The following is a 72089-nucleotide window of genomic DNA, read 5'->3' as shown; positions in this document are numbered from 1 at the left end:
TTTTCCAGTCCCGGCCTACTAAAAATAATATAATAAAAATAAAGTCAAAATTAGCCAAGGGAGTCTAAACGAAAGTTGTAGAGCGTAGTCTCACCTTCGCGTGGATATAAAGAACGTCAAAAACGGAGCTCGTATGTGAAAGTTACGCAATTTAGAAGTTCGACGAGTCAATTACGCCCAGCGTAATTTGAGTACGCCCAGCGTACTCAGTCGGATGCAACTTGTCTGACCAATACTCGAGTGCCACCAGTCGACGCACACAATGATGTCAAAGTACGCCCTGCGTAACTTGAGTACGCCCCGCGTAATCCCAGACCCTCAGCCTATAAATAGAACTCGAAATCAGCCATTTTCTCTTGTTCAAACTCTTTCTTCTCTCTATTTTTTTGCCTCGTTTTGCGTGCCGTTTATACCCCGAAGCCCCGGTAATATTTCTGAGCCCCGAAGCAAGATCCGAAGCCCCAAGGATCCCGAAGAGCGTTATTCCCGAGCCGAAGCGCTGCCCGCGAGGAGCCGGTTTTTGTGAAGATCTTCCAGATCTACGGAGAAACACTACTTCTGCAAGCCGTAGTGCTGCCCGATCATTTTCTGATCAAGTGAGTGTATAGTCACTTTCACCTTACACATAAATATGAAGTAATTGATAAAATACGTGTTATGTGTGTGTGTGTATATATATATATATATATATATATATATATATATATTGTTGTTTATATGCGTGAGTGCATAGTTACTTTCTTCTAATACATAAATATAAAGTATTAGCTATGAAATACGTGCTATGTGTTATATATTAATTATCTATTTGAGATGGATTTGGAATTGATGTTTTTATACGGGTGTTAAATGATTTAAATTGTGTTTGTATGTATATCTACAAAAATGTTGGGTAGAACATGGGTAGATGGAATAATTGGTGACGATGCGACTTCGTGCCTATTGAGTAAGCCTTGGTGACGATGCGACTTCGTGCCTATTTGATAAACCTTGGTGACGATGTGACTTCGTGCATTTTGTGTAAACCCAGGTGACTATGAGACGTAGTGCCTATTGTGTAAACCCTGGTGACTATGAGACGTAGTGTCAATTATATGAACCCTGGTGACTATGCGACGTAGTGCCTGTTGTATAAACCGTGGTAGCAAATGGATTGTGTGCCAGTTCCTTAGGTAAACCCTTAGGAATGAATGAAGAAAGTATAATCGATTCGTAGGGTAAAACCTTAATAGATAAAGAAGATAATGGGGATGGGTAATTGGGTTGATTGTTGATAATTGTATTTAATAAATGTATTATTGTGGGTTGAAAACCCTATATGCTCACCAGGCTCCCAAGCCTGACCCACTCAGTTTTCTTTGTATCACAGGTATCAATACGAAGACATAATTCACTGAGAGAATAAAGGAGATGTAAATCATTAGTATAAATAATTGTAAGTTCTGTTTATGCTTATGTGTCTGTAACGGAACATGACATCCCGAGATTTTGTTATATAATGAAAATACTTTTCTTTAAGAAATGCTTTGATAAATTCTTATCATATTTTTTTATTTTGGGGACAAATTCCGCAACAATTTTCTTTAAATGATTACTCTGATTTTAAAAACAAAGCATAAACAAATCGGTCTTTTCTGGCCATGAAATTGGGGATGTCACAGTTGGTATCAGAGCATTAGTTTAAGCGAACTAGGAATTTGTAGGAAATTTCTAGACTTAAACTTAGAATGCCAAGTAATGATTGTGAGGAGTGTGTCTAAAATATGTTAGGTAGTACACCTAAATTGACACAAGCACTAGTTTATTTTAGGAATGATGCCTAAAATGATTTTATGTGATAAATGTTTTGTGTGATAGCTATATTGATGCTATTATTTGTTCGGATTTATGGTCTGTTGCCGACCGGATTTGGAAACCTTATGTGTGTAGGATTCTAAGTGTATGACTACGATATTAGAACTAGCATGTAAACGTTTCGGAGTGATAAGGAGATTTATACGTTTATCGTAATTAAAGCTTTCTTATCTTAAAATTCTCGCTTGGTACACCGAATGTCTGCTTGGATATACAAGAGGTCATGGTGAAGACTCGTAGAGAAATTGAGTAAATGGAGGAAATGAAGAAGGCTTATGATAGTGGATGACACATATCAGAAGATATCGTAAGAGTGGTATCTTGCCTTTAGAGTATGTCTTATGAAATAAAAGTACGTTTAGAGGAGTACGGTACATCTAAAGTACACCTTCGATTGGCAGGATGATGGAACGATTGGTGAAATTCTTGAAGTTGTCTCATCGTCTGGTATTTCCATCACCAATCGAGTTGAAGTAGAGTTGATGATTGAAGATTGAGCAATGAAGAAGTCCTAGTAGAGTCTAGGGAAATTGTTTATGATTATTTGGACACATTCGTATGTGTTAAATGGTTTTGTGATTTTCTTGTATGGTGACTTGGTTGACTGTGGGACAATACTTGGGACGAGTATGAGTAGGTGTGAAAGGTAGTAGATGCATATACTACCGGAAGCACAGGACTCGCACTTGGATCAGGGAAAGTCACAAGGTTACCAAGAAGCTAGTGATTGATTCCATTTTATTCTGGTATGTCATTACCATTGTTTCGGTAATGACTAGTAACATGGTTCTTGTTCCGACCCTAGTAGTCATGTTTAAATTTGAGTTCGACAACCAGGAGTATGTTACGTGGTCTAGAGGACCATGATAGATGTAACATCTGACTTAAGTCAGAAGGTTGGAGTTAATGCGATTGATAATGTCGCGCTCGTTGTTAAAAGAAGTTTGTAGGCAGAAATGCTACATGCTGAAATGTGATTATATCACATAAGAATATGAAGGAAGGTATATTCCATTTTGGAATTTAACTCTAAGAGACCTAAGTCTAAGCATTACATCATTCGATGAGAGGTCAGTAGAGCACGACCCATCGGTTTGTTACAATAGATAAAGGAAAGTATTTATCCTAAGAAGAAGAAGGAGTCCATAATAACGACTTATTTGGTAACTCGAAGGTTGCGATTGAAAGTACAACATAGTACGATAAGCAGAGGCAAGATTGAGCATCGTCTGCGATCAAGAAATCCATAGAGTTAAATACTCTTTCGAGGAAACATAGAATTTACGATTATTACCTAGGATGAAGAGATAGCGTATGGAATCATTATGCAAGTTCTATTTTCATTGATGATTCTGGGACGTAATCATCCTAAGGGGGAGATAATTGTAACGCCCGTAGATCAGGGCTAGTCAATTTAGAGACGATAGACGTCAAAAATGAATTTTTGATGAAAGATTATTTATAATGAATCATCTTAACTAAGTTATAGTATATGTTACAAGGTTTTCGTGCATATAAAGAACGCCGAAATTCGAGTTATAACGAAGAAGTTATGACCTGTCGAAGTTTCGCGATAGAACCAGCACGACACAGCGCGACGTAAAAAGTGAATTTATGTTAAAGTGATATTTAGCCTTAGTGATCCAAACTAAAGTTGTAGAGTTCGTTAAACCGTGAGCGTGCATAAAAAGAACGTCCAAATCTGACTTCGTATAAGGAAGTTATGATTTTTCTAAGTTTCAGCTTAGCAGTATGCAGCCCGAATACTCGATTTGAGATCGAGCGGTTTTTAGCCAAAACAATCTAAACGAGAATCGAAGATCTCGTCAATTGTAGTGAAACGATAAAAAGATAGGCGAAAACGGACGTCGGATGAAGAAGCTATGAATTTATAACGGAGTTTTCTAGTCCCGGCCTACTAAAAATAAAGTCAAAATTAGCCAACGGAGTCTAAACGAAAGTTGTAGAGCGTAGTCTCACCTTCGCGTGGATATAAAGAACGTCGAAAACGGAGCTCATATGCGAAAGTTACGCAATTTAGAAGTTCGACGAGTCAATTACGCCCAGCGTACTCAGTCGGATGCAACTTGTCTGACCAATACTCGAGTGCCACCAGTCGATGCACGCAATGACGTCAAAGTATGCCCTGCGTAACTCGAGTACGCCCCGCGTAATTTGAGATTACGCCCCACGTAATCCCAGACCCTCAGCCTATAAATAGAACTCGAAATCAGCCATTTTCTCTTGTTCAAACTCTTTCTTCTCTCTATTTTTTGCCTCGTTTTGCGTGCCGTTTATAACCCGAAGCCCCGGTAATATTTCCGAGCCCCGAAGCAAGATCCGAAGCCCCAAGGATCCCGAAGAGCGTTATTCCCAAGCCGAAGCGCTGCCCGCGAGGAGCCGGTTTTTGTGAAGATCTTCCAGATCTACGGAGAAACACTACTTCTGCAAGCCGTAGTGCTGTCCGATCATCTTCGGATAAAATGAGTGTATAGTCACTTTCATCTTACACATAAATATGAAGTAATTGATAAAATACGTGTTATGTGTGTGTGTGTGTGTATATATATATATATATATATATATATATTGTTGTTTATAAGCGTGAGTGCATAGTTACTTTCTTCTAATACATAAATATAAAGTATTAGCTATGAAATACGTGCTATGTGTTATATATTAATTATCTATTTGAGATGGATTTGGAATTGATGTTTTTATACGGGTGTTAAATGATTTAAATTGTGTTTGTATGTATATCTACAAAAATGTTGGGTAGAACATGGGTAGATGGAATAATTGGTGACGATGCGACTTCGTGCCTATTGAGTAAGCCTTGGTGACGATGCGACTTCGTGCCTATTTGATAAACCTTGGTGACGATGTGACTTCGTGCATTTTGTGTAAACCCAGGTGACTATGAGACGTAGTGCCTATTGTGTAAACCCTGGTGACTATGAGACGTAGTGTCAATTGTATGAACCCTGGTGACTATGCGACGTAGTGCCTGTTGTATAAACCGTGGTAGCAAATGGATTGTGTGCCAGTTCCTTAGGTAAACCCTTAGGAATGAATGAAGAAAGTATAATCGATTCGTAGGGTAAAACCTTAATAGATAAAGAAGATAATGGGGATGGGTAATTGGGTTAATTGTTGATAATTGTATTTAATAAATGTATTATTGTGGGTTGAAAACCCTATATGCTCACCAGGCTCCCAAGCCTGACCCACTCAGTTTTCTTTGTATCACAGGTATCAATACGAAGACATAATTCACTGAGAGAATAAAGGAGATGTAAATCATTAGTATAAATAATTGTAAGTTCTGTTTATGCTTATGTGTCTGTAACGGAACATGACATCCCGAGATTTTTTTATATAATGAAAATACTTTTATTTAAGAAATGTTTTGATAAATTCTTATCATATTTTTTTATTTTGGGGACAAATTCTGCAACAATTTTCTTTAAATGATTACTCTGATTTTAAAAACAAAGCATAAACAAATCGGTCTTTTCTGGCCATGAAATTGGGGATGTCACAGAGTATCTTGTGGCTGGAACCTGTGATCTCTTTAGATCGGTCTAACACTGTCGACTCACAGTTCGACATGCCACTGACCCGAAAGGCTTTTATCTTTCATGCCTTTTCCAACGTTGCAGAGATCCCTCATCCTCATCCACAGGTTGATCGGGACTTAATCAATTTCTATCTGAAGGCTGCTCAACCCCAATATCAGACTTGGATCCCCACTTGTCACATTTATGTCACTTCCATACTTCCCATCGGTCAAATCATTATCCATTACACACATCAAGGCCAATTCACTTGCATTATTATATTCTATTCAAATTCATATAAAACCCACCTCCATGAGATTTCAATCTCCTTTCTACACTTCACTCCAAAAACCCACTTTTTCTCCCAAAAAGGAATCTCATTTGCCTATTCTTCCAGCCACATTTTGAAGTGTTATTGAGTTATTTCTTCACTTTTTTGTAAGTACTTCCTATAACTCTTATACTCTTACATATTTCCATAACAATCTCAAATCATCTACACATTATCGTTCATAGGATCATCAAAATCTCCAAGCGTTCTTCAAGTACTCGTGACTTGAAAACTCGTCATCCTCAACCTTCCACTCACCAAGTAATCACATAATGTGAGTTCATACCCCTACATTTTCGAGTTTTTTTCAAGTTTTAAAGGGAATACAAGTTATATCACTAAAACCTAATCTAAACTCAAAGATCAACTTTTCACAGAAAAGTTGTGATATGTTCACAGACTGTTTTACATATCTTAAATTTAATATTTTTCAAAACTGTATAATATGCAAGTAGTTTAGGTGTATACCTTTCCAAGGACAACTTTCACACATTCATACGATTTTTCTACAATTTATGACGATTTTTACAAAACTGCCTATCATTTCAAAATATATTTCGAACCGATCAATCAAAATGGACATTTTCATACTGGTTAGATACCACTAAAGGTCATAATAAAAATTATGGACAAAATAGACTCATTTTCTAAACTCTCAGAGTTTACGGATTCAGATTTCAACTTACAATGATTATTCTATAATTTTTCAAGAAAAAGTGAACTGGAAAAGTCTAACTAGAAAAATGGTTTATGGTTCATTAGCACTTTGTAACATGTTGAGCAAAGTGTGTAATATTATAGAAATACATATTGATTATATTTCATGCTATTTTACTTTCATGAAAAGGTAATAATCATGCATATACGATTTTTCATCACTACCAAACATTTATGATAAACTATAATAGGTATAGTTTATGGTTCATTTATACTACGAACATACTAAAGAATGTTTTATTTCCAATACAAAAGGGTTTTTCATTCACACTACACGTAATGAAGGTTTTTTTTTGTCACATGTCACACTATCATTCAATTACCTTACTATTTCAAAATTATCAAATTAAAGTTTATTAGTTTATTTTGTTTATTTATTTAAATTTAAAATATAAAAAATCAATTTTAATAATTCATTATTTTTCTTATTTGCTTATAAATTCAAAGTTCTTAAATATTTAGACTTTTATATTTAATTTTTTTAATTAATTCATGTAATACATGGGTCTTACACCTAATATACATATATATATATGATTATTTTATTTTGCTTACTAAATATTGTGTGCCAGAATGCACAGATTTGGACCACCAGATGGAATAGAATCAAAGGTCATGATCTGAGAGTCTATGATATTATAATAGGGTAACATGCACTATATAATCACACAATTTTCAACATAAGGGTATTTTGGTCAGTTTACCTATATTAAAAAAGGAAATTTTTGGATTTTAAGGGATAATTAATTCTTTTATTTTATAAAATCTAAATATTTTAAATTAATTCAAATTTAAAAATCCAATTTTATTCTGTCAGAATGACAAAATGACAACCATAAACTAGTAAATATATTTTCGATTTTATTCATGCAGAATGCATTCCAACGCAGTTATATTTGATAATTGACCTGATTTAAGAATAAAATATTATTCATATACATCAAACTTGGGTCTATGATTTTATTCTTAATATACATCCGCAATTAAATAAATATTCTTACAGACTAATATCCTTATATATTTGAATATAGTTATACATATTCTAATAGAATATCATCAAAAATGAATAAAATTCTTAAAAAATTGCATTATTGAATATACAATTATTGAACAAATACACTTGATCCTCTTCAATGGTCCATATAATCAACTTGATCTTCACATATATACTTGTTGTTGAACTCGATTCCAAATATTTCTCTTGTATGATCAATATTGAATTCGTTCTCCATGCAATTATGAAAGAATAAGATACATTACTCGTTGGTTTTACCAGTTAAACAAATATACTTGTTAACAAACATTCTCAAAGAAATTCTAACAGAATGCATTTATATAAATAAATTCTAACAAAATACATTACAGAATGCACTTAAATCATAGTCTTTTTCTTCTATATGCATAAACATTTTAAAGCATGTATAAATGTATTCTGTCAGAATTACGAGCAACACATTTTTTTATGTGATATTTATATTCTCATAGAATGAAAGTTGTGAATTGCACCAAAACCCATAAGTAAAAGTTGAAGAAAATGCACAAACAAATGAGTAAGTGCAAAAAAATAACAAGTTTTAGACATGATAGCCCATACAAAATTCAATGGTTAGGTTGAATTGGAATTAAGCATTGGAATCCAAGATTTCAGTCTAACAGAACTAGAATTCGAGATTCCACTCTGGCAGAATTACCCTCATCATATTAGATACCAATGCGATTTTGCCACTGCTACTAATTGAAGATTATTCCTTTGGTGCTTAATATTCATGAGGAAGATAAGAGATAAATTTTTCACCAATGTCTTTTTCAAATATCAAATGCTACAAGATAGAATACAAACATGATAAAGAAATTGTTTTATATGTTATCTAAAACTATTCTATAATTTTATGTGCCTAAAGTTAGATGACTTCACCATCTAATTTGCTGATGTACTGGTAAAATTCAGGTTAAGCAAGTGAATAATTGAATGAAGACTTCACCATCTTGATATGATGAATCTAAAAAAATCAAGAATATAGTATCAAATGGGTAAATAAAATTAGGGAAAATCAAACACTTACATATAGTGTTAGAACAGCTTCCACGACAAAGCCCCTGAATGCAGCTTACACATTGAATGATAGGCTCAGAAGACCCTAATACATAGCAAACAAGGAGGACCGATCTCCCCCTGGTGCATAAAAAATTCAACGCATATTGGAATCGAAAATGGTTATGGAGAAATGAATAAAGAAGACAAAAAAAGAAAATCAACGCATCTATACCACCTTCAATAATTATCTCCTTCTTTTCCTCGAATTTCTTGCCTACATCATTATCAAAACTTGATATCGACAGAAAAAATCAATATAGGGAATCAATTGCATATTGGAATCAATGAGAACGTGTATTTGTGAGAAAGAGGGAGAGAAACGGTGATGGACGTCATACCATAGGGTTTTAGCGATGACAATCTTATTGATCGAGTAGGTGGAAGAACAAACGGACTAAAATGGTGGTGTTGGTAGTAGATACGATAGCGATAAGGGGTTTCAGCGGTGAAAATCACAACAGTGACAATCAAGAGGGTAATCGATTAACTTGAAACATGAGAAGAGAACGTGAAGGTGGCGATCGCTTGATCGATTAAAGAAAAAAAGAGTTTATTAAAAGAAAGAAAAGTTTAATAATTGATTTGAGAAGGATAATTACCTGGTAATGAGTTTTGAATCTTGATGATTGATTGTAGAAGAAGAAGCAAAAGCGGTGGATCAGAAACGATGGTGAGTTCGATTTAGGGCTAATGTTCTAAATTTATCTTCACTTCTTGCGTGATATCAGGAATATTAATTATCTACCATAAATAACTATGCAAAGATTACTATAATACCCTTAAATGATTTATTTAATTATTTATTTTTCTCTAAATTACTATTGGTGCATGCATGCACGTAATAGTTGTTAGAAACATTTAAACCTAGCTCTCTCTCTCTCTCTCTCTCTCTCTCTCTCTATATATATATATATATATATATATATATATATATATATATATATATATATATATATATATATATATATATATCATTTTTGCTAAATGTTAATTTGTAATTGAATTTTACACATGTTATTTTCTTAGAATTTAATTTTTTTCCCACTTGTCATTTTTATATTTTTCATTTTCATTCAAATTTCACGTATTAAATGTCACCTCATATTAATTAATAATTTAATTATATATTAACTAATGTGTATTAATATACATAGTAATCTTCCATTTATGAATTGATATTTCTATTAATATATTAATAAAATGTATATCTTTCATATGTAAATTTATATCAATTAATTTTAAATTAATTTTATTAGTATATATTAATTAAGATAAAATTGCATAAATGGTCATTGGGGTTTAACAAATGTCACAAACTCAGTCTTTGCTAAACTTTTTGACGAAAATTGTCCTCGTGGTTTCGTCTACGTTCCAGCGTAATTTTTTTTATGTTTTCATGCTTATTTTTTTGAATGTGCTTTTTTTTTGCTAGTGTTAACTTTTTTACGTTTCAACGTATTGATAAAAAAATGCTTAATTTGTATATGTTAATATTCGGTACAGTTTTTTAAAACATGTCAATAGTTTTGTTATTAGTATATATTGAATTACTTATCCATTATTTCATTTGTATTTATTTTAAAATTTACTTTAAAATTAGGGACAGAGCCAGAACTTTACAATAACACAGGCTTACATGATTTTGCAATAATAGCACATTCTAATAATGTGTTGGTTATTAACTTTAATTTTAGGTGCAAAAGAGAAAGGTTAATTTGGTTTTAGTGGTCAATACATCACCTTTAATATATATATATATATATATATATATATATATATATATATATATATATATATATATATATATATATATATATATATATATATATATATATATATATATATATATATATGAAAATAACAGGATATGCAACAGCAATGCGTCAAGAAAATTGTTCAAATTAAGCAAAATAGATTTTCTACAATAAAATAACTAACTTATTTAAATATCTTAAAGGATATAAGGATTTTATAACTAAAAGTTTAATAATTACATCTAAGTACTTATAATCATGTCAGTAATTTGGTCTCCTAATGCATAGTTATGACACCATTTGATTTACACAACCTATCCTAAAAAAATGATCAACTGCGATCTATACTTTTTATGTCAATCTATATAAAAAAAGCTAAACATTTAAACTAAAGAGAATTATAATAAAATAATATGTAGGGCTCATATATCAAAAAATGGTGTTGGAACTAAAAGCAATCACCTTTATCAAAAACTAAAAACATCATCTACGAAACGTGTATTTCTTTTTTACCTCAAAGGGAAAAAGAGAGTCTCGGTGCTCACTCTAAGACCATCAACAATACTCTCCACGACAACGGTCCTGGAGAGATTCCAGATTAGCCACCACAAACGACGAACCCATTTCGGAGTACATACAACGACTGGAAGAGAAGAACAAAGAGAGAGGGGGGGGGGAAGAGAGGGAGAGAGAGAGAGAGAGAGAGAGAGAGAGAGAAAGACACCTGAGAGTGAAGCTGAAACGAATTGGTCGTCCGCCTCAGTGCTTGCCACCACAAATCACCACGACCACGAGCTACCACGGATCGACGGGATAGTGTGCATGGTCGTAGTCTGTGGCTTCGTCAACAACAAATATGTTCGTTGTTGGTATACCGGACGACCTAAGTGACTTTCTGAAGAGCGAACCAGCAAGGAGAACGAAAGTAGTCTCTTTGGAATGGAAGCTAATGGCGGGAAGAAGCCGGTGGCTATGGCGAAGGTCAGATGTGTGACGACGAAAGCAATACAAACGGTAGGTTGGGGTGAGGCGATATCATCTGAGGCTACCATGGGAAGAGATAAACGAATTATTTTCTTTGAATTTTCTTCTTTTAATTTCTATCTTTTGCGACCTTTTCTATTCTTTTATCTCTTGCTTGCTACATTTTCTCCTCTTTTATCTCTTAATAAATGTAGTTTGTTAATTTCTTTTTTAATTCTTTTTGGAGTACAATCCACACATATAACAAAAAAAGAATTTCTAAAATTTGCTCGGTCAAAGGATGTCTAAGGGATCAGATTAATAGTATTAAATTGCTTACAAATTCCAAAGAAAAAAATTAAGAACAACCAATGAAACCCATGACTAAAATATTAGAATTAGACGAGTTTGAGGGGGGCTGAGCACCAGCCAACCCCCTTGCTGCCTCTGCCACTGTTTAAAATACACTTAATGTTTATTTATATCTTATGTAACATCCCATTTTTCCAGTAGCTTCAAATTCATCCCTCAGATTTTTAATTAGGTCATTTTGGCCCTTGATTTAGAAGGAAGTGGCAAAAGGAGGCTCTAGTGGCAAAATGGTAAGTTTGGAGAATTAAGTAGTACGCTAGGCATACATGTGGTACGTTGGGCGTACGTGTGCCAGGATGGAACCCTAACTTTTAGGGTTTGTGGAGTATTTAAGCACCTTATGGACCATACCCTCTCATCTCTTTCAGCCTCCACACCTCCCTCAGCCATCTTGAGAGAACCCTAGCCTCCTAGTGACCATTCTTGAGCTTATAAGTGTGTTTTTGGTGCCTTCAAGAAGGAGCTTGTGCATCAAGGAGCCAATGAGGGAAGATTGGCTTGTAGATCTTGGTTCATCATTTGTTTTCGGAGCTCCAAAAGGTGAAAAACTTGGAACTTTATACTTGTATGAGATAGATCTAGTCATTTTATCTTTATGGAAGCATTCTTGTCCCAAAAGTCTCAAATTGGTGCATGTTATGATTTGGACAAAAAGAGTTGTCCTTTCAGACCTTAAAAGAGGTCCTAAGTGATAAAAATGAGGTCCCATTAGCTGAATGTGTCCCATGCATAGAAAAAGAAGGTCTTAATGGATTAAGATCAAGTATTAAGAGCTTTCTGGACGTCCAAAGTGATAAAGTTCATGACTTTATGGGTCCTAGGTACGTTAGGTCACTGGATCTGAAGTTTGGGCTTAAGTGCTTAAGCCATTAAGTACTTAATAAGGTTTTGGCAAACCGTCGAGTACGCCCAACGTACTGGGTCAACCACCCCGATGGTGGTCAACATCTGGACGAGTACGCACCACGTACCAGAGTAGTACGCCCCGCGTAGGTCCTCTGTTGGGCCTTTGTCAAATGAGCTTCAGGTTTTGGGATGTTTATGGACTAAATGGATTTGGGCCTTTGCTGGACTTTATGAATAAGATATTTTGGGCCAAATAGTGATAAGGGATCATGGGATTAGGCCCAATTAGGAAGTTTGGCCCAATTTAGTAAATTGGGCCAATAATGAGCTTTGTAAACAGACTTTCAAGTTAAGGACTTGGTATTAGGCTTTGGCCCAATAAAGAGAATGGACTTAATGAGTTGTGTGGACCCTTAGTCAAGATTTTTATGTTGTATAATGGCTTGGTATTTATTATCTAGATAGTTCGGGATCTTTGGTGAGGCAGCGATTTGGGAGTTCGATTCTTCAATTCGGATCGGATTTGCGAGGTGAGTTATCCTCACTGTACTCAAGGGTCTAAGGAACCAAGGCCGACCCTTTGTTTTGTTATTTGGGAGTGTTACTATTGTCATATGTTAGCTCGTTATCCTGGTAGATTGGATGGTTATATGCTAGTATGATCTATTAGATCGGTATCCTGGTATATAGGATGGTTACATGCTAGTATGATCTGTTAGCTCAGTATCCTGGTAGATAGGATGGTTATATGCTAGTATGATTTGTTAGATCGGTATCCTGGTAGATCGGATGTGGTTATGCTTAGTGACCTATAGTTTGGTCTGACTGTCTGTATGCTGGTAGGAGATTACCTGTTATATGTGCGCATGATTGATTGGTAGTTGAGGGTATTCCATCCCGAGGATGATAGGACCCTAGTATGTTGTCTTTTTAGACTGTTATATGATTATCTGATATAGGTGTACATGTTTGATTGGTTATGTTGGCATTCCAACCTGATGGTTGAGGGCCTAGGGTATTCCAAACCGATGGTTGATTGGACCCATAGTATGTTGGCATTCCAACCTGATGGTTGAGGGCCTGGGGTATTCCATCCCGATGGATGATTGGACCCATAGTATGATGTTTGTTATTGTATGTGTATTGTTATGTGTATGAGTATTTTGGTGGTAACTCACTAAGTTTTCAGGCTTACGGTTTCAGTTTATTGTTTTAGGTTTAGCGGATGGCCGCGAGAAGGCGAAGGTGTGACCGTACACTTCCTCGATTGATGTGTAACATCCCAAAATTTGAGGCCAAAAATTTTGTTTTTAAATTAAGTAGATCATGATTTATATTACCAAAACATTATCACTATTTCATCATTCATAAAATCATAAAATCTTGTCTCGAAAACCATATCATCAGGAACAATGAAAATCAGAGTACAATCCTAGAAAATCTGATGCATAAACCATGTGTGTGATGCGTTGCTATGCTGTCGGCTCTTTCCCCTTGGACGAAGAGGTACCTGAAACCAAAACTGAAACTATAAGCACAAAGCTTAGTGAGTTCCCCCATCATACCACACACCACATAACACCATCGATATCTTTCAACCGGTAACTGCCATCAATATCTTTCAACCGGTAACCATCATCGGTATCTTTCAACCGCCACACGCCATCGGTATCTTTCAACGTGTAACTGGGGACTATTTCATCCCTAGCACTAGCATACCATAACGAGAGATAATCATATAGTCAGGCATAGTTGAGTAGGGACAACTAATCCCTTTTACACACATAGCATATCCTACAGGCATATCTCGTGACCATAACACATTAACATACCAAGATAATTATCATGAAGACAATCATCTTATACATAAATACTTACTGGTGGGCCGGCATTGGTGCCTTAGACCCACCCCTACTGGAAGGTAACTCACCTCGTAGTAGTAGCTGCCAATCTGTGTGGGAACTCTCTATTTGCCGTTGCTGCTCCGAAAATCCTCCGACTATAATTCCCACAAAACACCCAATCAGAGTCTGATAACTACTCTTATGGAGGAATGACTATTCTACCCCTGACCTAGTCAAAGTCAAGCCAAAGTCAACTTCCAACTGACCTGACTCGCCAAATTGGTCCGCCAACTCGTCGAGTCCTTAACCATCTAATTGTTCTCATTCTCGTCCCTACTCATCGAGTTAGGCAATGACTCGATGAGTTCTCCTCATATTCGAACATCGAATGATCCTTCATTCGACTCACCGAGTTGTATGAACAACTCGCCGAGTTCATCTTCATCTGAAGGACAAGCCCTGTCCTTGACTCGCCGAGTTGTATGAACAACTCGTCGAGTTCATCTTCGTGTGCTGGGAGATTGCCTTGGACTCGCCGAGTCTGTTCATGCACTCGCCGAGTCCCATGAACTCCAGGTCTAATGCAAAGTCCAATGAGTCTAAACAGATATGTGACTCCCCTTTCTAACAACTGACCATCGCAGAAGGGTTTAAGATGGCTGAAAGCGCACCGAGTCGCCGAGTCCCAAGAACGACTCGCCGAGTCCAACCTTGTCCATTTCTATACAGTCGATCTAAAAGGGATTTAACACACCAAAACCATAGATCTGGCCTCCTAATGTCCATTTTATACATAAAGTTCCAAAATTGATGCACATGCATGGGGTTTTTAGCTCAAAAGTCCATAGCAGGTGCTCTACAATGTGGATGGGGCTCTCATGGCCATAAAGTTGGCACCTTTATGCCATGAGACCCCTCCAATGACTTAGATATGGAAGTAGAACCCCATGAATCACCTTACAAATCCGAAAATGGCTTAAGAAGCCCTAAATGTACCATGACCCTAAGCCCTAAAGATGAATAACCAAAAAGGAAGACCAAAACACGGGGCATTTACCTTGCTTAAGCTGAAGATGAAGTAAGATCTCTGGATCTACAAGTCCCAACTCGAAATCCCAAGCTTCCTCTTTCCTTCCAAGCTTCACAAACCAACCAAGAACACCAAAATGGCCTTAACACACACACAAACGGCTAGGGTTTTGATATCCAGCTCTAAGGGAGTGTTAGGGACAAAGAAGGCTGAGTTAAGGTGTTTATATAGGGTGCAAACCCTCAGATTTAGAGTTTTACTCACACAGTTCCTACTCGCCGAGTCCGTCTTCTTACTCGTCGAGTAGGTCACTTAAGATGTCTGCGGACTCGTCTCTACTCAACGAGTGGGTCCTCCGACTCGTCGAGTCCCAGGGAAAAACATAAAAATGCTTGAATTAAATGCATACCAGGAATTGGGTGCTACATGATGATTTTGATTTCTGGGAACTCTGATGTTTTAAACTATTTTGAAAACAAATTGTAATAACTGAATGGTTTTAAATGATTTAAAAAGTTTAAAATTGGCTCGAGTTTTATGGATGTTACAAGTTGGTATCAAAGCCTTGGTTTGAGTGATATGGAGGAATATTCGTGTGAGTCCAATCTCAAATCAAGGAAAGATTTTCAAAATGATTGTAAATGGTTTTTAAAATAAGTAAAAGAGGATGCGAAATGTACGATCAGTTGGAGCCAGTAAGTTGACCCCAAAATACCATACAGTTATTTGATATTGTGATATGTTAGAACAACATGCTAGTACTAGGCTAGAGATCTTCAGGAATTGCATGATAGAATTACTTGATTACAATTTAGGGGTGAGCGCAGTGCGGTTCGGTGCGGTTATTAGCCAAAACCTCACCATTAACTGCAAATACGGTTAATCCATTTTCAAAACCGCTTGGTGCGGTTATTTTTGCGGTGCGGCTAGGTGGTTATTTTTGCGGTGCGGTTTTGTTTTTTCTATGTTGCGGTTATTAACCGCATGGATTTGGTGCGGTTATTTTATGTGGTTTTTAACCACAGTTTAAAGCTCAAACGGTTTTAAGAGTTAAAACATATTACTTGTAGTAATAAAAAAACCCATAAAGTATAAGAAAATTAACTTAAATCACAAACAACTAATATTTTAAAAACGTCAAATCAATAGTAATTAACAAGAAATATCTTAAAATTGTCTAATTTCACCATTTTTCAAAGTTAAACATAACAAAACACCAATATTTTTGTTTTCTAGTATTTTATCCATCTTTAATCCATGAAACTTGTCTTATTTTTAATATTTAATATATTAATAACTAATTAAAAAAAATGTATATAATATATGCGGTGCGGTGCGATTTTTTTGCGGTTTTTGAAAAACAGACAACCTCACCATCGGTTTTAATTACGGTTGCGGTTAATCGATTGCGATTTTTGGGGTTAATTTTAGTTGCGGTGCGGTTTTTGCTCACCCCTAGATTACATGATGCCTGCTAGCCTAGGGTTTTCCTTATATGAGATTGACATCATTACTGTAGTTGTTTGTGTATGCATCACGGTTGTACATAATTAAGATCTTATAGCCTGAGAATGTTTGATTTGGCCTTATGTTCTGTTCTTGTTGTTAGGGGCTTAGGGTAGGACCAAATATTGGAAAGTCTATAGGGTCCAACGTTATGTATGGTTGGCATACACAAGTGCTGCAGGGTTGGTGGAAGTTTCATGGATGGGTGGGTTATGTGAGGCCGGGAGGCCAGTTACGAGATATTTAGCATTCCTCTAGGAGTGAGGATTGAGTGCTCTCTATGATTATGTATATTTTTAAGGCATTGTGATGATACTTGAGACAAATATGGGTAGGTGTGGAAGGTAGTATGCGCCCGTACTACTGAAAGCACAGGACCCATACGCGTAGCAAGGAAGTCACAACCCCTAGGGTTGGGTTGGGAGTTGGTCCCCTGTCATTATATGGATTATCAGAGATCTTTCTGGTGCCTTGCCAGGATGGTGGTTACGAGACGTCTTGAGACCGGATCCTGGATAGGATCGGGAGCTGGCGGCCAGGATAGGCCTGTATTTTCAGAGGATCATGTTAGTGAGATCATCCGAGAGGAGGTGATCATGATTGTCTGGGGACAGTTGTCGAAGATGTTCAGGTCTGTCAAGACCGCCATGGTTGAGTATTTCTACGAGTGTTATGCAGCCGCAGCAGCTGTAACATTAACCATCTCAGTCTCGCTGACAACCTACTCAGGCTCTAACATTACCTCTCGGCAGACATACTGCCCAAATACTCTGATGAAAGATTATAACCAAAGCCACCCCACAGGGCTCACCCCCATCCTTGGAAACCAAAAATCTCAATACCTCTCCTGTTTCCCGCAGGAACAGAAATAACACCACTCAGGTGACAGAAAATGACATCTCCACCATCGGCTGATTGCTCAACTCATGCCACAATCCTCCATAACCGCCATCTCTACTCATTCCTGAGTCTTGTGACTCCAATTGGCATATCACCAACAATTCCTCGGAGCTAACTCGATTTCCCTTTTTATGGATGCTCCACTAAAACTTTTTCATCATGGCCCCATACTTTTTTCACATCTGATCTCAGTCTAACCAATCACCACAGAATAACTGGTAGAATCAATAACACTAACTGCCACGGGTCATGGTACTCGAACCATGTGGCCACCTCTCGATCTGCTATGAATCATGGTACCTGAACCATGTTATCTCTTCTCAACCCGCTACGAATCATGGTACTCGAACCATGACGTCACCTCTCGATCTGCTACAAATCATGGTACTCGAACCATAACATCACTCCCCAATCGGTTACGACGCATGGTACTCGAACCATGACATTATTCCTCCATCTGCTACGATGTATGGTACTCGAACCATAACATCACTCCTCAATCTGCTATGATGCATGGTACTCGAACCATGACATCACTCCTCGATCTGCTATGATGCATGGTACTCGAACCATGACATCACTCCTCCATCTGCTATGATGCATGGTACTCGAACCATGACATCACTCCTCAATCTGCTACTTAGAACCTTCAGAATACTCCCTGTATCGAGTATGGATCCTCTGCTTTCGGTAGTACGGGCCCATACTACCTGCCACATCTACCCATACTTTCCACACAGACCATCCCAGAGCTCCTAAGCAGCAGCTCAACCTTCTCGTTCACCAATACCATCACGCGTGCTCGCGCCTCAGCGACATGATCTACTCTGCCAGCGTACTCATCTGACTAAGGCTACTTCCTAGGTTCTCACACTTCTCCGCCATCAGCTGCTGAAGAACTCCTAATGATGCCAACCATCTACCTCCTGAATATCGTCATACTCACTTAGTAGCTGACTCCCATCGTTGAGAGTTCCACAAAGCACAAAGCAAGCAGCATTCGGGCATTGAAGCATCTCCTTCAGCACGTAAAACCTCCTTAGGTTATTATCTACTCTCCATCCATAAACTTGAAGGATATCGTCGACTCTAACAACTCCGCCCCACGTGGGCATCTGGCTACCCTCTCGGCAGGCTCCTCATATGCTTATATAGATACCTCTTCTAGATTACTCCTCTACTCGAATCCCCTAAAAGGATTCCTGATGGACACTCTTACTCAGCACATACTCGAAAGCACATCACATATAACAGCCACTCCTAGGCTAAGGCATCACAAATCAGGCCACTTTAGTCCTAAAATATGATATACCTAGCCTGTCTCTAACATGCATAATATCTCATACAATGTCTCATAAATATCTCGTAACACAAAAGTAGGGTATTTTGGGAAATCACCGTTCGGGCTTTGGCTGATTGTACACGCTGCTCTTTCTCGCTTTCTCTTTGAAACTCTTATTCGCTTTGAAAAAATCATCTATTTTGAAAATTTTCTCAAATCCTCAGTTTGAGTCCAGATTTACCAGAAGGTGCATCCGAATCCCTCAAACCAAGGCTCTGATACCAACTTGTAACACCGAAATTTTCAAAACTAAAATTTTCATTTAAATTCGCTTAATTCTTAAAACACTTTTCGTAAAAATCTCACTTTGTTTAAATTACAAAACATAACTCCATAATCAATTAGATAATAATCCAGGATCCTCTAAAACATAACTCTTCCTCTGGTGTGTACAATCGAGCCGGTGCCGTCCCGTGATCCTGAGAAAAACCTGAAACACATAACACATAACACAGTAAGCACGGAGCTTAGTGAGTTCCCCAAAATACCACACATAACACATACTAGCCACTCGAGGCTATAACTCTGTGGGCCCTCTAGCCCTAACTCTGTGGACCCTCTGGTCCTAGCTCTGTGAACCTTCCGGTTCTAACTCTGATATACACTGATATCCACAGAATATAAATCACATAGAAATAATGCAGTGCAACACATCACATAAATAGCATACAATAACTCAGTCACATAACTCTAATTACCACTCAAGGTAAAGTATAGTGAGAAGACTCACCTTAAAGCAGAAAGCAGTTATCCTTACACTTGAATCTCGAACTCGCCACCGCCTAACACATAAGGCAAATATCTCTTATTAAACCGACAATTTCTCTTTCCCTCTCTAATCGGGTAGTGGGTAAAAGACCATTTTACCCCTTCATGATCTCTATTACTTATGTTGACCAAAACCCCAAAGTCAACAGAAGTCAACTCAAGTCAACGGTCAATACTGACCAAACTCGTCGAGTGCACAAGAGTGACTCGGCGAGTCCATGCGTGTCACCCGACTCCTCCAAGGCCTCACTCGACTCGTTGAGTGAACCTTTCACTCGACGGGTTTCCACTATATTCAAATCGCGGGGCAACCCGACTCGACTCGTCGAGTCTTCCCATGGACTCGACGAGTTGCTCCCATGAAAACACTCATCTGACCTTCTGAGGTAAATATGTTCCTCTAATCCATAGATCTGGCTTCCTTACGACCAATAACCACGTAAAGGCCGAATCTTGGTACACATGCAAGGCTCTCTATGCTTATCTTGGTGAAATCCTTCATATCATGACAACCCTAGCTCATAACTCCAAGGAAAAGGCATAAAGCAGAATGGAAGGGACTCTATGGACCTCTTAAGGTCCAGATCTAGGAATCATTTCACCATGGGACCTCTCATACTCTAGATTCAAGCTAAATAAAGCATGAAGAAACCCTAGATTCATGAAATCTACTAAACAAACGAAGATGGACATGAATCCTTACTTCTCACAGCAACTATGAACGAAATGATGGAAGATTTGAGTCCCACAAGACATCCCAACTCGAAATCCTTCCTTTCCCTTTGCTAAGACACTCCAAAGGATGATGAATTAGCCCTCCTCTTGCACTACAAGCTTCCTCTCTGCTATCTATGGTTTCTCAGAGTGTGGTAGCCGCAAATAAAGGCCATAAGGACCTTTAAATAGGTCCCAAACTCGAGAAATTAGGGTTTCTTTGCCCAGCACCTACTCGGCGAGTCCCTCCTTTGACTCGTCGAGTCCACTCATTAAATCCGCGTGAGAAACCCGACTCGACTCGGCGACTTGGATCCTCAACTCGTCGAGTCTCTCATTTAATCAAAAGATTAACCTACACAATAATAACCCTAAAAAATCCAGATGTTACAAAAGGTTGCTTCAGCTACTGCAGTTCAATTGTGGACGTTTGAGCGGGTATGTGAGTCAGGGTGCGAACCTTGAATAAAATGATTTCTAGAGCCTGAGAGCGGGAAACTTGTTTGGAACACCTTTGGAAAATGGGTATTATGTGGGAGGTTTGCAGATAGGGTCCCACAGAAGGGTTATTCAATGTTTTCAGGATTCAGTGGTTTTAACAACATTTAGTGATTGTTGGACGAAAGCACCAAGGGAAGTAGCTTGTTGCCGAGGTATTATGTAGCACCTGGTTCCTGGTACGTAAAAATTTATCTGATTATTTTACATTTATAGCCTTGGAGTCGGCGAGTTGTAGGCCCGACTCGCCGAGTGGAGACGGGTTTGGGAGCACGTTTAAGTTGGCGACTCGGTGAGTCCACATTTTGGACTCGGCGAGTCCCCGCTGTCTGATGAAACCCTAAATTTCAAGGGTTTGCACCCTATTTAAACCAACCTTATGCACCCCAACCTCGCGCCCTTCACCCTCAAAGCTCCCAACATCGTTCAAACCCTTATTCCTTGTGAGTTTGAAGTGCTTTGGTGTATTTATTGAAGATTTTGAGAAGAAAGAAGAGTAGATCAAGAAGAGAAGAAGGAGGCCAGGCATCCTTGTGTTATCTCAGTGATTTCCTTGAGGTATAACTCAGTTTCCCCCTGTTTTCATGCTTATAGTCCCTTATAGCTCCATTAAAGTCCTCCTTGATCCATTTCCAAGCTTGATCACGAATTAGGGTTTGTAATAAGTTGATTAACCCTTAGATCTAGGCATGATTGAGCTCCAGGAGCTCAGATCTACTGCCTTTATGGAGCCATATTGCATGAAAGCCCTAGATCTACTCTTTTAGTGCATTTTGAGCCCTAAAACCTTCATTGGAGTTTATTTACACGTAAAGTTGGAAACTTTACGTGTTAATCAGGCCCTAGAAACCCATATCTATGTATGGCATGAGCTGGATTCGAGCAAAATCGAGTATATATTGTTTGCATGCGAAAGACTTGGTGAGTCGTTCATCGGACTCGGCGAGTCGAGTCGCGAGTCCCCGAGTTCTCCCCCTTTTGTGTTTGCGGAGTGGAGTAGTGAGTCATGGGGTGTGACTCAGTGAGTCGAAAGCCAGACTCACCCATGAAGAAACTCGGCGAGTCAATGCCCTGAATCGGCGAGTCCAAGTCAATCTTCTTGCCTCAAGAACAGACTCGGCGAGTTGTTCATACAACTCGGCGAATCTCAACATAGAGTGTTCTTCGGATGAAGACGAACTCGACGAGTTGTTCATACAACTCGGCGAGTAGGATGAAGGACGTTTGGACATCAGTTTAGAAGGAAAACTCGTCGAGTCGATGCCAAACTCGACGAGTAGAGACGGGGCTATGGTCAGACAAAGGGATAGGGACTCGGCGAGTTGGCAGGCCAACTCGGCGAGTCGGGTCAACTGGAAGTTAACTTTGACTTTGACTTTGACTCTTGGCTTGGTTAGGGGTAAGTGGTCATTTTACCCTGAGGTCGATTAGCAGTATTTGATTGAGTGTTTTGTGGGGATTATAGCCGGAGGACTTCCGGGGCAGCAGCAGCAGAAGCCAGTCAGTTCCCACGCAGATCAGCGGCTACTTTGAGGTAAGTTACCTTCCAGTAGCGGTGGGTCTACGGCCAAAATGCCGGCCCATCAGTAGGAGTTGTATGTTAGATGATTGTCTTTGTGATATCATCTAGGGTTTCTACTACCTGATGTGTTATATGCTGGCATGATATGTATATGTGATAGTAGTAGAGTTCGGTTGTTAGGAACGAAGGGTAAGTCAGACACCCCATATATGCCTAACAGTATGTGATGATATGTTTATATGCTGGCTTGATATGTTATATGTGATAGTGGTAGTAAGAGGGGAATAGTCCCCAAGTTCGGTCGTTAGGACCGAAGGGTAGACCGGACACCCCAGATATGACTGGTAATATGTTATGTTATGATATATGTGATAGTAGCAGTAGGGGTGAAATAGTCCCCGAGGATCGGTTGTTATGACCGATGGGTAGTCAGCACCCCAGAATGGCTTGACATGGGTAGTCAGCACCCCAGCACGGCTTGACACGGGTAGGTCGGCACCCCAAAATGGTCGTACCGGGTAGGTCGGGCACCCCAGAATTGCCCGGTAGTATGTATGATATGTGATTGTATGGTATGTGGTAAGATAGGGGAACTCACTAAGCTTCGTGCTTACAGTTTTCAGTTTTGGTTTCAGGTACCTCTTCTTCGAGGGGGAAGGAGTCGGCACGGTAGCGGCACACCACACACACGCTTTGTATTCCGCACTATGAGATCTTCCTGGGGATTTGTACTCTGACAGTATTATGTTTTATAAAATGGTTTCCAGACATGCAACATCTTTTATGAAATGATATGAATCGTGAATGCTTTATTTCTAATGTTTTGCAAAGTGTATGTTTTAAAAATGAAATTTTTGGCTCATATTTTTGGGACGTTACATATCAGTTAGAGTATCTATCTTTTGGTCTACAGGACTTGAGTGAGGGGTCATTCAAGCATTAGTGACTGTCGATTTTCACTGGGATTCAGGAAGTGGTCATATGGTTCTTAGAAGTGTGTGATCAATTGGGATTGGCTAGTAATGGAGTAATAGTTGGAAAGAGATGGTTGTCTTTGGATCGATCGTTGGGAAGTGAGAAGGATTGGAAATCCTCCAAATTTTCATGTATTGTGAAGGCTTAGTCGAATCTAAGTGGGTGAGAGTTATCCCAGGATGCAAAAGTGGGAGAGGTTTTGCAATGGAGATAAGTTTCACAACCCGACAGGGAGAATGGAGGCCCCAGTGGCTGCTTGGTTTGAGGGTTGCGTTGGTTGGGGGGTAGGTATAACTCCCCAACATAAGAAACACGTCTTCTTGGTGCTTGATAGTAGAAGTCGGGGAACCACGTTGGGGTTCTATTCATGAAATAAGTTCAGTTCGAGTGTTCGATATAGGGTGTGCTCGACTCTGAGGGTTTTTGGATTGACAGATTGAAGGTTTTGTTAGCTGCCAGGGCTCGACAGTACATTCAGCACGGGTGTGCGGGTTATTTAGCGTATGTGGTAGATACGCGGGTCAGGGATTAGACCATGGTTTTCCAAGAGGGTGGACAATCGACATGAGGACTAGGGTTAGGCCAGGGTTAGAGTCCACAAAATGGACCAGGAGTTCGGAACCCCAAGTGGGTGAGAACAGTCTGCATGGGAGAGATCACCAGGAGGGGTGGTCTAGGGGGATGCTCAACAGTTTAGAGCGGTCCAGACAGGCTGAAGGCCTAGAGAGGCAGTCCAGACATGTTAAAGGTTCTGAGAGTGGTCCAGATAGACTGAAGGCCTGGTGAGGCGGTCCAGTCATGCTGAAGACTCTGTATGTGTTTGTAGATCTATGTGCGGGTATTGAGTATGTTGATATGCTATAACAATCAATAGGTATGTCCCCAAGTACTGAACATGTTGATGGAGTATGCTGAAGACTTTGTATGTATATGATCAGGTTCTGAGTATATATGTGTTATGGGATAATAACTTGTTCTGCAAGTGGATAGTGTAGGGTGAAGTTTCAGCACTGTGACACTTGTTGGTGCTGTGAAGGCCATTGATTAGGCCTTATTGGGCAATGGAGGAGGTGAGAATCTCTAGGATGGAGTTTTAGGGCAATTGAAGTGACGACAGCGGTATCATTAGATTATCGGGAGCATTCCAGTCATGAGATGAGGTCTGGAGAGGGGATACCAGACTCATGCCGTGGGCTCAGAAGCAATCCAGACCTATGTTGAGGACCATGTGAGGGTATTCCAGTCATAGGGTGTGGGCATATAGATTGTGTTGGTTATGTCTCTTGTAGGAGTGCGTTCGGATTGGAAGTTTTGTTGAGATTCGGGGGAGTTGTACTCGGTTGTGACGAATCAGAGGATTGTGGATGAGACACAAGGAAGATCCTTGGATCTTAAGCTATGAGTAGACCTGAGTTATGTTCATAGAGGTATTCCAATATAGGGTATTCCATCCTGAGGATGACCGGACCCTATGATTGATTGGACCTGATATGTTTGGTATTCCAACCCGATGGTTGATTGGGCCAAACATGTGTGGGGATACGAGGGTATTCCATATTAGGGATGACTGGACCCATCGTAGGCATGCCTGGTATTCCAACCCGAGGCTGATTGGGCCAGGCATGAATGTTCATTTTTATTAGTGGGTTGATTACGTATGAGATTTTGGGAGCTGAAGGACGCTTTATCCTGTCAGCACAAAGGGTTCACTTCAGGAAGAGGGAAAGTTGGGTTTCTGATACTTTGGATCATCAGGATTTTGTCTGGTTGGTCGGTAGTGGTAGGAATGTTGTTGACAGGAATCTCTTGCGGGATTGTATTCTATGGATGTGGTGGACGACAAGGAGCGACATGGTAGATTATTGTCGGTATTATGTGGACATCTTATTCAGATGGTTTATTAGGTGGCATGTTGTGCTTGATCGGGCTGAGGCGGTCCTGCTCTATGCAGTAGGCCAAGATACTCGGTGTGGGTCGACGGTAAGTCGTAGGCACATGGGTTCAATAGAATATGATCCATGGTTCTGTTTTCGGGTAGGAACCTCAGGATCCCAGGGTTGAGTAGTCTGTTAGTAGTGTTGGGAAGAGAACTAGCGATGGTTAGTATGAGTGGTCTGTCAGGGAGCCAGACCGAATTTAGGTTTCCAAATTGCGGGTTTAGGTAGAGTAAGGTTGTGTCTTGCATGAGTTTATGGATTCGTCTTCTCTGGAACAAAAAGGTTCCCGTTGGGTTTAGTCTCCTTCAAAAGTCATTGGATGTCATGGTTATGGAGGTTCCCCTCAGGATGTCGGGATGCCGGGGATGGTAAGGAGCGATTCCAGGACGAAATCGAATTTAAGTGGGGGAGAGTTGTAACATCCCATTTTTCCAGTAGCTTCAAATTCATCCCTCAGATTTTTAATTAGGTCATTTTGGTCCTTGATTTAGGAGGAAGTGGCAAAAGGAGGCCCTAGTGGCAAAATGGTAAGTTTGGAGAATTAAGTAGTACGTTGGGCGTACATGTGGTACGCTGGGCGTAAGTGTGCTAGGATAGAACCCTAAATTTTAGGGTTTGTGGAGTATTTAAGCACCTTATGGACCATACCCTCTCATCTCTTTCAGCCTTAACACCTCCCTCAGGCCTCAGCCGTCTTGAGAGAACCCTAGCCTCCTAGTGATCATTCTTGTCCCAAAAGTCCCAAATTGGTGCATGTTATGATTTGGACGAAAAGAGCTGTCCTTTCAGACCTTAAAAGAGGTCCTAAGTGATAAAAATGAGGTCCCATTAGCTGAATGTGTCCCATGCTTGGTATTTATTATCTGGATACTTCGGGATCTTTGGTGAGGCAGCGATTCGGGAGTTCGATTCTTCAATTCAGATCGGATTTGCGAGGTGGGTTATCCTCACTGTACTTAAGGGTCTAAGGAATCAAGTCCGGCTCTTTGTTTTGTTATTTGGGAGTGTTACTGTTGTCATATGTTAGCTCGTTATCCTGGTAGATAGGATGGTTATATGCTAGTATGATCTATTAGATCGATATCCTGGTATATAGGATGGTTACATGCTAGTATGATATGTTATATCGGTATCCTGGTAGATAGGATGGTCATATGCTAGTATGATCTGTTAGATCGGTATCCTGGTAGATCGGATGCGGTTATGCTTAGTGACTTATAGTTTGGTCTGACTGTCTGTATGCTGGTAGGAGATTACCTGTTATATGTGCACATGATTGATTGGTAGTTGAGGGTATTCCATCCCGAGGATGATAGAACCCTAGTATGTTGTCTTTTTAGACTATTATATGATTATCTGATATAGGTGCACATGTTTAATTGGTTATGTTGGCATTCCAACCTGATGGGTTAGGACCTGGGGTATTCCAACCCGATGGTTGATTGGACCCATAATATGTTGGCATTCCAACCCGATGGTTGAGGGCCTGGGGTATTCCATCCTGATGGATGATTAGACTCATAGTATAAGTTATATATATGTATTGTGTGTGGGCATTCCAACCCGATGGTTATGGGTCGAGAGTATTCCATCCATAGGATGATTGGACTCGTAGTATGTTGGCATTCAAACCCGATGGTTGAGGGCCTGGGGTATTCCATCCCGATAAATGATTGGACCCATAGTATGATGTTTGTTATTGTATGTGTATTGTTGTGTGTATGAGTATTTTGGGGGTAACCCACTAAGCTTTCGGACTTACAGTTTTAGTTTATTGTTTTAGATTCAGCGGATGGCCGCGGGAAGGTGAAGGCGTGACCGTACACTTCCTCGATTGATGATTTTGATTTCTGGGAACTCTAATGTTTTAAACTATTTTGAAAACAAACTGTAATAACTGAATGATTTTAAATGATTTAAAAAGTTTAAAATTAACTCAAATTTTATGGATGTTACACCTTATATGTAATTTTTTTTAATGAACCCGTGCTGTACACAAATCTAATAACTAGCATATATATATATATATATATATATATATATATATATATATATATATATATATATATATATATATATATATATATATATATATATATATATATATACACATAGTTATTATCAAGTTACCAAAATACATGTAATTATGTCCTTACTTTAACGATGTTATCAAATATTTACCGATGTTTTTAAATTTGTGAAAAAGGAAGGATAAAATGACAATTAGTTAACATAAAGACTACGGTACAAAAATAAAGAGGGAAAATAACTAACCAGTGTAATCATCTTTGTCGATTTGTTCATATTTAGGCAACTTCTTTATTTTTGCATACATTTGACCATTTAACTTGTTATATATGTTCACATATTACCATTGTCACCGGCTATAGCCGGTGACAATGGTAATATGTGAACACATATAACAAGTTAAATGGTTAAATATGAACCAAACGAGAAGTTAATTACTCTGATAAGTCATTTTTCCCCACTTATAATAGCGATTTTATTTTTCATATTTGTTTGTATTATTTTTTTCAAACGTTATTTTTAAAATATCCATAATTTCATAAATATCAATTAAATATTGATTAATTTTAAACTTTACTTTTTAATTAATAAATATGTTTTTGTTTTGTGAAATATTTTATGTAGCCTCTTATAATTTTTTTTTCTTTCTTTTTAAGCGTATACAACATTTTTAACGTAAATAATATCTAAAAATAAAATTAAGTATGTAACAATAAGTATGGAAGGTCTTTTAAAAAAATAAAAAGAAAATATTACTTAGCAAATAAAAAAACAAAAAAAAATCTATATATATATATATATATATATATATATATATATATATATATATATATATTAATTTTTTAAAATTATTACAAATTTTTAATACTTTTTATTAGAATTTTATAAACTTTTAATTTTTTTAATATAAAGTTTTAAACTAGTATATAGCGAAAATACTTTAAAATGTTATTAAAAAAATATTAAAATTTCACACAAAATTTATGAAACACTTTAAAAATGTTGTAAAAGAAAACTTAGAAATAACTATATAAAATTTGTATAAAAAAAGTTTAAAACTTGTAAGAAAAATTTTAAACATTTATAGTTTAAAAACACTTTTATTAAAATTATATGAAAGTATAAGCAAAAAGTTAAAAAAAATTATAAGCAAAGTTTAAAACATTGTATTAAAAAAACATATAAGAAAAAAATATCATAAAAATGTTGTAAGAAAATATAAAAACTTGTAAGAAAATATAAAAAATATTAAGAAATTTATAAAAAAAATTATTCACATTTAAACAACTTTTTTTTATACACAACTGACTATTTAACTTGTCAAATATGTTCACGTATTATCATTATACCAAGTCATTTTTCCATTCGAAGAAGGACAACGATAGCTTGGTAATTTAACTTAAAAGGCGAGTTAGGGTGGAGACTTGGGCAAAAATTTAATTTTATTAGAATACATTAGAAAATAGAATATGATTTTAATAGACTGAGTAGTATATTTTTAAAGCTTAGGGGGGTAAAACATAACTTTCTGAGGCATTGTGATTGGTGAATGGATACAACTATACATATACGACAATTGAGTTTTCTGCAGTTCTTGATGGGAAAGCAGCGAGGGCTCTGTCGCAGAAGACAAATTCAAGGTAAAATTGCCCACAAACGGATTAAACATCAAAGAAATCATGGAAAAAAGGGATGATGGATGGAATTAGTGCGTTGTCGGATTGCTTGCTTCTTGAAATCCTCTCTCGATTGCCCTCCACAAAAGACGCCATTAGAACAGGCACGCTCTCCAAGCGATGGGAACATCTTTGGACTTGGGTACCTACTCTGATCTTTTCAACTACAAATCGTCCCCCGACTCAACGTCTTCAAAACTCCAAGTCAAGGGTCGAATTCGCATTATTGGTGGACAAAACCATAACTCAATGTCACCAAATAAAGCTCAAGAAATTTAAAGTGCATACCTATTATGATACCCGAATTGAATCGCAGTTTAACAATTGGATTCGTTATGTTATAAGTTGTAAAGTTAAAGAGCAAGAGCTTAACCTGGAGTTTTGGGGAAGGGAAACTGAGTTTCTGTTAAATGAATTTATATTCATCAATTCACGTTTTACTTATCTAAGACTAACAAGATGCAAGTTGAATCCAAGTGGGGCGATTAGTTGGGAAAATCTTAGGAGTTTGTGTATTTCCGGGGTGAATGTAGATGAAGACTTGATTGTAAATATAGTATCCGTGAGTCCTCTATTGGAAACTTTGGTGTTTGAATATTGCAGGTGGCTCAATATTACTTCAGAATCTGAATCTGAAGCCGGTGATATCATCAGAAAATGTGTTCCTACTAGTTTATCACTAACTCAATGTCGCCAATTGAAGCTGCTAAAGAAATTCAAATTGTACGCCGATTATGATATTCAATTTCAATCGCAGCTCAACAATTTGATTCTCTATGCTATAAGATGTAATAATAATAATAATATTAAAAAGTGAAAGAAAAATGAAAAATAAATTCATTAAGAGTATAATAATCTTTTTAGTTTGGACAGAGACCAAAACTGCAAGCAAACTAGCTTAAAATGACTATCAATCCAAAAAAATCAGGGTTTGGACTAAAACCCCCAAAAAATACATGTCACAGGAACATTTTTGCAATTTTGTCTACTTAAAATATAATAAACAAGCTAATAAATTAGTTTCAAAATATAAACAGCCCTTATAAATTAGTTTATGCATAATTTACTTCAAAATGACATGATTTGTTTTAACCCATCAAGCCGTCATAAGTATTTACGTTTTTGTTATGATTTTCAAAGATTTCTCTAATTAACTAATTTTTCTTATGATTTTTATAAATTTATTCTTTTATTTTAGTAGACTGAATAGTATATTTTCCAAGTTGAAGAGAGTAAAGCAAAACTTTCGTATGTATCGTATAAATATACGAAAATTGGGTTTTCCGCGGTTCTTCATGGGGAAAAGAAACGAAGCTCTGTTGCAGATGTCGGAAGAAGTACAAAATCAACCTAAAATTGCCGACAAACGGACTAAACTTCAAGAAATCATGGAGAAGGAGGATGATGATAGAGTCAGTGAGTTGCCTGATTGTTTGCTTATTGAAATCCTCTCTCGATTACCCTCAACAAAATACGCCATTAGAACAGGTACGCTCTCCAAGCGATGGGAACATCTTTGGACTTGGGTACCTACTCTGATGTTTTGTCTTCCCCCACCTCAACGTCTCAAAAACCCTAATTCAAGGGACGAATTCGCATTATTGGTGGACAAAACCCTAACTCAATGTCGCCAATTGAAGCTCAAGAAATTCGAAGTGCATATCCTTAATGATATCCGATTTGAATCACTGTTTAACAATTGGATTCGTTATGCTATAAGTTGTAACGTTGAAGAGCTTAACTTGAACATTTGGAGGATGAAAGATGAGCCTGAGTTTCTGTTAGATCAATTTGTATTCATGAATTCATGTTTTACTGATCTGAGACTAAGAGGATGCAAGTTGAATCCAACTGGGGCGATTAGTTGGGAAAATCTTAGGAGTTTGTGTATTTCCAGGGTGAATGTAGATGAAGAGTTGGTTGTAAATATAGTATCAGGGAGTCCTCTATTGGAAACTTTGGTGTTGGAAATGTGCCGGTGGCCATATATTACTTCATCTGAATTTGGTTCTGAAGCGGATGATATCATCGGAATCAGTGGTCCTACTAGTTTATCACTAACTCAATGTCGCCAATTGAAGCAGTTGAAAAAATTCAAAGTGTCTACCAATTATGGTATTCAATTTCAACCGCAGCTCAACAATTGTATTCTCTATGCTATAAGATGTAATGTTAAAGAGCTTCACTTGAGGTTTTGTAATAACATATATGATGATGAGTTTATGTTGGATCAGATTGTTTTCACCAGTTCATGTTTTACTGAGCTGAGTGTAGGTGGGTTCATGCTTAATCCAGTAGGGGCGATTAGTTGGAAAAGTCTTAGGAGTTTGTGTATATCCGAGTATCAGAGTTTAGATGAAGATCTGATTGAAAACATATTATCTGGGACTCCTGTACTGGAAACTTTGGAATTGAACCGTTGCTATGGTTATAGGCTGCTCAGTATTACTTCAAAGAGTGTTAAAAACTTGGTGATATTTGGATATGAGGTTCCTTATGGTGAATCTGAAGCCAATATTATTGAAATCAATGCTCCTAATATTTTATCACTAACAATGGGAGGTTTGAATTTTTTGTGTAAGCCTTTGTTGCTGAATGTGTCTTCTTTAGTCAAAGCTCACTTAGATTATTCTTGTACAAAGCCCGAGCATCTCCAGACACCACCTAATGAAGTGGAAGAAGAGGTGCTTAAAAGATGTATAATGAATCTTCGCCATGTCAAGGAGCTTCAACTTGGGCTTTTATGTTCTAAGGTAAAAAAAAAAAAAAAAAAAAAATGCTCTTCCATTTTTTTTTTTTGGATCAACCAATGAATGCTCCTAATATTTTTTTTGTCACTTTTGTTGTTGTCTTGTTTTTCTTTGGTTGGTAGGTTCTTTTTTGTTTGGAGGCTAAAGGTTTCGTTTCTCCATCAAATGTGAAAGCTTACCAGATTCTATGACCATAGCCATAACTATTTCCATCTCCTTTTCTGATCTATTTTATAAAGTAGAGTAGACTTCTTTTAATTAGGTTGTGGATCATTTCTTATCAATTGCTGTTTCATGCTATGGTGAATTATTATTATTATTAGCTGTTACTCCAAAGCATCTATAGTACTAGTTTAGTAATATATCTCTCTCTTCTTCTATGAATTATGGCATTTTTCTTGTGCAAAATTTCTTGGTATGCTTTTGTTTCGAGTGACCAACATATAAGTGGTGTCAGGTGTGGTTTGGTTGTTATATACATCATACTGTTGAGTTTTGGAGTATGATTTTGTCTTAAGGTTTACCTATGCCAGTTACCAATTTATTGGCTCATTGTATTACTTTATATATTTAAAGTTAAAAAGTAGGATGCTTCTGTCAATTGGTTTCTACTTATGTTCCAAAGTAGGATATTAAACATGAAATTTACCCACGTATTTTGCTGCTTCAAACTAGGATGTTAAATCTGTTAGTTCTGATTAAGATCTTAAATCCAGAATCAAGTCAACAATGTATTTTTTTTTTGTTTCGAATCTGTTTGGTTATAATCTAATTTTTAATGCAGTCAGGTCATATCCCATTTGTACTTTTGGCAACATGTAAATCTTTCTTCTTCTTTTTTGCTTTGAAATATGGTAAATCTATTGTTTTGAAATTTGTAATGATGGATAAACTTAATCTTTGCCATTTAAAGTGCAATGTGATTATATTTTTTGACCTTTGTAATGGTTAAATTCTAACTATGTAATGTATATGGACTATTGCTTGCACATAAATGATAAACATCTCATGTAGAAGGCTTTTAGACAAATTATCATGAGGTCACTTTCAGGTGAAAAGGATTGGATTAAACACAGCAACTTAAATTTTACATTAATTATCCTCTTCAAACTTATTGAGCCAATAAATACATATTTCAAGAATTCCAAACATGTAAAACTTATGCTTTTATTTGATGATCTAGATATTGCATGTTTCTGCTATGAACTAGGGTAGAAATTACTCTTAACAAACAAAATCACGCAGAAAACAGAATCCAAATTTCATAAGGAAATCAAAGGGATTACATATGCTAGTTTTTGAGAGCTAGCTCTCTCCCAAAAGACACCAATCGCCAAAAAGATACCAAAACTTCATGCATCCCCCACTATCTATAAGTCAGACGTAACAGAATTCCCAAATTGCCCCTCCAATAACAGGGTGCTCTTACTTGCTGGTAATGACCTTCTTGCCCCTTCTAGAATATGTAAAAAGGTGAGTGGTGGTGTAGCAGTTTCTTCCTGGAGCATGGAAATGAATGGGAGGAAATGGTCTTTATTTGGGATGGTGATGGGGTAATTAGATTTCTATATCGCGTTTATTGTTGATGGATTTGAATATATACTTCATTTTCCACTACTACTATGAAATCTTTGTTTCTTTCATTTTCTGTTTTAAAAAATAGTGTTGGGAGATGTATTCAATTTTGGGATAAATGCATGCATACCACATAGCAACATAGTTTAGGCCAATTTCTTATTGTTTGTTTGTATGTAATACTAATTGGTGCATACACTATTATAGACAGTGGATCTCTAAAAGGATACGTCTTTCTTAATGTATGATTCATAAAATTTGCTAAATTATTTTCAAGACCAGATTACACCTTCATCTTCATCTTGTCTTAAAACAATTTTAAGGCCTATCTACACCTTCTTGTTGCTTTCAAAGTTGTAAGATGTTGCTTTTCTTTTTTATTTAGACTGTGCCAATGTTAGACATACTAGCTAAAAAACTAGTTTTTGTCGGATAAATAAACTAACTAACTAATAGAATAGCGATTGGTATAATAGTTGATAAACTAGATGAAAAATATAAAATAACCAAAAGATATTTATTTTTAGCATGAAAATAAACACTATATTGCAATAAACTCAAAATATAAACAAGCTTATAAATCACCATCAATCATAACATTTTCAAAGTTTTCTTCAATTAACTATTTTTTCTTTATTTTTTAGCCCACATATGTATTTTTTATGTTTCTAAAAGCCCATAAAGATTATATCACAACGTCTTTTATATTATTTGATATTTCTTTGAACCAAACGCACTTGCAAGCAACTAATATCATTTCTCAACATTCCCGTTTCAACTTACTACAACAAAAGAGGTATAAATATGATATCAAATGAAATTCATCCCCCCACAAAAATCTTCCAAATAGCCATTAACAATGGCATATTATTATTTAATCCAAAAGGATCACAAAACAAAGTAGACCCATTAGGCAATCACTCACCTTACTCTAACCAGTAAGAGCAAAGTTAAGAGCACTATGAACATCCACCCCAATTTGGGCTTCAGCTTTCTCCAAGTCAGTTGTGGCTGAACTCAGTTTCTGAGTGAACTCGTTTAGCCCTTTTTGTACCTGGGCTGGGTCAACTCGGTCAAGGGGAACAGCTTCAACAGCCAATATGTCTGCATAAGAGTTTGGGTGAATGAAAGCAAAGCCACTGCTGATGAAATATTTCTTGATTTCATTTCCTTCATGGACTGAGAGAAGACCGGGTTTTAGCTCTGCAATTGTTGGCACGTGTCCTGGTAAAATACCCATTTGCCCTGTGGTTGCTGGAACTATCACCATATCAACCTGTAACATTTCAAGGTTAAAATTGTAAAATAACTTTTAATGGATACTATTAAATATTTACACTATATACAACAATTAAATCTTGAACTAAACCAAGACATTTAACCACAATTGAACTTGCACAGCCTCATGAATAGTGAAGACACTTGACCATTACTGAGTTTGAAAACCAATTTCAAGGTGAACGTCTACAGATTGACTGGTTGAAACACAAATTGAGATTGAAACCAAATTGAGCACAAAAACAGCTACCAAGACTAATAATATATCTAGCGACTAATTAGTAACTTCATGGTGAGATGATAACATACAGAAACCCAAATCAAACAAGCTTCATTAGTGTATCAACCCATTTGAAACTTGAAATAGAGACAGAGTGCATACATCCAGATGAAAGTCACTTGAGCACCATAAGACAGCATTGTTATACAGCTTATAAATAACAGCAAGTGAAGAACCCCAAATGAATTTGGTTGATTACAATGCCAAATACTCAGACGGATTGTAAATTTGTATGGATTAATTAGAATAACCTAACCACGTTATTAAAACATAACTTCAGCCTCTTTGATTATAAATAACTAAGCAATTACATTATCAGAAAACACAAACCCTAAATAATCTAATGAAATCGATTAAGTTTATCATGCACAACGAAAACGAGTTTGCATAATTCATAAAATCAATAAAACTAACCTCCTTCTTAGAAAGTTCAGAAGCGTAAGGGAGGACGAAATTGACAGTGAGTTTAGTGGGCAAAGTGGAAGGGGTAGGAGGACGAGGATGCATATACTGGCTAGGAGTCTTTGGTGGATCTATGTTGGGAACAACCTTCTTCCAAGCCTCTACAAACGCTTCGTCTCCCGATGTGGTATCGGCCACAACCTCTGTGGCGAACGGACGGCGAGTGGTGGCGGAAGCGGCGGCGGAGTAAGTGGTGGTAGGACGAGTAAGGAGGCGAGAAGCTACTTGACGAAACATGATTTCGGGATCGCTCGGTCAGGAAGGTCGGAGATCTGGTGAAGAAGGAATCAATCGGAGTGTATCTGCGTCGTTGATTTCTTCTCCTGCCTTGGGTTTGTGTTTGTCTGTGAAATAGGGAAAATGAAGAAAGAGATTGAGAGCAGTAGCACTTGGCTATTCTTGAGAGGTCAAGGGCAAGAGGCCAATGGATTCTTTATTTTTCTTTTCTTCCTTTTTTTTCATTTTTTTTATTTAAAGAGGATGTGTGAGTTAGAAAAAAAATTGTAATGTTCTTAACATAGAAAGATAATCGTAATATACTTGCACCAAACATGTTTGATGATCAAAGATGAATAATAATTTCCTCAAAGTAAAAATAATATCATCTCCTTAATCTTGAAATTAGGTCAAGCAAACATACCAAATTGGAACTTAACATTCTATTATAGGTCATTTAGAGGTGCACAAATGCAAGATCCGATCCGATCCGATCCGGATTCGAATTCGATCCGGTTTTAATTATGTCATGAAAAATCAGATCCGGTCAAAATCCGATCCAGTTCTAACCAAAATCCGAATTCGATTCTAATCTGATTTCAAGTCGGTTTAAACCGATTTTTAGTGGGTTTTAGCGGATTTTGGGGCGGATTTGGATCCGGTTTTTAGTAAATCTGGTTTATGATCCGGTATCAAATTCGATTTTTTCCTTATGATTAGGATCCGGTTTGAATCCGGTGGATCGGATCCAATCCGATCCGGTTTGGTCAAATTCCAAAACCGGTTTTCGGATCGGATCGGTTTCAAATCGATGATCCGGTTTTGGTGTGCATCTCTAAGGTCAGTAGGTCACAAAAGGAAAGGAAGCAAAGTAAGTAGATTGATGATTTTGGGATATAATCATCCTAAAGGGAAGATAATTGTAACGCTTGCAGATTCGGGCTAGTAAATTTAGAGATAATAAGCGTAAAAAATGACTTTTTGATAGAATATTATTTAGGATATAGAATCTTAACCTAAGTTACAGTATATGCCACAAAGATTCCATACATATAAAAAACACTAAAATCCGACTTATAACGAATAAGTTAATAACCCGTTGAAGTTTCGCGATTAAACCGGCACGGCTCCGCGTATCATAAAAAGTAAATTTTTGACAAAATACTTTTTAGCCTTAGCAAATGAAACAAAAGTCGTAGTAGATGTTAAATCGAGAGCGTGCATATAGAAAATGCCCAATTCTGACTTCATTTGAAGAACTTATGATTTTTCTAAGATTCAGCGTAGCAGTGTACAACTCAGAAATTAAATTTTAGATTGACCAATTACTAGCTGACACAATCTAAACGAGAATTGAAGATCTCGTTAATAAGAGCTCAACAATATAAAGACAGTCGAACACGGACGTCGGATAACAAAGTTATGAATTTTTAACAGACTTTAACTGTATACGACTGTTAAAATATAACTTTAAAAATAAAGTCAAAATTAGTCGACAGAGTCTAAACGAATGTTATAGATCTCGTGTTATTTACATGTAGATCTAAAGAACGTAAAAAACAGAGCTCGTATGCGAAAGTTATGGATTTCACAAGATAATTAGTTTTCGGATTAACAAGAGGACAACACGTGTCGCGATCTGGCACACACCTTCCTCCCCAAGGCTTGTGATATGATGCTGACACATGTCCCCCAGTATGCCCTATGAATTTGATCACACCCTGCATACTAGATGTGACATCCCCAACTTCACGGCCAAAAAAAAAAAAAAACATTTGTTTATACTTTATTTAAAAATCAGAGTATCATTTTGAAGAATAATGTTGCAGAATTTGTTCCTAAAAATATGATAAAGATATTATCAAAGCATTTCTGAAGAAATGTCTTTTAATTATATTAAAAACTTTGGGATGTCATTGTTAATATAATGCATAAGCATAAACAGAAATAGTGCAGACCTTACAACCATCTATTATTCTAATGGCCTATAATTCGTAGATCTCTCATCAGATCATCACTCCTGTGCTCTCTTTCCACTACCTGAAATACAAAAAACTAAGTGGGTTAGGCTTAGGAGAGTGGCGATCACATAGGGTTTTCAACCCATAATAATTAAGTTCATTAGTTTCATCAAATCATTCAACCCGATTACTCATTCTCGTTATCCTCATTTTCTATCCCTAAAGAATCTAAAGTAAGCGACCTAGCCTAAGGATTTTCATCGGGATCGTCAATATTGCTTAGGGGATACCTCAGCAATATATGTCAGTAAGGCAACCATGAGGGGGATGGAGTACACCTGGTGAACACGTAGTTCATTCAAAAACACCTACAGGTTGCGAGCCTACCAACGTTCCACTGGACTGTCTAGAATAGTTTGTGGTCGTCATTTATACTCTACAAGATGACTGCATCAGCTTAAACATCAAGGTCTCTCATCATTTATTTCATCATCTATATTATCTACCCATCTTTACCCATCATAAATATAGGTATAAAATACATATACAGTTTAAATCAAGTAAAACATATATAAATTGTTCATCCAATATATATATATCAAGAACACAGATAATATGCAGACATAGCACGTAATTTATATTAAATATTTCATATCTATGTGTAAGATGAAATTAACTATGCACACACTTGCTAAAGTGATAACTCGAAATTCGGGCAGCACTTCGCTTCTAATAATTGTCATTTCCTTCCACGAAACCTAATATTATCATCAATAAATTTTAGTCTAATATTTATTATGACTAATTATTAGTCTAGATTTATCATTAACTCAAATTCTACTTTCATGATCTATTAAGTAAGTAATAATCAGGTAGGATCATATCGGAAGTAGGGTTTGTTTGGTATACGAAATATACTTTTTGGAAAGCCCACTTTAAAACACTCACTAAATCACAGACTAGACATCATCCCTGTAAGTAGATCAATCAGTATAACGACTTTGAATCAATGACAAATTTTGTTTATAGGTTCATAATAACGATAATGAACTTAAACATAAGTTATACTTAAAGTAGGGTAACAATAACTCACTTACAAGGGGGTTTAGCGAGGAGTCGGTCTCTGCGCGGGCAGAATTTATGAGACGGAATCTCTTTTTCTCGGAGCCTTTTGGTGCTCCGGGACTCACCTCTAACACTTAGGAAGTGCTAAGGAAAGGAGAAGAGGGTTTGGGGGTATTTGGGAGAGAAGTTGAGAAAAGATGTGAAAAAAATGAGGAAAAACGACTCTATTTATAGATTGCTAGCACCGAGTACATTGAGCGTACTCAAGAATTAGTGAATTACGCTGAGCGTAATGGGTTTTTAAGGGTTATGCTGAGCGTACTCAAAATTACGCTGGGCTTAATGTGTCACGTGTTGCGATCTCATACAAAGGCGTAAGGAAGAAGGTTCGGCCCAGATTGCGCCACATGTCACTCGTTGGTTACTCTAAAAAACTAATTATCTTTTAAAATCTGTAACTTTCGCATATAAGTTCCGTTTTTAACATTTTTTTATATCCACCCGTACGCAACGACGGAATCTACAACTTTATTTTAGATTCTGTCGGCTAATTTTGACTTTATTTTTAAATTTATATTTTAACAGTGTTAGATAATTAAAGTCTATTAAAAATTCATAACTTTGTTATCTGACGTCCGTTTTCGACCGTCTTTATATCTTTGAGCTCTTATTAACGAGATATTCAATTCTTGTTTAGGTTGTGTCGGCTAAAAATCGATCGATCTTAAATTCGATTTTCGGGCTGCATACGGTTATGCAAAATCTTAGAAAACTCAGAACTTCCTCTAACGAAGTCAGATCTGGACGTTCTCTATATGAGCTCTCTTAGTTTAACGTCTACTACGAATTTCGTTTAAATATCTAAGGTGTTGTTTGTTATTTTAAAAAAACCTCTTTTTGCTGCGTGACGCAGCACACACGCAACACTTTCCCTCTCGCAACAGTTTGTTTTTTGGAAGACTTCAAACTACAAAAACTCTGCGCGTGTGCTGCGTGGCGCAACACTTGACTTGTCTCTTCAAATCTCTTTAGCTTTCATTTTTTTTCCAAGTGTTTTTTTAGAATTTTGGTATAACTTTTTTTTTTCTTTTTAACTTTTATTTTTATAAAAGAAAACTTTGATTTTTTAAACTTTTATTTACGGATTTGATACAATTTCTTTTTATAGTTTCCACAAAAATTTTTACCTTGATATTTTTACAAAAAAAAAAAAAAACCCTTTGAGTTTTAATTTTTTTACCATTTCTGTTAATAATATTTTCAGTTTTAGTTGCATCTTTTTTAACGTATGTAATTTTTTACGAATTTTGTAGACATTGTCTGCAATACTTAATTTTTTTATTATTTTCTTTTTTTATGTTTTTTCCAATTAGTTTTTCTAGAATAAAACTGTTAGCTTGTTTTATATTTTTTTTAAGTTTTTTTTTTTGAAAAAGTTTTATATTTTTGTTTTTTTACATATTCTTTTTAGTATTCTTTCAATGTTTTAAGACTATAATTATTAAAATTTCGGTGTTGAGAACTATATTCAGTTTAAAAATTAGTTTACTTAAATTTCAGTTTACAGCAGCAGTCTGCAGATATTAAAAAACAAACATGCTTCTTATTATAGACTGTCGTTTGTTCCACCTCTTATGCTACAGAGGATTACAGAGGTGGTCCGCAGACTTCATGAATTTTCTCTTCGAAAAAACAAACAGCACCTAAGGCTAAAAAGTGTTTTATCAAGAATTCACTTTTTACGATACGCGGCGTTGTGCTGGTTTAATCGCGAAACTTCGACGAGTCATAACTTATTTGTTATAAGTCAGATTTCAGCGTTCTTTATATCTCTGGAATCCTTGTTACGACTACTTCATATTTCTTCAAAGATATTGGGTCAAATACTCATTTTATTTTTTACGCATATTTTATTCTTAATTTTTTATATCGCTATAAGCAAGTATAATGCACATAAAATCACATAAATTACATAATACTCAAATAATTCTTCTTCATTACATCAAAATAAGTTATAATTGTTGACCTAACTATTACATAATAATATTAATGCTTAGTCAGAAACGCGGACGTTACACTATACCACTTCCAGTCTATAAATAGAACTTGATTTTAACTATTTTCTTCACACCTTTCAATTAAAACTCTTCCAAAACCCTCTCAAGGTCCCAAGACCTTTCTCTAGCACTTCTTAGGTGCTAGTAGCGAAGCTCTGGAGTGCCAGAAAGCCCCGAGAAATAGAGCTTTCAGTTTAGAAGTTCTACCCGCTCAGAGTCCGGTTTTTCGCTAAACCACTTGTAAGTTGAGTTATGCTTATCGTGCTTTAAGTATAACATATGTTTAAGTTCATTATCGTTATTATGAACCTATAAACAAGATTTATCAGTGATTCCAAGTTATTATACTGATTGATCTACTTACGAGGATGATGCCTAGGCTAGATTTAGTGAGGTGTTTAAAGTGAGATTTCAAAACAATATACTTTGTATAACAAACTGACCTACCTCCGATATGATCCTACCCGGTTGTCGTTTATCAGCTATAGATCAATAGACTTTGAATTAATGATGAATCTAAGCAAATAATTAGTCACAATAAAAATTAGATTAAGACTCAATGATAATAATACTAGGTTACGTCGAAGGAAAAGACAGTTGCTAGGAGTGAAGCGTTGTCCGAGTTTCGAGTCATCGCTTTAACAAGTGAGTGCATAGTCTCTTTTATGAACATGATTTTAATTATTAATTATAGTATTGTATATTTTTTAAAGAGTTATGTGTGAGATATTTTCTATTGTCTGGAATACGTGTTAAGAACATATATGATAATATATGATGATTTAGGACTTACAAAATATACCTAAATTAATTAAGATAAATATTGGGTAGTATCTCCTTAAGAGTACGTGTGAGATATACATGGAGGGTAGAACTCTAACATTTGTCTTTGATCCCTGAGCATGGATTAGACATATTTATTCGTCCTTAGTCTAAGAGTATGAATTAGGCATAGTCATTTGTCAATAATCCGAAAGCATGGATTAGACATAGTCATTTCCTTAGTCCAAGAGTATGGAGCAGGCATAGTAATTTGTCATTGATCTGAGAGCATGGATTAGACATAGTCATTTATACCTAATCCGGGAGTATGGATTAGGTAAAACCGTTCATTTTAAATTCGAAAGTATGGATCGTGTCGTTGTGAGGATCGATGAGGTAGGGTAAATTGCTTATATGAGGTGAAATTGTATCTTACGAGTTATAAAATATATACATGTTATAACATTGTGGAATTTAAATCCCTATGTACTCACCGGGTTTCCCAACCTGACCCACTCAGTTTATTGTATCACAGGCAACGATATAAAAAGATACATTCTACCGAGAGATTCAATGAGTATTAGACCACTAGTTTAATTACGGTAAGGCGTGTAATATTTCGTTATGCTTATGTTTCTGTATTGACGACGACATCCCAATGTTTTAATATAAATAAAATACATATCTTCGGAAATGCTTTGATAATAACATTATCATGTTTTTGGAAACAAATTTCGCAATATTATGCTTCAAAGAGGATACTCTGATTTTAAATAATCTTACATACTTATAAAGCTTGCATTTTCCCTTGATTGTCATGCATTTGAAACCCCCCCACAATAATTTGCTAAAACCTCATGCATTTGAAACCCAAACCTTTTCACCTTCTTAATAATTAATCACACATAATCAATGGTAATTCATATGAGATAATAATTTGCTAAAACCTCATGCATTTGTATGGTACTAAAACATGTTTGAGTTTTTGGGTTTTAGACTTTAGTAAATGGGTAATCCGTTTGATACGTTGGATTTGAAGCTATCTTATTCGAATTACCCAAAACAAGAGATAAATTAATAATATATGCTCATGCATGTTTTGTACAAGCCCCGATCAAAATACAATATATCATGATCATACAATTAAGTGTCTTTTATTCCATTTTTTGCTTTATAACAAAAGTTTGTTTATGAGGCGAAGAAAGAAAACTTGAAGATGAATATTTAGGTTGGATGTTTATATAAGATTTGTTTTAATTATATAATATAGATATAAATACACAAATGTGTGTCAAATACAACCCATCACAAATTTAATGTTATAAACTACAATATAACTCAAAGTGGTTTTCAAAATATAATGTTTATACTATAATATAATATATTAGAAGAACACCATATACCATATAGTAGACGAATCTCACATGTTGTGCAGAAATTTAGTTGCATAGATAATATATTATAATTATATTTCATTTAAAATATGTTAGGGTCATTTGGTTATTACATTGTTGTATTAGACACTATAGTCTCATATATTTTGAATGACTCTTACAAAAATGATGTCTGTAATTTGACTATAATGTAATATCTTATGATGTTTATTGAATGATATTATCTTCGATTGAGCACTTTTTAATTGGAATCAACTTTATTATAGTTAAAAATTTTGGCTCCGTTTTTTCTTTTCACTAGTTCTAGAATATAATTTTTTATATTAACTTAAAATATGTCACTATCTTAAAATAGATTGAGAATGAGATTTTTTATATTTACTTAAAATACGGCACCATTTTCTATTCAATAGTAAAACTAATAAAAGTCGTTAAATATGTATTTTTATGAGGTTCAACATAAATAGATGACCACATATGAGAATCCATATCTAATCAATCATCAACTAATTACATTAGATACTAATGTGTATATAAAAATTACATTTAAAATTTTAAACTAATAGTAAAAAGTTTTCATTATTTATTATGATAAAAAATTTGTAAATCAAAAAATATATATGCTATTTAATCGCATACAAGTTTTATGTATGGTTTATTCACAATACATTAAACCATATTAAACTACATAATTATCCCACTGCGTTCGCCTAGTGATAAATAAATCGGTCTTTCTTTGCCATAAAATTTGGGATGTCACAGTTCAACAAAATGGTTTTATCTCCACCTCCTTGCGAGATCCATTGTGAAACTCCAGCAGAAAGGTGATCAGATAACCTCATACGCAAATGATATCCTTCTAGTTCCAACATTAAATCAAATAATCTTTCAATACTAATGATAAGTTTAAAATTTATCTTTCATAAACAAAACACAATCAATTACCAGCTACTAGCTACAAGCTCTCTAATTTTGCCTAATAAGCCCAAACTTTACCCTCATGCATGTGTATCCAAAAAGTGAAAAAGCAAATTTGCTCCAAATTTTATTTTTTTGGTTTTGGACTGTAATGTTACATTTCACAACCACATGGGTGGAAGTGAAAGGCACCAAAATATTCTTGTTACCACCATCATACGAAACTCATCTCTTGTCTTCATTTTCCACCAGACGACTTTTTGTCCTCGTCGTAATCTCTTTTTCACTTGCTCCATTATCATCACCATCTTCGTCCCCAGACTCCAATTCAAATCTCTGTTTTCAATTTACACCTGGAATGGGTTCCGGCAGCAGTCGATTAGGGTCGGATCGCTCTTCAAACCCCTCGAGATTGAATCGAACAAAGCGGAAGCTCTCTTCTATTCTACTATGTGGTCACACACGCAACTCCAATTCTCCTTCGTCTGCCTTAGAGGTATGTTATTTATATAACAACCAGACTTTTTATACTTTTTTTCTGTAATTGATCATCGTCGTCGTCATGGTCACTGTTACTCATCCAGAACCCTAATAATTCTGTGGTATATGGTTTATCAAATCCTTGGATGGTCGTTTATAATTTGATGTTGTGTGTTCAATTGATGTTCGTTGTGATCGTCTTTGAGCCTCGTTTTGGGGTTTATATTATTTTGATTGCGATAATTTTCTCGATAATCAATTGTCTCCATCACTGGTTCTAAGCGGTGCTTTCGGCCAATTATGATTCTCAGCAACAAGAGATTTGGTAAAAGTGATAATGATTATGTGAGTGCTGAGGTCAAACTAATCAGAAGCATGCAAGCAGTGAACTAGTATTAAAAGATATAGGACCTGAATTATAATGATCAGACTAGCAACAATGAAAATAATTATTCTTAGTTTTAGTTTTAATCTCTTCTTGTCTTGTGTTGTGTGATTGTTCTGTTAGATTGCCACCCGAGTCAAAATAAGGTTGCCAGCATCATTTCACATGCTGATATATCTTCTGTCTTCATATTCTGCTACCACATCTTTAATTTGAGGTGTCAGTTAAACGCCAAATGTGTCATTTCATTATCACCCACTTCAGCAGCATAAGGGTATGCTTCTAACTTCTTTTTGCCAAAAGCAGTTGTGGTAAGATCCCTTGGGCCCCGTTTGTTACACAGGACAAAACATGTATTGGACTGGGACTGAAAGTCTGAAACTAATGTTTAATTGGACAAAATTTGCAATTCTTTGAATGCCCTTTTCATCCTCTCATTATGGAAAATAGCCCAATACAGTCCAGTCATGTCCCATGTAACAAACACACCCTTGATGGAATACTTTGACTAATCTTTTGTATACATTAATGGAATAGTTTGACTAATCTTCTGTCTGAATGTTTGATTGCTTTTGACATTGTATTCCATTCCACCACTTGCAGTTGGAATCACCAACAAGCTCTATAGAAAACCTTCCTCCTGCTAGCATCGAATCTATAACCTCTGCAGGTGTCCCCTCTTCATTCTTTGATTCCGAACCCGTGTGCACAAGTTCCAAAACTTCGGAATCAGAACCCGAAAGTTGCAGTAGCAGTGCAAAGAACATTGCTATAAGTCCCATAAGTAGTAGCGAGGATAAAGCAAGTACATCTTATGCTGGTCAACCAAGTCAAGAACCAGTCTCAGGAAATCACGGGTCGGAATCGGAATCAACTTTACCTATCGACGAAGGTGCACCCATGAATGTCAATCCAATCACCGTCTCCACCGAAGAAAATCTTGATTCTGATTCCGGCCGGAATCAGAACGATATAGTTAGGAATTCCGATTCCAATACTCGGGCGCTGTTGGTTCTGTCAGATTCTTTTCTGAGTCTTCGGATATTTGGGAGTGGAATTACGGATTCCGGTTCCGGAGTTTTGCCGTCTGATGTGGAACCGGATGTGATAAGCGGTCGTATACTTCTTATGGACACTGGAAATGTTCTTTCCAGTGGTGTTTCTGAAATTAGTAGCCGTGAAGGAAGAAGGAACAGTGGAAGGCTTTTTGGTGACACGTCAGCGAGACGTGGTTCTAGAAGGGACAGTGGTTTTCCAGCAATATTTTTCACAGCTGGACTTGATGATGATCGATGGCTTCTTGATATTAGTGGTCGTGAAAATGGTTATTTAACAAGTCATGGTAGAAATGAAGAGCGCAGGCGTTTTAGATCTCAGGTAAATGCACTTCTTTACTTTTCTTTTTTTATACAAGAAATAGCAACGTGCCTTCATTTATTTGTGTATTATATCATATGATTATAATCTTTTTGTAGCATTGTGCTTTTGATATTTTTTTCTTATTGAGGCATTGTACTACGAAAATTCTACCCTGTAATAGCATTATACTTCGATTTTTTTTTTAAAATCTTGTTAGGACATTTTGCTTTAAAATATTTTTCCAATTATAGCAGGGAAAATCGTTTTGTATCTTAACGACATTGTTGTAGTTGGGTAGAACTTTCAAAGTACATTGCCGTAATAGAAAAAAAATATGAGAATAGGATGCTATAATTAACACATCAATGGAAGTACATTGCTATTTCTTGCATTTACCCTTTTATGTTATCGTAAAATAAATGCAACATTTACCTTTTGGGTAAGGAGTCCAAATTCGCTTATTTATCTATTAGTGCACAAGATTCATCTATTACTTTTCATTGTTGAAGGACAATTGAAATATTTAACTTACTTTTCAAGACTAACATATTAGCCAAGTTGAATGTTGCAATAAATAACAACATACTTTCATTTATTTGCATATCATTGCATTCAATAACGTTGTAATATCTTTTCTTCTTCTTCTTCTTCTTATGATTATAAATCTACCAAGTTATGGCATTGTATTTCAAAAAAAGTTCTTATTAGAATATTATATTTTGAAAAATCTATTCAATTGTAGTAATGATATAATATATTAAAATTATATTATAATGACATTGCTATAATTGGGAATGTTTTGTAATGGCTGTAAAAGGAAAAATTGAAGTAGGATGCTATATTAAACAATTCAGCAGAAGTACAATGCTATCTCTTGCATTTACCTTTTTAGGTTATCCTAGATTAATGCAACACTTACGGTGCGTTTGGTTGTGGAAAATTTTCCAGTTTTCTAGGAAAATTTTCCAAGAAAAATGGAAATTTTGAAAACGCGTTTGGTTCGTTCACTTTTCCAAAGTTTTCTAAGAAAATGAAAATTTTCAGTTTTCCAAATTGTATGTAAGTTAGAAAAGCGAATTCTACAGTTTTCCAAAGTTTTCCAAATTTCTAAGGCGGAAAATGAAAACTCCACCGCTTCCAACCAAACGCGTTTTCTAAAATTTTCATTGCAAACTAAAAATGAAAACTCAACTCTCTTTTCTGAAAATATTTTCTTAGAAAATGAAAACAGTTTTCCACAACCAAACGGCACCTTACTTTTTAGGTTAGGTTTTACTTTCAATTTACTTATTTATCTATTAGTGCACAAGATTCGTCCATTTTAGATTGCTTTGCTTGTCCAATACTTCATAATTCATGTAGTTTGCTCTTGAAGAACGAAATCTCCTCAAAAAAAAATTCATTACTCCAAAAGTAGAATAGTCAATTTAGAGTAAAATGTCAAAATTTGGTAACTAGTCAAAATCATGAAAACCCAAACACCACTTCTCACCTCTCTCTCTCTCTCTCTCTCTCTCTCTCTCTCTCTCTCCACCTTTTTCCAACAACCACAAAAGGAAATCAACACAAATTTGTAATTAAACATTTGAAAATACACATCGATTTCTGATTTCCATAACAAAAGGCAAGTTTCTCTCTCATTTAAACCCAAATATTCATCCAACACCACAAATCATAAAATAGCAAACTTATGATTATATGTGTATATATATTTTGTAGATGTCAGAAAGAGGGTTAGGTGGTGTTGATGAGAGAGAAAACCGAACCAGATTTTGTGCATCTGGGCTACACCGTGATGGGACATGCTCATGTGGCGGTTCATCTTTCTTGGGTGAAGAAACCGGTTCATTTGGAAGTATATCACGCGTTGTTTTGCTTGCTCAAGCTTTATCTGAGGTATTTAAACATTTTATTTATTTACTATTAATAATTATATTTTGAAATTTGAGTTGCCAATATTTTTGTTTTCTTTTTTTATTAGGTATTGGATGAAATCCACCGACAGCCTCTATCACTTTCAATGCCAATGCTCTCTCTACCTGCACCTGAGTCTGTTGTAGATTCGTTTCTCCTTAAAAGTCACAAAAAGATTGATGCATCGGAAACCGGCCCAAATTATGTTCAACAGTAAGTCCTTTACTTTGTTGTTTCTATTACTATTACTGTTACTGATACTGATAACGAAAACTATGTTGGACAGATGCTACATTTGCTTGGTTGATTATGAGGAAGGAGATGAAATAAGGGTTCTTCCGTGTCGTCATGAATATCATGCCCCGTGTGTCGATAAATGGCTTAAAGAAGTTAACGGGTATTTCTCTTTACCATGAATATATTGTGTGTTTTTTTTTTTGTACTTAATACAGAAAAAACGCCATAAGTCAGAACCTGACTTAATTTATTATTATTTTTTCAGTGTGTGTCCGGTATGTAGGTGCAATGTTTGTGACACACCTGCAGCTGCTGCTGAGGGTCAGGTGTCAAACTCAGAACTCGCAGCTTGATCATGCAGCAAATTGTATTTATATATATAAAATATAAATGTCAACACACACAAAAACATAGTATGTAAATATTTATAGATAGATACCTCTTGTTGTAACCGAATGTCTTTACTTTATGATCTAGCTCCTTTATCAAACATTAACTTTCTGTTTTTAGTAGTTATAAGTTACCAGATTATTCGCAAAGTAATAAACAATATGAATCAAAAGAATTTTTCATTGATCATCAACAGACAAACATCACGAAGAGAAAATTCTCCAAGACTTGGCATTTTCAAAAGAACCCAGTACTACTTAATACAAAAATACAAAAAATCAACATCCAAACAAAACTACCATTTCTCCCTCCCGAGCTACAAGAACTCCCGCTCCCACTATAACACCCTTCCTTCTGTTCAATCCCTTTGCCAAGATCTTCAAGGACAAATGTCGAATTTCTCTCGTTGCTTCCAAACAAAGCACACCATAAGTAGGGGCCTTTATGTCTTTTTGCACGGATAATCCCGACTCCAACTTCCCTATGTGTTCTATTTCTTAAAATCGACAGTGTTCCATTATTGTGTACAAGAACATTCTGGAAGGCTTCCGGGGGGTCTAGATGTTTCTGGTGACACCCCACGATGAGTCCTGAGATGGTGCCAAATGTCGGAAGCTCGACCCCACAATTTGGAGCGAATATTTCTGTGAAATCGTCTTCGGAAGGTTTACAGTTGACTGTGTTGACTTGACTGCAGTTGAATCGGCATTCCTTTATGTATTGCATGGCCATGCAGCCGAGACCCGGGCTGTTGTTTAGTTGGGGAAGTCTTTTTGATGTTCGGTTTTTGTTAATCAAGTCAACAAGATCGTTTGCTTGATTTCCTGTAATATCAAGAATTGTTATATAAATTGATTAAAAATTTATAAAATGTTGACTTATTATTGGAATATTTGGTTTTCAAGGAGTGTCGGATGGATTGATGGTTTGTTTGTTTACCTTAGCATCTTACTTTATTTCTCTTATAACTTATTACAGTATTTTACTTCTAATTTCTTTTATTAGGATATATTAATTTCAAAAATCTACCAGATGATAGCATTTTACTATCCTTTAACCAATTACATCATTGCACATTTTTTTTAAAAAAATTTGGATTAAATTACTATAATTGGGTAGATTTTTTAAGGTACATTAAATAGTAGGAACAAATGAAAGTAAGAAGCTTTGATAAACAAATGAATGGAAGTACTTCCATATGCAACAACTTATTGCAAACTTCTCCAAATCTAATTTTCTAGATCTTAAACAGAAAAAGAAAACCATATACCGATTTTTGGAAACAGATTATAAGCATTTCTTTTGACCGAACCACAACCAATAAATCTAAACCTAATTCCCAAAAAAAACATATTTTTTTACAAATTTTTACTAGGAAACAAACGTATACAAAACCCACAATAATAAAAGCAAATGTGAGAAGAAATCAAGAGAAATTTACCATGATTCTTGGAGGAAACAACGGCAACAAGTAGAAGAAACCCTAGAGCAATTATCCATTCAAAACAATAAATTCTCTTCACCATCTTCGAAATTTCCACCCAGTAATAAAAGCCCTACTCAGGCTAAATGGAACTCCATACAAGGAAGTAGAAAAGAGAGGCAGATGAGGTCAAGGAAAAGGAGGCCTTTACACCGTTTATCCAATGCAAAATGGGGTTTAAAGAAAAAGAGCGACATGATTGAGGTTACTTGAGGGTTTTGGGGACAAAAAAGTGGAAGATGTGGGTCCAGATAGCCGTTGTACATGCGGGGGATTTTGACAATTTTGTCAAGTGGAGCTAATGATCTAATCTTATGTTACATGTTTAAATCGTAAATAAGTTATTAAATGTTTAAAGTAAGATACTTTATAAGATTAATCATTAAAATTATCAAAATGAGTAGGCTCACTCATAAAATAAATACGTTTAAATATGTTTTTATAAAAAAATATGAATTTTGTAAATTAAATTAAGTAATATATTTTTTTTTGTCGAAGTTCTTATGGATGATCTTCACTGCAAATTTTTTTTCTATCAACCATGTTTTTTTATGAAATTATATTATAATTATCTGTGAAAATAAATTTTTTAAAGAGAAAACATGTTACAAAATAGATGATTAGTTTAATGATAACTGCTAAAAAAGTAACTTCTCAGTAGAACCACTTCTCATTTTACCTTTTTAGTGGTGAACCTTCTATTTATACAAAGAAAACACCGACTTAAATAGAAATATGGTTAATATGTTGGTAATGCATAATTTTATCTCTCGAACTAAAAATACAATTGATTTTTGTGTGTGTGTGCGTTTCCTTTTGGTAAAAAGAAACTATCCATATTTCATACATAGAAAATGTAAACTAAAAGACAATTACAGTTTGCATTTATGACATAAATGGTCCAAAAAAAGTTACTCACCATTCATGTGAACCTTAAACGTATCATTTATGATTTAGTGGCCTTATTTACTACTCACAAATCGCATCCATATTCTTCATCCAAGCTCTCTTTGTCATCTTTGCATCTAAAGTTTTCAAAAAAATTCATTCAAACTTGCAAAAAAGTGACTTCAAAACTTTAGATTATCCCCATTTACAACATCGTTGAAGACACTCGTGCTGTTTTGTGGAAAAATATTAAGTTTAAGGAATGGATATCATGGATATAAAACAAGTTCAGCTATTTACACGGCCTTATATCTCTATAATCCACATAGTTCATGTAAAGTGTATGTTCCATATGGACCATACAAACTTTTCACACTTTAAAAGAATAAGAAGACCCATTCACAAAGTGCTTTGTACCTATCATGATTAGAACATGGTTTATCACTTGAGTGAGTGACATGATGTTCACCAAGTTACCACATCTTTATAGGTTACAACTTTGGTTGTCCGACCATGGGATGCCCTAACTATTTTGTAGATTTTCCTTAGAAACATTATGTTTTTGTGAAAATTTCTTTTATCTTTGTAGACTACAACATGGAGGGATATTAGTGTTAGTGTATATATATGTATCATTATATCATATCATCATATCATATAATATCATATCATATCATCATACTATACTATAAAAGAATCATTTTTTCCTTTGATCACATCCATTTGAAACTTCCAACTCTTCATATTTTCACAAAATATACTTAATTTATTAATGGGTTGTAACACCCATAAAATTCAAGCCAATTTAAAACTTTTCAAAACATTTAAAACCAACAGTTATTACAGATTTGTTTTCAAAATAGTCTATATCAGAGTTTTCCCAGAAACATAAACAAAACATGTGGAGTTGTACGATCATTCATTCGCCTAGTCACGATCCCCTGATGTACCTGAAACAATAAACTAAAACCGTAAGCCCGATAGCTTAGCGAGCTTGTCACACCCCAAAACCGGTAACGGCGGAATACGTTTCGGGGTGGAGGACTTCATGTACAGTATCATCACAAATGTATAATAGTAAAAACAAGAAGCATGCAACCATTTCATTTACATAGTGAGTTTAATTACAAGTGCGTTCTGTAATGTTCATCAAACACCAAAAGTAATACAAAAATAAGAGATGGATCTTGTATGCTCCACCTTCTACAAAATGTTACACCTGTACCTGTCTATCTTTGACCTGAGGATACAAGTTATTTTGAAAACGAGTATCAGCATAAAGCTGGTGAGTTCATAAAAGTTTAGTGTAAATTTTAGTATAAAATGTATTAGTACAGATAGTGTGAAAAGCTGCAGTTTACATTCGTAGGTAGTAGAAAACTCTAGAAAATCCTATATTTTCCAGAAAATACCTTGTAAGTGAAAGCCTTTAAGTTGCATGTACTTATCTTCATTTAAAACCATTTTTTGTAAGGTATATTAGTGAGTCACCAATAGGTAGTGTAATAAGAAAAGTTATGCCTGATATCGGTAATAGTGGGGTGAACTCCCATAAGAAATAGATACTTATTTACTTCGGGATTTTAACTTATTCTTTAGTGTTAGTATTTTAGTGTGAATATAGTGTATTCCTTGTATGCTACTGATAGTGTGAGTAATAGAGTACCCCATGACCTTCCCGGTCATGCATAGTGTAGAGAAGTAGCGGCATCCCTGGGCCTGCACGGCTCAGACTGAGGTTAACAGTCGGGATGTAATAGTGTCTGCCCCATATAGATCTATACATGTAGTGTCGTCTTCCTGTTGGAAAACTCTGGGCATAGTATGTAGCGAATAGCGTATCTCGTAGTGAGTTAGTGTGTTATCCCCTGATTAGTGCTTTCTCTTGTATTATAATGTAGTAGTCTTTTGTATAGCTCGTAGTGAGTTCTCTTGCTAGTGTGTCGTCTCGTAATAGTGTGTATTATAGTAGGTAAAGTAGTGGCAGTAACGAGTAGTAGTGGCCTTAACTATACCCATTATAGTTAACTTAGTGTATATGGTTCTTGGTATTTTAGTAGTATAGGCATCGAATGAAATGAAAATACTCGTATCCAACACCAATATACATGATATATAATTAAGAATTCAACGACAGTCGGACAGATAACAACTACCCTAAGCCCACAATCAAACAAGAATAGGAAGTAAGGCGAGCTATCGGTCCTAAGTCCTTCAAGTCTTACTTATATAAATATATTAGAGTGGTTACATTTTTATAAGAAAACAAATTTAATAAAGTCTTGTCAATAGGGAACATTTAGAAAATAGTTTATTTATTCAAAATAGTTTTGAAAACGCAAAGTTCTTTTATAAGGCATAGTGATAAATCACATATGATTTGAGTTACGGATAGTGAATCACATGTGATTAATTTTCATAAATATGTATATTTGACTTGTATCCCCCCCCCCCCTAAAACATATAAAAACATTTGAAAGGTTCATTAAAGGGGTATGAACTCACAGTTTATCGTAGGGTTCGAGTGTCAACGAATGCCCTGAATGCCAATGGTCCCTATAAAGCATGTGATGACACATAATTGGGTTAGAACTAGGGTGTTTCATGCTTAAACATGATGGAAAAACATTCTTAGGGCTCGGAATTACTGAGTATAAGTGTCTCATGATCCATACTTAGTGATTCATGCAAGTATAGGGCCAAAAGTGGGCATTTGAGTGAGTGCAAGGCCTTGAAACTTAGTGTGCGGCCAGAAGGGTGTGTGCGGCCGTTCAGAGTGTGTGTGCGGCCGTATACAGGGGTGTGCGGCCGTACACGCCTCTTGTGAGTCCATATTAAGTGTTTGCTCTTCACACTAAGGAGATTTGAATGTGTGCTGCCCTCTTCATGAAGGTGTGCGGCCGTACACCTTCAAGGGACTATGAATATGATGAACATGATGAGTTTTAAGGTTTGGGACTCAAGTGTTTACCCCTAATAAGCTTGAAGATGATCTAGTTCACAATATGAAGCCTTCAAGGTGTTCTTGGTTGACGATTTTAGAGAGAAGAAGTAGAGAGAGAGAGAGAGTAAGGAGTATCCAAATGAAAGAATGAAGAAGGTATCCAACTATATATAGGTTTGGGTGTGAGGCTAGAGGGTGTGCGGTTGGGTGTGCGGCCGCACACATGGGTGTGTGGCCGTACACATAAAAGTGTGGCCGCACACACCTCTTTTGGTGTGTTTGGTCCGATTCCATGATGCAAAGCACTTTCCAACACTTCCTAAGACCCATAGTTAGACTATATTATGTCCAAAACATGCATTTGGAACCACAAGATTTACATAGGATGAAAGTTTTGGGTTGTCACATTATCCCCTCGTTAGAGGGAATTTCGTCCCGAAATTTAGAATTCCTACAGAGGGTAGTTACAGAACTATTAGGCAAAAAGATGGGGATATTTGAGTTTCATTTGATCCTCGCGCTCCCAAGTGAATTCCGGTCCCCGCTTGGCGTTCCACCGAACCTTCACAATTGGGATGCGGCTTTGTTTTGTTCATTTCACTTCTCGATCCATAATTTCCGCAGGCTCTTCCACAAAGTTGAGGTTTTTATTGACCTCAATCTCGTCGAGGGGAATCACGAGAGTTTCGTCGGATAGACATTTCTTCAAGTTCGAGATGTGGAAGGTAGGATGTATGTTACTTAGCTCGAGGGGTAAGTTGAGTTTGTAAGCTACAGGGCCGATTCTAGCAAGAATCTCGAAAGGCCCTATGTACCTTGGGTTCAGCTTTCCACGCTTTCCGAAGCGTATCGTGCCCTTCCAGGGCGAGACCTTCAAAAGGACTCGGTCTCCTACCTGAAACTCCAAGGGTTTTCTTCGTTTGTCCGCGTAGCTTTTCTGTCGATCCCTATCGGCTTTTAATCGTTCACGAATATGTACAATCTTCTCGGTCATTTCTCGAATGATCTCCGGACCAGTGAGAGTGTTGTTAGGAACTCGTCCTTTAGCCAACTGAGTGTCACCCACCTCAGCCCAGCACAGAGGGGATCTGCACTTTCGACCGTAGAGGACTTCGAATGGAGCTGCCTTGATGCTCGTATGATAACTATTATTGTAGGAAAATTCTACAAGAGGTAAGTGTGTATCCCACGATTTACCGAATTCGATCACACAAGCTCGCAGCATGTCTTCTAAAGTTTGAATCGTTCTCTCACTTTTCCCGTCAGTCTGCGGATGGTAGGCCGTACTCATATCCAGCCTCGTCCCTAGTGCTTTTTGTAGTGATTGCCAAAATCTCGATGTAAACCTACTATCTCTATCTGAGATAATAGATATAGGGACGCCATGCAGGCATACTATCTCCTTAAGGTATGTTCTTGTGAGCTTCTCCATCTTGTCTGTTTCTCTGATGGGTAGGAAGTGTGCGGACTTGGTCAATCTGTCAACGATGACCCAAATGGTATCCAACCCACCCGTTGTCTTGGGCAGCTTGGTTATAAAATCCATTGTGATCCGTTCCCACTTCCATTCCGGTATCTCCGGTTGTTGGAGGAGACCTGATGGTTTCTGGTATTCGACCTTGACCTTCGCGCAAGTAAGGCACTTACTCACGAAGGTAGTTATCTCAACTTTCATGTTAGGCCACCAGTATAGCTTTTTGAGATCCAGATACATCTTATCCGAACCTGGGTGGACAGAGTATCGAGTGTTGTGAGCTTCCTTCATGACTAAATCTCTGAAACCTCCGTGGCGTGGTGTCCAGAATCAGTCCATAAGGTAGTAAGCTCCGTCACCTTTGATCTCCAAATTTTTATCCATTCCGCGCAGGGATTCTCCCGTCACATTCTCAGGCTTTAATGCTTCAAGTTGAGCCTCCTTGATCTGTGCGGATAGATGCGATTGGATAGTCATTGCTAATGACTTGGTTCTTTGACCTGAATACTCTTTCCTACTCAGGGCGTCTGCTACCACGTTGGCTTTCTCCGCGTGATATCGAATTTCGCAGTCGTAATCGTTGAGTAGCTCAACCCATCGGCGTTGTCTCATGTTGAGCTCTTTCTGGTTCAATATGTGTTGGAGGCTTTTATGGTCAGTATACACTACACTCTTCGTCCCATACAAGTAGTGTCTCCAGATTTTTAGTGCGAAGACGACCGCTCCTAGTTCGAGGTCGTGTGTAGTGTAGTTCACCTCATGTGTCTTTAGCTGTCTTGAGGCATAAGCGATGACTTTACCTCGTTGCATCAAGACAAAGCCGAGTCCCTGATTCGATGCATCACAGTATACCACGAAGTCTTCGGTTCCTTCGGGAAGGGATAATACTGGTGCAGTGCATAGGGCTCGCTTCAGGGTCTGGAATGCCTTCTCCTGTTTCTCTTCCCAGTCGAAGGATACGCCCTTCTGTGTCAACATAGTGAGAGGTTTCGCAATCCGAGAGAAGTTTTGGATGAATCTGCGGTAGTAGCCAGCAAGGCTTAGAAATTGACGAATCTCCGTAGGTGTCTTCGGTGCTGACCAGTTCTCAATAGCTTTAATTTTGGAGGGATCCACGTGGATTCCTTATTTACTAACCACGTGTCCTAAGAATACAACTTTTCGGATCCAAAACTCGCACTTAGAGAACTTTGCATATAACTTCTCTGATCGCAGTGTTTCCAGGACTCGTCGTAGGTGATCCTTATGTTCTTCCTCGCTCTGAGAGTAAGCGAGTATATCATCAATAAAGACGATGAAGAATTAATCTAGATACGAAAGACATACCCTATTCATTAAGTCCATGAATACTGTGGGAGCGTTAGTCAATCCAAAGGGCATCACTACGAACTCGAAGTGCCCGTAACGGGTTTGAAAAGCTGTCTTCGGAACATCTTCCTCAAGCACCCGTAACTGGTGATACCCGGACCGAAGATCAATCTTGGAGAAATAACTCGCTCCTTGTAGTTGGTTGAATAGGTCGTTGATACGAGGGAGAGGGTAGCGATTTTTGACAGTGAGTTTGTTGAGTTCCCTATAATTGATGCACATACGGAACGATCCGTCTTTCTTCTTTATGAACAAGACCGGAGCTCCCCAGGGTGAGAAGCTTGGTCTTATAAAGCCCTTACTGAGCAGCTCGTTAAGTTGACCGGATAGTTCTTGCATCTCTGCAAGCGCTAAACGATAGGGCGACTTAGTTACGGGGGTAGCTCCCGGGATTAGGTCAATTCTGAACTCAACCTGACGTTTGGGAGGTAGACCCGGAAGGTCCTCCGGAAAGACATCGGGGAAATTGCATACAACGGGAATGTCTTTCGGATCTTTCGTTTTCTGGCTAGTGTCAACAACGTGAGCAAGAAAGGCGCGGTATTCCTTACGCAAGTATTTCTGAGCCTGAATACTGGAGATGATACGTAGGTTCGTACCGGGTTTATCTCCATAGATCAATAGAGTTTCGTGGTTCGGAAGATTCAGGCGAATGGCTTTGTCAAAGCATAGGATATCGGCACGATGGAGACTCAACCAGTCCATACCGACAATGACATCGAAATTCTTGATAGAAACTGGTATGAGATCGATTGGAAATGAGTGATCATCTAACGTGAGGGTACAACCTATGTAGATTTTGTTTGAGTTTTCGGTCTTCCCGTTAGCCATCTCTACGACGAATGTTTCTTTTAGTGGTTGAGGGGATTGTTTGAGTAAGTGTTTAAAGTTTTGGTTTATGAAGCTTCTTTCTGCACCACTATCGAATAAGGCACAGGCATAAGAGTTGTTGAGAAGAAACGTACCCGTGACTACTGTGGGATCCGCTACCGCCTCGCTGTGACCAATAGCGAGTAGCCTTCCTGTTCCCCCAGCATTCGCAGCCTTCGGACAGTTCTTCTTGAAATGACCAACTTCATCGCAGCCATAACACGTCGGGGTCACTCCCGAACCGGAAACTTGCGAGATAGGTTTGGGAGGGACCTTACAGAATCGCACAGTATGGCCCTTCCGACCGCAGTTGGAACACTGCAATTCACGGCAGGGGCCGTTGTGGTGGAAAGGGCACTTGGGACACTTGGATAGATTCCCACTATAAGCTTTTGGTGGTGCAAGAGTGGTTGGAGTAGTGGCAGCATGGACTGCCACAATTTGCTGGTCCTTGGAGGAAGTTTGAGTTTTCTTGCCTTTCTTTTTATCCCATCGCTTCCTCTTTCTGTCAGATGAATCGGGTGGTGCAGTGGTAGTTGTGGTTGTTGTTGCTGGAGTGGAAGAGACTTCATGGTTGATTAGACTCTAGGCCAATTCCTTGGCACTGTCGAAGGTGGTAGGGCGTGAGGCTAGAACGTTTCCTTGATACGGAGGCATTAAACACCATATGTATCGTTCAATCTTCTTGCTTTCAGAAGGGATCATGTTGGGACACATAGCCGCCAAGTCGCAGAACCTGGCCGTGTAAGCTATTATGTCGGTCCCTACCATCTTGAGGTTCCAGAGTTCCTCCTCAAGTTTCTGAATTTCACCCCTCGGGCAGTATTCCTTTCTCATGAGATCCTTTAGAGTGTCCCAGCCCATGGCATTGGCTGTGACCAAGGAAAGTGCATTGACATGGCCGTTCCACCATGTTAAAGCCCTGTTAGTGAGGGTGGCAGTAGCGAACTTGATTTTGCTCTCTTCGGGGCAAGAGCACATTTCGAATACAACTTCGGTTCTTTCGAACCATTGGGATAATGCCAAAATTCCTCCAGTACCATCGAAGAAAGTAGGTTTACAGTTCATGAAGTCCTTATAAGTGCATCCCCGCACTCTTTGATGGACTTCACCAAATCTAGAGTTACCACCGCTCGCGTCCCCGGAGTTCATTTGAGCCATGGCTGCTGTCACAGCCGCAGTCACAGCTGTTTGGAAGAGCACTGGGTCGAACTGCGGAGGAGGAGGTGGTGGAGAAGAGGTTTGAGTTGCTGGTCTTCCTCTACTTGGACGCTTTCGTGGAGGCATCTTTCACTGGAAGACCATAGAAATGATAGCAATAGTAAGAGTCTATTGCGAACATGAATAGAGTGTTTCATGGATTAAATCGACATAATCCAAGATCAGAATGAGAGTCATAGCAATAGAGTAGTCAACTGCCAATATACTGGTATAAATGATGTAGTACAAGTTCATGAAAATTGACCTAATAGTAAGTCTTACATCAAACCATAGGGAAAAATGTTGGCAGTTTAGAGGTCTAGTTAAGGTACTTTTAATTTAGGAATGTTTATAAACAAGAGATCTACGGAACCTAGAGGGGAAAGGCTAGTCCTTTAAACAAAAGAGTGAGGTACTAGACGTCTTCTACTGGCAACGGTTACTTGTTGGGCGAACCCTCAGATCCGCTATCTGACGTATAACTTCTTGAAGGCGTCGTTCATGAGTCCTTTGACGTGCTCGGAGTTCCCTAACTTCGGCTCGGGATGCAGCCAGCTGATGCTGCAGAGCCTCGTTGGTCCTCCTTGTCCTGTCCATGGCTTCTTCGAGTTGGCGAATGCGAATCGTGTTGAGATTTGATTTGGCATCCACTTCTACAACTCGACCAATGGCTGCTTGACCCAGCTCGACATTCCTGGCAATTCTCCGGACCATGATGGGCAGAACTCGGTCCGCTGATCCTCCGTCGCTTAGGTTGTAGAAGCTTCGGTCTCTGTTGTAGGGTAAAGGCTGGCCTTGCTCCTCGCTCCATCAATGCAAGGATATGGCCCACATAGGGGTGGGACCCTGAAATACCGGACGGGGGTTGGGGTTTGGAGCTTCAGGAGGTTGGTTGTTAACTTCTGGTTCAGAGCTGGAACTATCCAAGAAGCCTTCAGCATGATGATCATCCAAAGGGATCGGGTGATCATTATCTGACTCCTCATCGAGCCATCCTCCATTGCCCTGGTTTGGATAGTACGGATCGCCGGGTAGGTGGAAGCCAGCCATGCTATCTATACGAGAAAGGGGAAAAGAAGATTAATAGACGTACTAACCTAAATTACTTATAAGATGAATCGTTACTAGTCGACCCAATACTTGCGTAGTGCATACCAATTACATGCAACCGAAGCAAGATAGTCCTTCAAATAAGTAACCCTAACTCTAGATCCCCAATCAAACAAGAACAGGAAATGAAGCAAAGGCTACAGATTCTGAGTCTATAGCGCCCTAGTCACATGTAACCGTGGTGTATTCACTTAGCAACTATTGTCCTACCAGTAACGACCCTTTTAGTTATCACATATGTATGTTTTAGAGATACAAAATACTCCTATAGTATTCTTATGCTAGCGGTATTATGGTAGTGTTGGTAAGTTTTAGACTTGTTGCAACATCACAACCAAGCTTAGGCACATGCTAGTCACTCTCATGAAAATGTGGTTGATTAGGCTACATTCCCCCAAATGTGACTATATGTCTCTAAGCCTAATTACGCTATCCAACAATCTTAATACTTTTGTTCTGTTCTAGGGTGATACTGACTCCTGTGTTTTATACGTATATATATACTTTGTTAAATCTTTTAGATAATTAACAGTATATATTCTTGGTCAGAGTGTTTTAGTCCCGAAGTGTTTATAGTTCGTATATCTTTTATAGGTTGATATATTTGATTCACAATAAACAATGCTCTGATACCAATCTATCACACCCCAAAACCGGTAACGGCGGAATACGTTTCGGGGTGGAGGACTTCATGTACAGTATCATCACAATTGTATAATAGTAAAAACAAGAAGCATGCAACCATTTCATTTACATAGTGAGTTTAATTACAAGTGTGTTCTGTAATGTTCATCAAACACCAAAAGTAATACAAAAATAAGAGATGGATCTTGTATGCTCCACCTTCTACAAAATGCTGCACCTGTACCTGTCTATCTTTGACCTGAGGATACAAGTTATTTTGAAAACGAGTATCAGCATAAAGCTGGTGAGTTCATAAGAGTTTAGTGTAAATTTTAGTATAAAATGTATTAGTACAGATAGTGTGAAAAGTTGCAGTTTACATTCGTAGGTAGTAGAAAACTCTAGAAAATCCTATATTTTCCAGAAAATACCTTGTAAGTGAAAGCCTTTAAGTTGCATGTACTTATCTTCATTTAAAAACATTTGTTGTAAGGTATATTAGTGAGTCACCAATAGGTAGTGTAATAAGAAAAGTTATGCCTAATATCGGTAATAGTGGGGCGAACTCCCATAAGAAATAGATACTTATTTACTTCGGGATTTTAACTTATTATTTAGTGTTAGTATTTTAGTGTGAATGTAGTGTATTCCTTGTATGCTACTGATAGTGTGAGTAATAGAGTACCCCATGACCTTCCCGGTCATGCATAGTGTAGAGAAGTAGCGGCATCCCTGGGCCTGCACGGCTCGGACTGAGGTTAACAGTCGGGATGTAATAGTGTCTGCCCCGTATAGATCTATACATGTAGTGTCGTCTTCCTGTTGGAAAACTTTGGGCATAGTATGTAGCGAATAGCGTATCTCGTAGTGAGTTAGTGTGTTATCCCCTGATTAGGGCTTTCTCTTGTATTATAGTGTAGTAGTCTTTTGTATAGCTCGTAGTGAGTTCTCTTGCTAGTGTGTCGTCTCGTAATAGTGTGTATTGTAGTAGGTAAAGTAGTGGCAGTAACGAGTAGTAGTGGCCTTAACTATACCCATTATAGTTAACTTAGTGTATATGGTTCTTGGTATTTTAGTAGTATAGGCATCGAATGAAATGAAAATACTCGTATCCAACACCAATATACATGATATATAATTAAGAATTCAACGACAGTCGGACAGATAACAACTACCCTAAGCCCACAATCAAACAAGAACAGGAAGTAAGGCGAGCTATCGGTCCTAAGTCCTTCAAGTCTTACTTATATAAATATATTAGAGTGGTTACATTTTTATAAGAACACAAATTTAATAAAGTCTTGTCAACAGGGAACATTTAGAAAATAGTTTATTTATTCAAAATAGTTTTGAAAACGCAAAGTTCTTTTATAAGGCATAGTGATAAATCACATATGATTTGAGTTACGGATAGTGAATCACATGTGATTAATTTTCATAAATATGTATATTTGACTTGTATCCCCCCCCCCCTAAAACATATAAAAACATTTGAAAGGTTTATTAAAGGGGTATGAACTCACAGTTTATCGTAGGGTTCGAGTGTCAACGAATGCCCTGAATGCCAATGGTCCCTATAAAGCATGTGATGACACATATTTGGGTTAGAACTAGGGTGTTTCATGCTTAAACATGATGGAAAAACATTCTTAGGGCTCAGAATTACTATGTATAAGTGTCTCATGATCCATACTTAGTGATTCATGCAAGTATAGGGCCAAAAGTGGGCATTTGAGTGAGTGCAAGGCCTTGAAACTTAGTGTGCGTCTGAGGTGTGCGGCCAGAAGGGTGTGTGAGGCTGCACACAAGTGTGTGCGGCCGTTCAGAGTGTGTGTGCGGCCGTATACAGGAGTGTGCGGCCGTACACTCCTCTTGTGAGTCCATATTAAGTGTTTGCTCTTCACACTAAGGAGATTTGAATGTGTGCTGCCCTCTTCATGAAGGTGTACACCTTCAAGGGACTATGAATATGATGAACATGATGAGTTTTAAGGTTTGGGACTCAAGTGTTTACCCCTAATAAGCTTGAAGATGATCTAGTTCACAATATGAAGCCTTCAAGGTGTTCTTGGTTGACGATTTTAGAGAGAAGAAGTAGAGAGAAAGAGAGAGTAAGGAGTATCCAAATGAAAGAATGAAGAAGGTATCCAACTATATATAGGTTTGGGTGTGAGGCTAGAGGGTGTGCGGTTGGGTGTGCGGCCGCACACATGGGTGTGTGTCCGTACACACAAAAGTGTGGCCGCACACACCTCCTTTGGTGTGTTTGATCCAATTCCATGATGCAAAGCACTTTCCAACACTTCCTAAGACCCATAGTCAGACTATATTATGTCCAAAACACGCATTTGGAACCACAAGATTTACATAGGATGAAAGTTTCGGGTTGTCACAGAGCTCCCCCAAAATACCGATATACTGCACATAACACATATACGAATAACAACATATACTGGGTCCACAACTTTACAAACTGGATTACCCCTTCGGCCCACAGTGTGAGTCTGGATTGCCTTCCTGGCCCATAGCTCACATCTGGATTGCCACTGAGCCCACAGTACGAGTCTCCCTCAGCTCATATCTGGAATGCTCCCGGGTTTGTCATTTACCGCATGGAGTAGTATCACCTCAACCCATCTCACATAATATGTCGACATATAACACAACTAATACACATACAGATAATCACATGATACTACAGGTAGTCCTACAGATCTACCTAACTGGCATAGCAACTAACATGCAACACTAACTCATACTCAACATACTACCAACTGCTAGGAAATCATATCCAATGGGCCAACATTGGTGCCTTAGACCCCTTAGTATAGTGAGGATAACTCACCTCACACTGTCGACTCGAAGATAAACTCAAACTCTCAGATCGCCGGCACAAACTCCACCACCTATATCCACCATAGAACCATGCTTGTAAATTTCCAATTTTCCCAAAATGTCCCCAGAAGTCAACTGGTCAACCCTTGGTCAAATTCAAAGTCATCGGTCAAGGTCAACAGTCCATGTCGACCTCAACTCGTCGAGTACCCTCAGCTACTCGCCGAGTTCCTTGCATAACTCGTCAAATCGCCAAGTCACTTGAGTGACTCGTCGAGTTCCGAAGGTTTGCGGCCATAACTCCTTGGTTGACTCGTTGAGTTTCCCCTCTCAACTCGCCAAGTTCATACATGTCCAAAGGTTGGGAAAACTCTAGCCGACTCACCGAGTTCACCATGCAACTCGCCGAGTCCCTTTAGTCCTTCATCCATACAGATGCTTTTTAAGCCATGCTAAGGTTCCATATTGTAGATCCAGCTTCCCAAGGCATGTTTATCACGTAAAGTTGCAAACTTTACGTGCATGCAAAGCTCTAAAGTCTCAAAATGACAAAACCAAGCTTGAAAAGAAGTCTCACACTTGAGGGAAGGTCCGTACTTGAATGCTAAGCGATGATCGTGAGGAGTGTGTCTAATAAATATTAGGTAATACACCTGAATGGACACAACACTAGCTAATTTAAGTAAGATGCCTAAAATGTTTTTATATGCTAAATGATTTGTGATGCTTTATGCTATCGTTTGATTGGATCTATGGTCTGTTGACGACTGGATCTGGAAATTTTATGTGTTCAGATTTCTAAACGTTTAAATACGGTATTAGAACTGGCATGTAACTTTTCGGAGTAATAAGGAGGATTATGCGTCTAAACATTCTCTCTATATATATTCTCGTCTCAATACACTAAACGCGTGCTTCCGTGAACATAGCATCATGGTGAAGACTCGTAGAGAATTGAGTAAATGGAGGAAATGTTGGCTTATGATAGTTAATGACACCTATTAGAAGATATCGTAAGAGTTGTATCTTGCCTTTAGAATATGTTTGATAAAACAAAGTACATTCAGAGGAGTATGGTACGTCTGAAGTACACCTTCGATTGGCGGGATGATGGAACAATTGGTGTAATTCTTGAAGTTGTCCCATCGTATGGTGTTTCCAACACCAACCGAGTTGAAACAAAATTGATGATTGAAGATACGCATAGAAGAAGTCCTAGTAGAGTCTAGGAAAATTTTATGATTGTTTGGACACATTCGTATGTGTTAAAATTGTTTTTGATAATAACTTGGAAAAACCGCGAGACAATACTTGGGACGAGTACGAGTAGGTGTGAATGGTAGTAGAGGCCTATACTACCGGAAGCACAAGAGTCACACTTGGATCAAGGAAAGTCACAAGGTTACCAAGAAGCTAGTAATTGATTCCGCTTTATTCAAGTATGTCGTTACCATCGTTTCGGTAATGGCCGAGAAGATGATTGCTATTCCGACCCTAGAGGTCATATCATATCAAGTCCAACTAAGATGAGTGTGTTACATGGTTCAGAGAACCAAGATCGATGTAGCATCTGACTCAAGCCATACAATTGAAGTGAAAGATAATCGAAGAGATCAATAGGAGTATCACGATCATTGTTGAAATATGAAACTTGTAGCTAGAAGTGCTACATGCTAGAATGCGATTATATCACATTAGAACATGAAGGAAGGTATAGTCAGTTCTGGAATTTGACTCTAGGAGACCCGAGTCTAAGAGTTTCAACATACGATGACAGGTCATTAGAACGAGACCCGTCGATATATTGTAGAAATCTAAGAACTTATTCTTAAGTTGTTAAGCAGAAGAAGGAGTCTCCAGTAAGGATCAAGATTGTGACTTGAAGGTCATAGTTTGGAGTATAACATAATTTAGAGAGTGGGTGCAAGATCGAAGTTACGGTTATTACCTAGATGAAGAAATAACATATGGAATCATTATACAAGCCCTGTTTCATTGATGATTCTGGGACGTAATCTTCTTAAGGGGGAGATAATTGTAACACCCGCAGATTTGGGCTAGTCAATTTAGAGACAATGAACGTCAAAAATGAGTTTTTGATGGAAAATTATTTAGAAGGATTAATCTTAACCCAGTCAACTCTAACCCAATCAACAACTATCAAACCACCCAGAACTTAAATATGTTTATAATTATAAATATTATCATAAATGGAAGACTTCTTGAATTATCAATATGATATATTTAATTTGTTTGATACAGTGTTAAATGCATAACCTAAATTAATATGGTTTCCACCCAAATCCTTACCTGAGTTGAGCTGAAGTCAGATAGCTTGAAGAAATAATGGTGCTTTCTGTGTGGACGATACGACCTACCAACATGGGTTTGATGTACAGACTTTGTATGGTGAGTGTTACTATAACTTTCGAAACTTAAATTTTTTGAAATTTCACACAATATGCTAACTACATTCCATATTTTTTTTGTTTGGGAAAGTTGATCATCCTACTTTGTTCACGATTGAACTTCACCATGGTGGAAAGTTCATACCTTTTCCAAATATTAGATATGTGTTGTGGGAAGTTACGTATATTCATTTATTATTATTATTATTATTATTGTTGTTGTTGTTGTTGTTGTTTTTATTAATATTAGTGTGTGTGTGTGTATATATATATATATATATATATATATATATATATATATATATATATATATATATATATATATATATATATATATATGAGTTTTTAGTGCATGAACTCGACACCATGATGCTAGAAGAGAGGGGAGGTGTGACAACCCAAAGTTTATCCCGTTACATTACCCCGTTACCGTTAACGGAATATTCCATTTTATAAAAGTTCCGTTAATTAGAGGTCGCCAAATAAATAAATGTGTTATTTATTTAAATTATATGTCGTTAACGTCGTGATAAAAGAAATAAAGACACTTACCTTACATTTCCATTTAATTAGAAAAAAGTTAGTTTTATTATTACAACCACTAAATCGGGTGCGACCAAAAGCCCCGTATAACGACAGTATCGGGTAGAATCCCATTGAGCTCCAACTCCAACCCATATATAAGGGGGAATGGACTTCATTCCACCCCTTTACTCTCTCTCTCTCTAAACTCTCTCTCATACAAGCCCGATTTCGCCTCAAATCCGCAACCAAACGCTTCCCAATTGTAAGTCCCCTTACCCTAGTTTGTTCTAAACATTATGGATTGTTGTTATAGCCCAGAAATCGACCATTTAAGTTGTGGAAAAGGAGTTTACGGCCTTAGAGCCTCCTTAGGCCGTAAACCCCTTAAATGAGGCCAAAATGACCCAAATTTGTCCCTTTGAGCCTAGGAACCAATTAAGGATTTAGCCTAGGAGTGTTTGAAGCATAAAACAATTAGTTTTAGGGCATAAAAGAGAGTTTACGGCCCAAGCACATGCTTAGGCCGTAAACACCTCAAACCCTTGCAAAAATGCCCCAAAAGCACTCCCAAACCACCCTTAGGCTTAAGACATAAATTAGGGACATGCTATTTGGGTTTAGAACATTCAAACACAAGGAAATATGGGGTAAAATGGATTTTATGGCCCAAGCAAGTTACTAGGCCGTAAACACCCCCAAACCTCACCAAATGATGGTTTTAATCCCCCCCAAGTGGCCTCATACTTCATTATAAATCACTAGAATTGAACCAAGGGCCTTAAACTTCAATAAAACCAAAGGGATAGGAGTTCACGGCCGTGAACTCCTATAGGGGTGGTTCATGGGCCGTAAACTCCCATTTAATGCCCAATTGGTGCCCTAAACTCCCCATTTGACTTGGAAAAATGATTAGGAATTTACCCTCTACCACTTAAGCCCTTAAAACACCAAAAGAAAGAGTGTATAGGAGCTTACGACCGTAAGATCCCTTGCTTAGGGCCGTAAACTCCTCAAAGGGTCCATTTGATGCTTTAAACCCATTCACACATTTGATATTTGAGTCTAGCAAAATTCCACGATTGATATGAGACCTTTTAGCACCCTAGAACACCCTCACCATGAGTTTACGGCCGGAAACTCATGGGGAGTAGTCCCAGGGCCATAAACACCCTATGGAGAGTTTACTCTTGGAGAGTAAACTCCATTCCTAAGTCATTCATGCCCTTAAATGTTACCCGGGACACCCCAAACACTTAACCAAAGTGTTTTCCACTCCTAAGAGTGCGTATACTTGTTTAATTGGTATTATATATACTAATTGTATGTAAACATATGTTATCATATGTTAATAGGTCACTAAGTGTGTCCAAGTCTTTACTTGACACCGAGCACCCAACCGGCGCCTTCGCCGGATCTACTTACACCAGGTGAGTTCATACCCCTGAATGAACCTTTTGTATGTTTTTACATGTTTTATAGGGGGGAATACAAGTTAAACATGTCAGTTATCATATCAATCACATGTGATTGATAACCCGCATGCACAAGGATTTACCACACTGTAAACTGTTTTACCGAGTAGGATACTATAAATGGTTTTCTAAAATGTTTTCACTTGTTCAAGCTCTTACTTATACTGTTTTATCAAAGTTCATTTTTAAACTGGTTTATGAAAGGTTTCCAAAGAAATTCTAAAGGTTTACAAACTTATTTTACCGAAGAATACCAGGTTGTGATTTTCTTAAGTATAAAGGTTTTTCCAAGGTTTTCATCAAAGTTCTCTTTCATGTCGTATACTTTTACTTTTACTTGTCAGATACCGCTGCTTCGCTTTTACCTAGTTTAAACTCCTACTCGATAACGTTTTCACTTCGTGATACACTTATATTTGGAAACGCTTATACTTCACGATTCGATTATTCCACACTGTACACTTATACTTCACGACTCCGATATTCCACACTGTACGCTTATACTTCACGACTCGGATATTCCACACTGTACGCTTATACTTCACAAGTCGGTTATTCCACACTGTACACTTATACTTCACGATTCGGTTATTCCACACGATTTGGTTATACTTCACGATATGATTCCACTTGTTACACACTCAAGCGTAGTTAGATGTATGTCTGTGCTTGTATAGATGCATATAAATAATGATTGAAGGACTTAGGAAGGCTTGTCTGCCCTATTTCCTTTTCTTCGTTGAGATGTGGTCTGGTGGGATCGGATGTCCATCCGAATGTCGTTTGATCATTAATTATATATTATGTACACAAGCATAGACATACATGTTTACATTAGTCAGTTCTGTTAAGAGTCTCTACCACCAGTTCAACACTTACATTGGAAACCCTCTACCCACTATTTGGGATGCATCTTCGGGACACCGCCTTCTCCGTCGTCTAGTCGGTAACCAGAGTCTCCTGTAGGGAGAGCGGACATTGTGTGTATAGATCTATACGGGATTGACACCCCCGCACCCTGACTGCTAACTACAGTCCACGGCCTACCAAGCCAAGGGGTGACAAATGTCATATTCTCTAGACGCTTGTAGGGCGTCAAGTACTCTAGTGTCGGTTAGTATGGTTACGAGTATCCCAGGTTACCTTATAATTCATGGCCTTAAGGTAATGGTTTTTCACCAGCAATTTACACTGTATGCTGGAACCCACTCTCGGAGTCACACTGTTTTAGACCTTGCTAGACGTATCATTCATTTGATACTGTCTGGGGTCTGTATTCACTGTATTTCACTATTTTAGACCTTGCTAGACGTATCATTCAATTGATACTGTCTGGGGTCTGTGTTCACTGTTTTAGACCTTGCTAGATGTACCTTTTATTTGGTACCATCTGGGGTCTGTGTCTCTTTCTGTTAGACTGAGCCAAGCGTGTCGTTTATTCGATACTCTCCTAGAGTCTATGATTCCTTTTGCCTTAGTCACCAGTCCTCACTACTGAGGCATATGTTATTTTCCCTGATTCCTCTTGCTTTCTTTAATAATCAAATTATGTAATTTGATAATGATAGCGATTAAGGGAAAAACTACCTTTTTACCACATAACTCCGTCCAGTCTTGGTAGAAGACTGCTTTTATTAAAGAAAATATAGGATTTTCTGGAAAAGACACTAATGTAATAGATACACTGAAACTACCACTTTTATTAAAGTTATTTGGATAAAATGCCACTAAATACTTATGAACTCACCAGCATTTGTAAAAATGCTGATACCCGCTTTTCAAATAACTTGTATTCTCAGGTCAGCATTAGACAGGTACATCCCCGGAGCTTTTGACGAAGACAGTTTAGTACCAAGCTGTACCTATATTATTACTTGTATTACTTTGTTGTATTGTAATGTAAACCATGTAAAACTATTACTATTAATGCAATGTTTTGTGTACTTTGATTACTATAATGCATGTGTTGTGATACTTGACATGACGTCATCCACCCCAGAACGTTTCCGCCGTTCCGGTTTTGGGGTGTGACAGATTGGTATCAGAGCATTGTTTATAGTGAGCTAAGTATATCAATTCATAAAAGATATACAACCTATAAATACAAAAGGGATAAAACACTCTGACCAAGAATTATACTTTAAAGTATAACCATATTTTACCAAAGTATAAGAACATCCAGAACCTAAACACTCAAACAAAAGTATCACAAGAAGAACGATAATAAAAGTCTTCGGATGTTGAGCATTGCCATCAAACCTGGGCAGTTATGTAATCGTAAGCTGGAATAAATGTAACCTGATCAACTACATTTATTCGAGATGCGATGAACATGTGCTTGGGAGTGATAGTGGTGTGCAACAGGTATGAAACTTACCAACTAGGAATGTTAGAGCCAAACATAAAGTTAAAATACTATAGGAGTATTTTAGAACACTAAAAGACTAACAATAATCCCAAAATCATAGTCAGAAGATAAGAATCAAACAAGAAATTAAAATACCATAGGGGTATTTTAGAATCCATAACCAACCTTGTGTGAAGAACTAAAAAGATCCTTATTGATATACCTACAACTACAGAGGGCATACTCCCAAGGTTATATATAATAAGGATCCCATAGGCTAAGAATGTGTGGTTTCGCTCTACTTCATTTTCCTTGTTTGGATGTGGTATAGAGTAGTATCGCATATTCGAAGGCCTATCGGATCTAAGCTATATATGATTTGTATACCCTGTGTAATCGTAGCAGGACTCGATATGGATCACTTAGTGAAATGTTAATAATCTCTTAGGATTCTTTAGACATTTCCATTCTCGCACGAACCCTATAGACAACCCTATCCACTTCAGTGCTTGACAGAAGAGTTGATGCAGACCCAGAAGAGGTTCATTGAGAAGATTTCCTGTTCGGAAATAAATGAACTGGGTCGAGACTATTGAATTCACCAAGTGCCTATATCTTTTAGGGACATCGGTGAGAAACTCGCCCAAACTTCCGAGATTTCCAGTCGTCCATCATGAAGTGATGACACCCAGAGTCGGAATTCAGAAGTAAGGCGGAGTAGAGATTCAATATGTCCATACGAGGAGAGAACCCTAGGTAACTACCCGAAGGAAACCAACGTCGATTCCAATCAAAGATACAAGGCAGACAGAGGGATCCAGTACATGGAACCCAATAAGTGTCTTACCCTCGTGTTCGTCACGCTAATACACCCTTAAAATAAAACAGTTTAGTGAGTTAGTGTTTACACTACTCATGCTATGTGTTAGGAAAAAAAATCTTCGTTTCTCGTTGCCAGTAACACGATTAGAGCGGATCCCCGCACCTCTATTGAGAATATTTAGCCATAAGCCTTCATAAGCCTCTCTTTCCGCGGTTTCGTTCCGAACTGTTCTCAAATATCTCCAGGGGGAGAGTGAAACCTTTCCCAGTATAAAAGGTAACTTAGTAGGAACGACTCGCATCTTATGGGCTTTTTCCGATATTCATACTCCTACCTTGTACACCAGGACTACATCATAGGGATGTAGGTCGGCACTCAGACAACCAGTACCCGAGGCACGGGAAAAATTTATGCCTAATACGGTCAGGACAGATATGTCCAAGGTTAGCCATCGTCTCTCATTATCTTGTATTCCTTTTCGTATAGGAAAAACCATGCCACCAAAGAAACACAACCAGTCCACAAGCAAGAAACCTACTCTCCTATTCGATGAAGCTACGTTCCAAGCTGCAGTCTTGGCAGCCGTAGCAGCTGTCATGGCTCACCTAAATGCTAACAATGCCAATGTTAGTAAGAGTCCTATCGGAAATTCCGATCCTAGTAGTGGACAACAGCAACCAACCTCTGCATACCCAGCCGCCCAAGAACCTCACTCAAATCCACTGAAGAGAAAGATCAAGATCGAGGAGGGAAGTACCTCGGCTCAAGGACCTTCCGAAGGGCGACGAGCTGAGATGGTCAAATTCCCTGCCAACCCTTCCATCCGTACACCTAGGAGACCATACTTAGGAAACCTTCCCCACTGCAGCAAGTGCAGCTACCATCATCATGGTGTATGCCGGGAGCTCTATTGTGCTAGGTGCCACATGTTGGGGCATACTGCTCGCGTCTGTAGAACCCCGGTTGAGTTCATTACATCAACCACCAATGTGGCGACCCGTAC

At 37.4% G+C, this 72089-nt stretch overlaps 4 protein-coding genes across 5 annotated transcripts; 2 read left to right on the top strand and 2 right to left on the bottom strand.

Moving 5' to 3' along the window:
• The first annotated feature begins 30468 nt into the window (after nt 1-30468).
• LOC111905977 (uncharacterized) lies at nt 30469-32411 on the top strand. The gene is made up of 2 exons (XM_023901710.3): nt 30469-31985; nt 32105-32411. The coding sequence occupies exons 1-2, from the start codon at nt 30483-30485 to the stop codon at nt 32171-32173; spliced, it is 1572 nt and encodes a 523-aa protein (XP_023757478.1). The 5' UTR covers nt 30469-30482; the 3' UTR covers nt 32174-32411.
• Nucleotides 32412-34242: 1831 nt separating this feature from the next.
• LOC111905978 (ATP synthase subunit delta', mitochondrial) lies at nt 34243-35999 on the bottom strand. The gene is made up of 2 exons (XM_023901712.3): nt 35530-35999; nt 34243-34833 (listed from the first exon to the last, which is right to left on the bottom strand). The coding sequence occupies exons 1-2, from the start codon at nt 35812-35814 to the stop codon at nt 34489-34491; spliced, it is 630 nt and encodes a 209-aa protein (XP_023757480.1). The 5' UTR covers nt 35815-35999; the 3' UTR covers nt 34243-34488.
• An 8087-nt stretch (nt 36000-44086) lies between these two features.
• On the top strand, nt 44087-48821 carry LOC111905979 (uncharacterized). Of its 2 annotated transcripts, XM_042896657.1 has the most exons (7): nt 44306-44446; nt 44939-45089; nt 45419-46192; nt 47894-48070; nt 48156-48301; nt 48375-48485; nt 48591-48821. In XM_042896657.1, exons 2-7 carry the CDS (start codon nt 45051-45053, stop codon nt 48676-48678), a joined length of 1335 nt encoding a protein of 444 aa, XP_042752591.1. In that variant the 5' UTR covers nt 44306-44446; nt 44939-45050; the 3' UTR covers nt 48679-48821. The 2 variants fall into 2 exon arrangements, with proteins under 2 accessions (XP_023757481.1, XP_042752591.1); XM_023901713.2 differs by lacking the exon at nt 44939-45089 and having other exon boundaries at nt 44087-44446.
• A 56-nt stretch (nt 48822-48877) lies between these two features.
• Nucleotides 48878-50387, bottom strand: LOC111905980 (uncharacterized). Its single transcript, XM_023901714.1, has 2 exons — nt 50157-50387; nt 48878-49539 (listed from the first exon to the last, which is right to left on the bottom strand). Exons 1-2 carry the CDS (start codon nt 50239-50241, stop codon nt 48953-48955), a joined length of 672 nt encoding a protein of 223 aa, XP_023757482.1. The 5' UTR covers nt 50242-50387; the 3' UTR covers nt 48878-48952.
• Between the last annotated feature and the right edge of the window lie 21702 nt (nt 50388-72089).

Source organism: Lactuca sativa, chromosome 7, assembly GCF_002870075.4.
Source record: "Lactuca sativa cultivar Salinas chromosome 7, Lsat_Salinas_v11, whole genome shotgun sequence".
In the NCBI taxonomy this organism is placed as follows: domain Eukaryota; kingdom Viridiplantae; phylum Streptophyta; class Magnoliopsida; order Asterales; family Asteraceae; genus Lactuca; species Lactuca sativa.
Note: the sequence above shows the minus strand (reverse complement) of the source record. Positions and strands in the feature narration are given on the sequence as shown.

What these genes read in the sequence shown, in the direction of transcription:
- LOC111905977 (XM_023901710.3), top strand. Translation starts at nt 30,483, where the DNA reads ATGTATCGTATAAATATACGAAAATTGGGTTTTCCGCGGTTCTTCATG. An exon ending in TTGGGCTTTTATGTTCTAAG is followed by an intron (nt 31,986 to 32,104) that starts GTAAAAAAAAAA and finishes TTTGGTTGGTAG; the next exon opens with GTTCTTTTTTGTTTGGAGGC.
- LOC111905978 (XM_023901712.3), bottom strand. Translation starts at nt 35,814, where the DNA reads ATGTTTCGTCAAGTAGCTTCTCGCCTCCTTACTCGTCCTACCACCACT. An exon ending in CTGAACTTTCTAAGAAGGAG is followed by an intron (nt 34,834 to 35,529) that starts GTTAGTTTTATT and finishes GAAATGTTACAG; the next exon opens with GTTGATATGGTGATAGTTCC.
- LOC111905979 (XM_023901713.2), top strand. Translation starts at nt 44,102, where the DNA reads ATGTTACATTTCACAACCACATGGGTGGAAGTGAAAGGCACCAAAATA. An exon ending in CTCCTTCGTCTGCCTTAGAG is followed by an intron (nt 44,447 to 45,418) that starts GTATGTTATTTA and finishes CACCACTTGCAG; the next exon opens with TTGGAATCACCAACAAGCTC. An exon ending in TGGCTTAAAGAAGTTAACGG is followed by an intron (nt 48,486 to 48,590) that starts GTATTTCTCTTT and finishes TTATTTTTTCAG; the next exon opens with TGTGTGTCCGGTATGTAGGT.
- LOC111905980 (XM_023901714.1), bottom strand. Translation starts at nt 50,241, where the DNA reads ATGGTGAAGAGAATTTATTGTTTTGAATGGATAATTGCTCTAGGGTTT. An exon ending in TGTTTCCTCCAAGAATCATG is followed by an intron (nt 49,540 to 50,156) that starts GTAAATTTCTCT and finishes TTGATATTACAG; the next exon opens with GAAATCAAGCAAACGATCTT.